This window comes from Mustela putorius, unplaced genomic scaffold, assembly GCF_011764305.1.
Source record: "Mustela putorius furo isolate JIRA1106 unplaced genomic scaffold, ASM1176430v1.1 tig00000867_pilon_pilon_pilon, whole genome shotgun sequence".
Classification (NCBI taxonomy): Eukaryota; Metazoa; Chordata; class Mammalia; order Carnivora; family Mustelidae; genus Mustela; species Mustela putorius.
Genome location: NW_025421501.1, coordinates 1,782,191 through 1,843,138, shown reverse-complemented (window position 1 = coordinate 1,843,138; position 60,948 = coordinate 1,782,191). Strand labels below are relative to the sequence as shown.

Genomic DNA, 60,948 nt, shown 5'->3' with positions numbered 1-60,948 from the left:
TGGCACTATCCAGCCAGAAGAAAAATCCATGCCTGTCGCAGCCGGCACAACAAATCGACCAGGAAACGTGAGGGTTAAGAGGATGGTGAAAAGAAATTAAGAGACAAAGAGATGGGGGCAGGAGGGACACTGAGGAGGAGGTCCAACAGTGCCGATTTTATTCCACCTCTTACAAACATTTATAAGGAAGACCACAATAGAAGGAGTAATACATCAGTACCTAGTCAGATGACAGCAAGTTTCTATATCAAGTTCACATTAACTACAAGCAAAACCTCCTGATGTCAGGTAGTCTTGGCTAAAGCCATTAGCAAGACAATCAACCAGGGAGTGGGTTATGGGAGGTACAGGAACAAGGACCAACTAAGAATTCATGACCCTGACCACATTATTCCCTTCCGTAGGGAGAGCGTGTGGGAAGTCACGTAGGCGAGCGCACGACACATAGCACAGACCCTTCCTCAGTGTTACTCAACGTTCCCATCCTTAACCCCTTGTCAAGCTGTCCGGACTTTGAAAGAGACACAAGTCAGGGCCCGGTTTGATTCTCAACTCCAACCATGCCGTAGCCTCCAACACATGCTTCCCACCTGCACACTGGCCTACTCTTCTTCCTCTGACTTCTTAGCCCTGGAGCAGATATGATGTCAGATGTCTTCAGGTTTAGTCTGGCCTGAGGGGCAGAAACCTCATCCTGCAGTCTTTAGGTAGGATCACAGGTCGGGGTACGGGGTCAGATAGGAGGGGGTTATCTGGAAAAGCCCAAAGTCATGCTCACTGGGCACTCCCTCACCCTCTGTGTCGGGGAGGATTGAGGGAGCAACTCTCTGTCTGTCTGTCTCTCTTTCTCTCTCTCTCTCACACACACACCCTAGATAGACACACACACCCCTGTGTTACCTGGTAAGACTGAACCATAACTTGTCTAACCCTACAGCTCACACTGGGCCTCACTTCCATCTGGGCTCCACGAGGGAAAGCAGCTAGAAGGACACCGGGGACCACCTGACACCTTGTGACAGTCTGGCTGGACACAGGAACATTTCGAGGAATGTAAAAAATGGCCCACACCTGAGCTGCACCTCAAGCCACTGACTCAGTCGCTCTGTACACAGGCCCAGGCCAGGCCGTATGCAAAACTCTCTGTCGTTTTAATGAGCAGTCAGATCTAATGGGACCCAAGGCTGGGTTACACTGTTTCACCGGGACCGGAGAGATCCTGGCTGGGAGCAGAATGGGGAGAGGGCCTTTGGGACCCCCTTCTGCCTGCGGAGCCCAATGAAACATAAAGTGTTTGTGACAGAGAAAGGCTTCCCCAAACTCTACAGAGCACTACAAGGGGCCTCGCCCTCCCCGGACATAAGGGGTGGGGAAATTGCCAGAATTCCAAGAGACTCCTTCAAAACAACCAAGTGTCCTTGTCTCAGTGTTTCTACCCAGGAGAACTTGCTAGAGATGCAGGACACTTTCTGAGAGCCTGAAGGAACAGTGCAAAGAGCCCGAAGAAGACGGCACCTTCGTGTGTCTGCCTCTTTGCGACTTTTGCAATCGGCAATCTAGCCTGTCCTGCCGGACAGGCTGGAAGAGCTTCATCAGAGACTTGTTTACTTGAATAGGATTATCTCAGGAAGGTCAGCATTATCTGTGTGCAATGTTGGGGCTCCTGCAAACCATGATGTTGATTAAAAATGAGACTCATTCTGCAGGTAACACATATGACACGATGCACACCGACCCTTTGCATGGTGGATTTCCTCCTTGCAGAATTCCCCAGAGGGGTGAGAGGTGGGGTGCTGGGAGCTGGCACACAGGCTGGCACAAGTGGGAGCAGGCTTGGCTTCCCAGGTTGCAGGCATATCCCAAGTCCTTTCCCTGTTGAGCCCAGGTTCTCCATGCTCCGGGGGGCCCCTTGGGATCACTATGTTTTGGCAAGTATACAAAACAGGACGCTGTCTCTTTAAGTAGTAGAGGCTGAGAAGCTCTCAGGCCACCATGACATATCCCAGCATTGGACCAGCCCCTGAATAAACTGGAAAGACGCCTGGTCTGGCTTCAGTTACAAGGAGCACCACCAGGAAACATCTCGGGGATCCTGGTTGCAAGCAGTGGGGCTTAGAGTCTGCCTGCCCGTCTCTCCGTCGCCCTGTGGGGAGGGCCTTGCCTTGGCGTCCCTTGTGTTTGACTGCAAAGAAATCCGCGTGGAGGAAGGGGTTACACCGTTTGGCCTGGTGAGTCTTCTTGGCAAACTGTCCCTCTGGATAGTATGTGCTTATGCTTCTGGGAGAGCTGCCTGATCCCCCACTCGCTGCAAACCACGACTGGAAGGGATTGCAGTGGAGATGGTGCATTGTGTTGGAACTGACAGAAAATCAGAGGATGTTTTAAATCCCTGATGAGGAACTGGCTGTATACTCCGGCTGGGGAGGTGAGAAGGACTATCTGAGAGCATCTAGAAAGACCAGCCCTTCCAGATGTGAAGGGAGAAAGGGGGCCCGATGCTATTTCCCTGATGGGAAACAGCTCTGTACACACAGCTGGCAGGGAGACCTCGGGTTGGGAAGCAGGTCAGGGAGAAGTTTCCACCTGTAGCAAAGCACTGACTGGTCCTTGGGTATAGCCAAGCCCCAGGCAGTGTTTCCTTTTCTGCCCTGGGAACCGGACAGGCAGGAGGCAGGCGAGAGGCAGTAAGGGCTGGACCAAAGGATTCAGGTTCACATGCTCTGAAACCCACCACGCGGTACTACCTGCTCATTGACTAAAATATTGGGTTCAGGGAAGAGGAAGGAAACATGCCATGCTTTACAATGTGTGCGCTTTTCTAGATGTATATACTTCACGAAAAAGGTTATTGGGAACAAAAAAAGGAAGAGAAAGAAAATCCCGAGTTCAATATGCTAATATTTGTGAAGTGCTTAGAATAGTCCTCGGGACAAAGTGACCGCATAAATGTTGGTTAAATAAATAAAATAAAAGTCTGAATGGTATAAAGAGAGGCCATGATTCCTGGGGCACTGCTGACCTATAAAATGACCCAGGAGGAGAGAACACAGTGATATTCCTCTTGTTGGTTTTTCTACTTGCATATGAACTTCAGACCTGTGGGATTTCTAAGCTATTTTAGCTTGGTGGAGGGGGCTGTGTGTCTGCCTTGCCTTGAGGGCTAAAGATGATATAATAATAACCATGGTGACAATTTACTGAGTCCTGGTCCCTATGTTCTAGGCATTATGCTAAGTGCTTCACACACTTCATTCCTTTTACTCACCCCCATAAAATAGGCAGTACCAGATCTGCTTGGGGATGGGAAAGCAGAAGCTCATCCAACTTCACCTACTGGCTCAAGTTCACAATCCTGAGTAATCAGGTTTGTCTGAGCCCAGAATCAGAGTCCCTAAGCATTGCCCCATACCCCCCTCTCCCAGGGCGCATGTAAAGTCCTGTTAAAGTTCCTGCCACGTAATGGGCGTTGAGTGAAATTTTTACATGTTACCTTCTTTTTAGCCTCATAATATAAAAATTTTTAAAAAACCATTGTTTGAAGACTATTTCAGATAATGTACTTTTACTTAAAGATAAGAATATGCCATCAGCTACCCCAAGCAGCTACATTCAAAGAGTAAAGTCTTATGGAACCGTTTGACTCATTTAAAGCGATAAGGTTTTATGACACAGGACACTAGCAGGAGTGTGTGTGCCCGTGGGTGTGAAAGGGCTGCATTAGTAAGCAAAGACATTTAGAATCCACATTAAGTCTCCTTGTTGGTGCATCAAGAGTCTCGAATGGGAGAGACTCGCTAGGGCCCACCTGTGCCACGCCCAGAAGGGCTAGCCTCTCTCCCCGTGACGCTGGGCGGACCACGTTCAGGCGACTATGAATCAGCGGATTTCCCTGGCTGTTCTTCCCCGACCTCCAATGGCCAACTCCCCACCCTATGGCCGGGATGCCAGCCGAGGCTGGGAGCCTGGCCAGGAGCTTACCCACTTGTGGTCTGGTTTTGCCCAGGTTAGGAGGAGTCAGACCCCCTTCCCACCGCACCGCCCCCATCCCGCACCCAGGGATGCTGTTCTGTGGACGGCGGGACTCTCCCTCCTCCCGCTAATTCTCACCCAAGCAGGGCCCGCCAGTGGCTCCCCCTGTGTCCTCGGAACCCGGCACACCACCTAAGTGCAGACACTGACAGCGCGGGCACGCGGGCGCGGGGCAGGTGTGCCCCGGTAAAATGCCAGGGCAGGTCAGGCGCGCCCGCACCCTAGAGGAGAGAGAGGCCTTCCAGCGCTTAAGTGCCTGCTCCCCCCTTCCTGGAGGAGAGGAATCCAGCCTTGGCCCCCAGCGTGGGCGCAGTCCGCCTGCGCGCGCCCAGAAGCCCAGCGCTGGGCACCGGCGGGGGCGACCTTGGGAGGGCTCTTCCCACGTGGCTGAGGGGGCGGAGGGACCAGTTTATTGGCCTGCACTTGGTTCCAGGAACTCGGGGAGCCAGAGGAAGCGGAGGTGAGAACGCTCAGCTGCGCCTAGTTGCGAGTAAAAGTCGCAGCGGTTTTGCAGGGATCGACTTTCTCCTGGGGCGGATTGAAGGCCGAGTAACTGTCTCCTGCCTGCCCTCCCTCCTGCCCTCTCTCCTCCCTGAGGCCCGCCCCCCTGCACACGCTGACCCAGGGACACACCCTACTGCAGCGACGCAGACAGGGCGTTGTTCCCGTTAAAGGGGAACGCCGGGAGCCTCCCTCTGGCCCCTCGCTTCGCGCGCGCAGCCCCGCAGCGCAGCTGTCTTCGGGGACGCCAGCAGCAGAGCAAACGCACCGAGAGTTTGTGCCGGAGGCAACTTTGAGGATCAGGGACAGCCATCCCCTTTGGGCTGTAAGTGCTTTGGTAGGGGAAAGTGGATGAGATGGAGGAGAGACGGGCTTCTTCCGTCGATGGTGCCAGAAGGCGCGGAGCAGGCGCGGGCTTTGGGCTGGCTGGGTCTTCGAGGTGTCTTTCTGAGCTCAGACAGACAGACACGTCTTACGGTCTATCTTGCATAGTTCTTACGGGACTTGCAGGGATTCGGCGTGGCCTGCCTTATGGTACATAAATCATAAGGGGCCGAGTGTTGGTGTCCGGAATGTGGGGCAGGGACTGAGCAGCTTTCGTCTCGCTGGAGAAGCGCCTACTTGAGGACTCATTGGAAAATTGGTCCCTGCGGTGGACACCTTGGGAGAAGGCTGCTGGACCCCTGTGGTCCCCCAATTTCTAGCCACAAACCTCTTTCCGATTAGCCTTCTCTGCCCCTCTCTGGCTCTAGGAGCCACTGGATTTAATTTAAACCTTCTGGGAGACCTCGGGATACCGGGCTTTCTTCTTCCCAGACATTCCAGGGCTCTTTTGAATGTATTGCTAACGGAGCGCAGCGGAGGGGCCTGGTACTCTGGGTACTTTAAAAACGGAGTTATTGAAATGTCGTCTCTCTGGCCCAAGGCCCTGTGCTGAAACAGTCCCCCCAAGTGCAGCAGGGTTTTCACAGCCATACGTATCCTCTAACGGGTCACCCGGGTCTTCAGTTCCCCAAGGTCTGTAAAAATGAGGGACTAGGACCGCACAACTGCTCCGAGATGTCCTGCCAGCTCTGGTAGGCTGCGGTTCTCCTGGGACTCAACCCTGCGTCCTCCGCCTCTCCCTCCCACCGGACATCTGGCCCCCTCCATGCAGGCTCCTGGGCGCGCGTCCCGGAACGCAGAGGCTGGACCGGATTGCGTCTCGGCTGTGCATGCCGGGGGCGCGGCCGGGACCCTGGCGATCGGCAAGTGGCCAGCCCGGGAGCGCTGGGCCCGGCCCGCCGGGGCCGCCTGGGGAAGCGCGCGGTGGGCGGGAAGCGCAGGGTCGGGCCACTCTCTGGGCCACTCTTTCCTGCCCACACTCCCCCGGTCTGCGCCTCCTCTCCGGAGCCGCCCGTGTCGATGCCAGGCGGAGCTGGGGCCAGGACGGCTCCCCAGCGCTGGCAGAAGCGGGTGGAAACTCGGAAACTAACGGAATGCGGAGCGCGCCGGGTCTGGGCAACCAGCTTCCCGCCACGCGCTCTCCCTCACAGCGTGCCGCCAGTGTCCCCAGGCCTCCGGCAGAAATCTGGGCGCCTATCCCCTGACCCTCCACCTCCTCCTCCGTAGGAAAAGGGGCAGACTCTTCTGTCCCCTTCCCCACGTGGGGTTGGGCTCGCAGGCAACCCCGAGTGGGTGGACATGTGCCGCGGCCTCCGCTCGTCCTTCGGGGAAAACCTCTCTTCCCGGGATGACTTAGACGTGCGTACCCCTTGTTTTGTTCCCAAAGCAAAGGGATTTTTTGTCGCAGGCAGGCCCCGCGGCTGCCGGGCGGGGATGCTGCGGTCGGCTGCTGCCCTCTCTCGGCCGGCCCCCGGGAGGCGTGCAGGCGCCCGGGCCGGGCCGGGCCGGGCCAGGCGGGCGGGCGGGCGGGCGCGGTGCCAGCCCCCTGCATTCCGCCGGCGCTGGGACCCTCCCTCCGCGCGCTCCTCCTCCGTCGCTCGCTCGCGCGGGTTGGTTCGGCCTCACGTCCAGCCTCGGCTCTCTTTCCTGGCAGGCAGGAACTCCGCTGAGCCCAACTTGCCGCCACAATGCTCCTCCTGTTGCTGGGTATCATCGTCCTCCACGTCGCGGTGCTGGTGCTGCTGTTCGTCTCCACCATTGTCAGCGTGAGTGCCCGGCGGGCGGCGGGCGGGGCACCCCGAGCTCCCCTCTCCTCCCCACCCATGCCCTTCTCTCCCCCCAGCCCCTGTCCCACTCTTCCCCCCACCCTTGTCCCAAGGCTCCGGCCTCCCCCGGGCGACCATTCCGGCCTGGCTCCCTCTAGTTCAGCGCCCTGAGACAACGTAAAGTCTCAGACGTCCCCGCGGGGCGTTTTGCAGTTTCTGGCAATCCGCTCCCTTTCAGTTGTTTTGAGAAAACCGGAGCAGAGTCAGGGGTAGGAAGGAAGCAATCGTTGGTCCAGGTTAGCTGCGCAGGCCTCCGGATAATGTCGGTACAGAGCCAGAGTTCTCCGTCTTTCCTTTGATGAGATTGCGTAGCATTTCCCCCCCATCCCTCGCTGTAGATTCATGGAGGAAGGAAGCAGAGTATTAATGAAGTTTTGTTTTACTTCACATGCCACAGGTCAGCTGGACAGCTAAGTTCATAAAACACCCCTGGAGGGCTGGATATTGGAAGGTTAACATGGGCTCCTCCAAAAAAAGAATTCACAGTCCTGGGTCTGCTTTATGATGGGGACCCAGAGCCTTCCTCCATTAAGCCTCCAGTATAGGAACAGGTCATCAGGGTATAACTGATGTCACACACCCATCAGACATCTAGCACATTCGATTTGAGACTTCAGGCAGTGAGGTGACTGTGGCTTTAACTTTTTTAGGTAGGGGCAAAGTCCAGGCATGCGATTTTCCCCCTCTGGTTGAAAGGTTGAGAGAGAATTATGTCGGAAGGAGAAATATTGATGTTGGGGACTTGTGGGTTGTGCTATCATTTATAAGCGTCTTTACAATGTCTTAATTAATCTTGTTGGATTAGTAGGAATTATGGGTAAGGAGACAGTCTCTGAGGGGTGGTGGTTTTGGGGCTGCTGACACTCAGGAGATCAGGGAAGGGAGCTGGTTTGAATGTAGGTGTCCTGGGCTGAGTCCGAGCCTTGTTCTTCTATGGTACATATTTCTGCACATACTAGCTCACACGCATGTGCTACTTTTTTTAAAAAACAAAGTGCTTTTCACTTACAAACACTGCCCTCTGGCAGCACCATGTCTGAGCCAGCCCCCATCTCTCTCATTTCCCCCACCCCCGCATGACTGTGGCCTCTGGCCAGGCGCAGCAGGCAGGGCAGGGGGCAGGCTAGAGAGATGGGTGGGTGGATGAGGCTGCTCTTGCTTTCCCTTGGTCTTCACCCTCCCCTTCCCTTCGCTCCTCCCCAGCTTGTCTGATTGATCATGTCTGGTTCTTCCTAGCAATGGGTCGTGGGCAATGGACACGCAACCGACCTGTGGCAGAACTGTAGCACCTCTTCCTCGGGCAACGTCCTCCACTGCTACTCATCATCCGCGAACGGTGAGACTGGGGTTTTGCTTGTCCAGATCTGCGGGTGCTGTGTTTCTCAGTCCAGACCTGGAAACACTTGTTCTTAGAAGACACAGCTCCATTTTGCTGGGGTGGGGCAGAATGCAATGGGGACCAGGAATCCAAGATTAAAGGAGAGAGATAGCAGTTTCCCTGGCTAAGCCAAGACCCTGGTTATGTTGTACATTATCTCTGCCTGGAAAGATGCCCTAGAGCTCCCCCTTATCACTTGATGTAATGCTCCTTGTAAACAAAATAACTCAGATACAGATAAGTTAGCTCAATGGCAAGACTTTAGGCTAACCCCATTGGGACTTTGGCCCCAACCAGCATCTTTGGTGGTTGCTGTCTCTATCCAGAAATTTCTTGCTTCTGCCTTTTTCAGTGATGGTCCCAAAGGTAGTTGTTGGTCCAGCATTTGGTCCTCCATTTACAAGACTGCTTTTCTAGGTCGTGGGTCTCACTCCTGCCATTTAGCATCAAAACCTTAGAGTCTTTCCTTGTGGCAAGATGGGGACTCCAAGCTATTTGCAGAATGCTAAATTCTGGGAGGGTCCTTCATCCAGAGGATTTTGTCTCTTCTCTGTCCCCCCCCACCCGCCGTGTCCCCCCCCCGTCCCCCCCCCCATCGCTTGTGAGATATTTGAAACCAGGCATACTTGGAATCAAGTGAAGGGGATAATTGGCTGCGAAACACCCACTAGACACCTTAAGTACTCAGAGAGAGCATTACAGGGGATCAGGGAGTCCTGTGTCTGGATGTGGAGAGGCCAAGGTAAAGAGAGTGCATTCTTTTGGGCAGCTAGGCGCTGTTTAGTGGCATCATGGCCCCTGGGAGGGGCTGTAGTGCTTGGCTTTGAGGATATAGTGGGCGTGGCTTGGCACAGTCTCCTGTTTCAAAGGAGGTGCCCTCAGCCTGGAGAGGGACATCCTAGTAGGATGGGCAGAGAGAGCTTTCTGGACCTCCTGGGTTTTAAAAGACCAATGAAGTATGGCTCTCATTGCTGCTGAATGACTGTCCCTCATGATCCAGTTTCCCTGTTGAAGATGCTACAACTGATGAGAGAAACCAGTTTAGACCCAGGGCAATAAAGCAGGCAGTGAAGGGAGCCTTCGTTCTGGCTTTGCACAGTGCAGGTTCTTGGCTGGGCTTTGCGTCCCGTGGGCCCAGCACCCGATAATACCCCAGCTGTCACCAAAGCATTACAAACCAAACATCTCCAACCTCCGTATAAAGAGAAAGTGCTAGAACCGTTATTTGGTAGTTTCTGTGGGGAGGCTAGGCGAGGAGTAGAAAACCCTGGTTTATGTTGTCACTTTCTTGGGTGGGGGGAGGGAAGAAAAGAAAGACCTCTGTCCTTACTGATGCGAGCAGCCCTGAATCTTTTCTCGGAGCGTGTGAAAGATAGAGCATGGAAAACATCCCAGAGGGTGCATAGTGAGTTTGCAGGGTGAGTTGGCAACCAGGCAAATGGATGAAATACTCATGCGTGCCTGAGAATGTGGCCATAGCCCTGCTTGTCCCCAAAGCCACAGCATCCCTTGTCTACCCCGCTTCAGGGTCGGGCTCAAGTTCCCCAAGCCTCAGGATGGGCGGTGCCTCGCTCGCTACTGACACCTGGTGGCCACAAGTGATGATGCGGCCCGAAAAGGTGGCTTTCCCCGAGGGGTGGGGCGTGTCCACAGGCGCCCTTCCCTTAGTGGCGCGGGACCATGTGGGGTTGGCATGGAATCCTAGACTCTTAGAGCCGGAAGGGGGCAGAGGAGCAGCCGTCTAAACCGTGCTCAAACTGGGGAAAAGAGTGGTCTTCACGGTGGGCCTGTTATCGACCCTTTATGCTGCACCTGCCACGATTATAAATGGCTTTTCTCCCAACTTATAGAGGGACCAGTGTTACTTTCATTAGGACACCTTTCGTCTCTTAATTGGCTCTTTATGTGCCAAGCTTTTTCCTTGGGTTCCTTTACAATAACTTTGGGGTCTCTCTTGTGGGCTCCAAATCCATGTGGTTGCTTTGCGGTAGGGAGGCTGGGGGGGGGGGGACACCGAAGAATGGGTTTTCTTCCACGTCTGTCTTTTCCGATGTTTTGAGGGAATCTGGGGACACCCTTAAGTAAGCTGGGGTTGTTTGGACTTGAGCTTCTTCTATTTTCTGAATGCGTCTACAAACTTTCTGGCTTCATCCTGAACCTGGCTGTAGGTGGAAGTGAAAGAGGCTTCCTAGGGTGGATGCCAACAGGACCTGGCATCCAATGCCTGGCATGGAATGCTTCCCAGGCCCAGAGAATAGAAGGCCTCAGAAACTGGGGGCCTTGCCCTCAATGGTCCTGCGCCTCTTTGAGGATCCAGGGGATACGTGTGCAGGGGTGAATCACTGTGAAGGCGGCAGAGGCCAGATGCCCAAGGAGTGGGGGCAGGCATGCAGCGCCAGAGTTCAGGGGAGGAAGTGGAAGGGGAGTCTCGTGTGGGAGGTGGGATTTGATCCATCCTTCAGAGGATGGACAGGATTTAAATAAATACAGGCAAGGAGGAGGATATTCCCTGTCCAGGCAATGACGTGACCGCCAGCAAGGGGGCAGCAATGCAGGGGATTTGTCGGACCAGTTGGCTAGCATTCTGGTTAGGATTAAGATTGGCTGTACGTAACAGAGCATCTTCAAGAAGCAGTGGTTTAAATAAGATCGTTTATGGCACTTTATGAAATTGTCAGAGGCCCAGGCACTTTCTAGCTCCTTTCTTTGCCCTCTCTTTCATTTGGTCCTCATCCTCATAGACTAAAGGGCTGCTGGAGCTCCAGCCATCTAATATATGCTTCAGACAGCAGAGTGGAGAAAAGAGGAGACGAATGTGTGCCCTTCCCTTTTCATGAAGTATCTCCAGATGGACGACATACTTCTCTTTCTATCTTTTATGGGAACTTAGTCATGCAGCCACACCTAGTTAAGAAGGGAGACCGGGAATATAGTCATCTGGCCTCGTGGGATGCATGGCTTCCCAATTCCTAGAAATTTCATAGCAAGCATCTCCCACTAAGCCTGGTTTGAAACACATCTCTCCAGGGCTTTGACCATCCCCCCCGCTCTATACTCGGTCCTACTGTTTTACCATAGTTCTGCTGGGTCCTTTGCAGTTTCTGAGCAGACCTCCATTGTTTTAGGATTTTTCAAATATTTCATCTCTCCTCTGTCCTGGGTTCCATCCACCATCCTGCCTTTCTGACAAAGCCCCATGTCGGAAAGTGTATAACCCTTAGACTTCCCTCTGTTTCTCTCTGTCTCCAGTCATTAAGTCTTTAGACTTATTGTTTCATGACGTCTTTGGGATCTTTGTTTTTTTCCAGCCTCCATCTCTTGTGAACTCCAGACCTGCATAGCCAGCCATTTACCAGACATTTCCACAGGGATGTCTCAGAGGCACCCCTGAACTAGTCAGTCTGTACCTTCCTCCACCAAACCTACCTCTTTGACAGTTTCTAGGATTTTATTTTATTTTATTTTATAAGATTTTATTTATTTATTTGACAGAGAGAAAGATCACAAGTAGGCAGAGAGGCAGGCAGAGAGAGAGGGGGAAGCAGGCTCCCCACTGAGCAGAGAGCCCGATGCGGGCCTCGATCCCAGGACCCTGAGATCATGACCTGAGCTGAAGGCAGAGGCTTAACCCACTGAGCCACCCAGGCACCCCAGTTTCTAGGATTTTAGTGAACTCGGCTCGTGTCTGCAGCCGGCCTGGATGTGTTCCCTCCTTGCTCCTCATAGCACCCTTATAGCTCCCTCATAGCTACCCCCTGCCCGCCTCCCCTGCCCTGGCCACTGGCTATTCCCTTGAAGGTCACCATGCTTCTAGGACTTATCAGGGCCACAGAGGAGGCCCCCAAACACTTCACCTTGCTTGTTTCTTTGTAACTAAGTTTTCACATTGACTCCAGGGTGATAATTTTAAAAATACAAAGCCATGCCTATGACTCTGGATTTGAAGAATTTCAGAGTCCTCTCCTTGGTCTTAATCCTCAGATGGAGATCTCTCCCCAATATCATAGGAAACTACCTGAATGATCTATTCCCGTGAAACCTCACTGCTTATTTCTTCTTCTCATCTTGGAACTTTCTTGATCATAAACTTCCCATCTCAGGTCTTTCCCTTTCTCCCCTCCTCTGTTCTTTGTGTACAGCTACTCTGTGGGTGCCTGTCCTCTACCAGATACCACTGTAGACACTGAGGATGTCAGAGTGAACAAGAGCCTGCATTTTACTGGGTGAAATGAACAACCAAGAAACTTGGATAATTTGGGGCAGGGAAGGGAACTATAAAGAATGAAACAGACTAATGTGTCATGAGGGATTGGGGTGGGGAAGGGAGCCTCTTGCAGGAGTGACCCCTTGGGGATGACCAGGAGTCAGCCGTATGAACATCTGGAGAAGGTTCCAGGCAGAGGGGCCAACCAGCGCAGGCTCTCTGGGCAAGGAAGGGGCCTGACAGCATTGAGGGACAGAGGGCAGACAAGATAGCGGGAAGACAGAGGCGAAGGGTAGAATAGCATGCTGGCCTGTAGCTCGTTCCAGAGCCTAGTAAGCAGTTTGGTACATTCGGGTGCATTTCTACCTTTTACTGTCCATTTAGACCTGCTGTGTTTTACGTGCATCTCGGTCCATTTATTTCCAAGTTGGAGCAGCAGTCCAGATCATCTGTAAGGCAGAACACATCAGAAACTTTGCATGGTAGAAAAGCACTGATGCATGTCTGGCCATTGTCCCGAGACAAGAGATTCTTACTCAACGTTGCTTTCTTTTCCTCTGCTGCTTTGCCCATCTTTCTCATTGAGATCTTTTACTTTCACACGAAATCCCATAGGGATCTATCCATTTCCCATCTAATTTTCAAAATAGCTAGAAATGTTATTTCCTGGTAGGAAATTAGGATCCAGTAACAAATAGTTTCTTTCTGTTTTGAGTAAGAAAGCGGAGCCTTGGGGTGAGGCAGGCAGGACCCATGGGGGTGGCGTCTGTATAAGCTACATCCATCCAGAGACAGAGGAGGCCAGTTCCTAGAGCCTTGGTTTTCAAATTAATGAGATCTGAGCAGCTCCGGCTGGGATCTGGGGAGCAGGGGCGATGCACCAACCTTCTCCCCAAGTCCCGAAGGCGCCTGTCTCCTTGGAGCCCTTACGCCATGCGTGAGTTTAAAATCTACTGACCCAGAAAGTTTGGCAAAATGTGTCTTGGGTTGACCGAACTAATGCTTTTTGTTTTGAATACTCCATATTGTGCACATTTTAGGTCCCAGTGCACACAGGCATTCTCCCAACGCTTTGTTTTATCTGCATGGACCTGGTGGGTAGCAGAATGAATCAGAGTTCTGGAGTCGGGCTATCGGCTGCTTGGGGCTCCAGGAGCTGGAAGGGCTCAGACCTGACCTTGCCGGCCCTTTGCTTGGCTAGCTCTTCATTGGTTGCAGAGACATGATCTTTCCTAAAACCCATCCCCCCATGCCCTGCCCCCACTTAAAAAGTCCTTCTTTGTCTCAGAACGGAACTGACCATCCGGAGGTGTTAGGCACATAAAACGTATGCATTCTTGAATTCTTTTCATTTTGTTCTGAACACAAAAGTGTGATGGAAAAAACCAGGCTCTCTTCCAGTCTGTCCCCAGAACACCCAGGGCCACCTCGGTGGTCACTTGTCTGTGTCTTCCCTGATTCCAGATTTCTCTCTCTCTCTCTCTTTTTTACATCCATTTGGTGGCCTTCTCATTTCGGCAAGGGCATCAGACCATTTCCTTGTCTGTGGCTCAGCTCTTGGTCAGTTTGGAGAGAACACAGGAGACCCTCTGCATTTATGGGTTCATGTTTTGCAATTTAAAATCTTCCCGGCTCTCTGGGCCAACCCACAATCTCTGCCCAAGTAACGGCTCTTGATTTTACAGGCCCCTGTGGGTTGCCGAGGCCCTGGCAGGCAAGGGAGGGGCAAGGAAGGGGATGCGGTGTCAGAATGCTCATGTTTCAAGCCTCGAAGTTTCTCATCAGACGCCAACGTCCAGGAGTTCGCCCTGCATGCTTGTTCAAATCTGGGTCTGAACCACACGGCCCTTGAGGCTCACGGTCTTTGCTCTTTCAGAAATTTAAATTGCATTTCCAGGATCCAGCAGAGTCAAGAAAGCATCTCTTATATTTCAGGAGCAGGGATTGGCCGTAATGGGGCTGAGGTTGTGGGTGTTGGTTTTCAGGGCCCAAGAGAGGGATGTCTGGCACAAAGCCTCCTGGGTGTGTTGTTGTGGACACACACGTAGACTCCCAATGTTGGCAGGGACCTGGGAGGTCATCAAGTCCATCCCTCTTTCCCGCTGCACCTTGCTTCAGACACCTTTCTGCTACGCCCATCCCATGTTCATCCTACCAGTGACGGGGACCTCACTACCTTTCAAGAGAGCCTCTTTCATTTTTTTTTTTTTAAGATTTTATTTATTTATTTGACAGACAGAGATTACAAGTAGGCAGAGAGGCAGGCAGACACAGAGGAAGGGAAGCAGGCTCCCCACTGAGCAGAGAGCCCAATGTGGGGCTCGATCGCAGGACCCTGGGATCATGACCTGAGCTGAAGGCAGAGGCTTTTACCCCACTGAGCCACCCAGGCGCCCCTACCTCTTTCATTTTTTTTTTTTTTTTTTTAAAGATTTTATTTATTTATTTGACAGAGAGAGATCACAAGTAGGCAGAGAGGCAGGCAGAGAGAGAGAGAGGAGGAAGCAGGCTCCCCGCTGAGCAGAGAGCCCGATGCGGGACTCGATCCCAGGACCCTGAGATCATGACCTGAGCCGAAGGCAGCGGCTTAACCCACTGAGCCACCCAGACGCCCCACCTCTTTCATTTTTAAAGAGCTAACACCACAGTCCCTTTCATTTATATTCCTCAAATATGTTGAGCGCATCCACAAACTGACGCCGTAGAGCTGAACAAGAAGGACTGAGTCTCTGCTCTAGTGGGGCTCACGGTGACTTTTAGGGGGACACCCAGAGTATACAATAAATACTCAGGGGCAGAGAGAGGAAAGGATTCTGAAGGAGACAGAATGATGACATAGAAAGTCGCCAGGGTCAGGGGAACTGGTTATGGAAGGCTTCTTCCCTTCCGGTTATGTGGCTGGAGACAGGAAGGACTGGTCATGGGAAGAACCACAGGAAGAATATTCCAGGAGGTAATGGAAAGAGGCCAGTGTTGGCTGAGTGTGCTGACTGGAGGAGTAGGGGGTGGGGGGTGAGGCGGGAGAGGGGAGGGCAGGAAGAAAGGCACAGGGTCTAGAGCTGAGTGTTGGGATATCCCAGTGATTAAACGGGGTACGGAAAGGAGTTAGTCAAAGGGACTGGGAAAGAGTGGCCAGTGATACAGGAGGGGAGCCGTGAGTCATTGTCATAAGTGGTGTCTCTGTTAGACCCAAGTCTGTCCCCTCTTAGGTCTGCTCATTTCCGACGGTTTCCTTCCTGCCTGATGGGCTGGACTGGGGTTTGACCAGGTTGCCTGGTTTTAAACTTCTGAAGCGTCCCTAGGCTGACTTCAAATATTCAGAGACCCCAGTTTTGTCTTCGAGGCTCTCCACTTGTCTGGGTGATGCCTCCTTCCTTCCGTGGCTTCTCCCGGACTGGCTAGATTCCTCAGAAATCCCAGCTATGTCACGTTCTGCCTCTAGAGAGCGGGCATGAGCCGCTTCCTACCCCTCGGAACCTGGGGTGGTGGTTTGACTACCCCGTAGATGAACGGAGAATGGGGACCTCATTACCTTGCCACACCAGTCTCGCTCCTCCCTCCCTAGCTGCGGTGACTTCGAAAGCTAAAGAAAGCAGGCTCGTTTAATTCATCAGATTTCAAACGTATTATTCAACCTCTCAGTAACCTCTGTGTATTGTGGTGGAAAGCCCAGTGCAGTAGACCTCAGGACTCCTTGCTTTTTTTTTTTTTTTTTTTTTTTGCCCTGGGCCTGCCTCTAACGACCTGAGAACCTGGGACGGTGTCTGGGTTGCCGAGCAGAGCGAGCATGCAGGTCGGGCCTAGAGTTGGCACCTACCACATCAGGTCCTGAGTGGGGGTGGCCTCTGAGACGGGCCTTGGAAATTAGGTAGGATGTCAGTAGCTGTGCAGGGGAGAGTAGGGTGTTGTGCTAGGGGAAGGGAAGGGGCGGTGGTTACTGTGCCTACTCTAAGTCTTAATCACCGTGATGCTTGGCTTTTCTGAAAATAATTCCAGGATTGGAAGGAGAGGGGGCTTCTGGTGATTATTATGTGGGGAATGCCTTTCAAACCCAAAGATCCCGAGAACAACGCAGCCATTCCCGCTCATCCTCTGTGCTCTCTTGAATAATACAGTTCATAAACAATGGCTTTTGGTCCTCGAAGGCCATTTTTCTGGCCAAACCCAGTGGTTCCAAGAGGCCTGTTCTTCTTCTTTTTCTTGTTCCTCTTCTTTTTTTTTTTTTTTTTTTTAAGATTTTATTTCCAAAAGGCCTGTTCTTAAAAAAAAAAAAAAAAAAAAAGGTTTTCTGTTGAGTCAGTTTGAAAAACACGAAAATTCTAAAGTTAAGAAGGCTTCTCATATGGCAAGAATTCCTTTCCCCTTTACTGTGTTTCATTACACGTTATAATTAACATCCACGGAAGGAGGTTAATGGACTTGGCCGTGGAACCCATCTCCTCTCTTTTTGTTTTTTTATTCAGCCCTTGGGTCCCGTAACAATTCTTTGAGAAACACGGCCTAGCCTAACCTGATCCTCGGGTTACTAGCGTTTTCCAACCGGAAAATAAGGGAAGCCTCCAACAGCTTCCTATTTTCAGGTACTTTCTGTGCTATATTATATTCCCCTTTCAAGCCCCAGGATTAGTCAGCAGAATAAGACTTTTTTGGTGTCAAACCACAGATGCAAGTTAAGGCTCTGAAAGACTCCTCCTTGTGTCTACGACTAAGCCTGTTAATCAGGAGTACGGTTAATTCAGATTTAGCTGAAACACCTTGACCTGCAGTTTCTTTCTGTGGATTTTGCTCTGGTTAACATGCCCCCTCCCATGACTATGTGTTGGAAAATTTTTCTCCCTGGTGGCCTTCCTCATCTCTGTGAGCTCCAGGCGGCTCTCTGTGGGCTGAGAGGCTACACTCAGCTTGCTTCCAGCCTGAGACCTGAACGTCCTTTCAAAGCCGTTGGCTGGTCTGAATGGGGATGAAACTGAAGCCTCCCCACCCACCGGGGTGGGGGACCCAGGCTGGGCTCTGCATGTGCTCCGGCTGGTGGGCAAAGCCCAAGGGCAAAAGCCACATTGTTGAGGATGGAGGCCTCTTGGCAGGTCACCTATTCCTGGAATGCCATGTAAGGAAAATGGCACTGTGATGGTAGGGGAATGGGAAGGTTTGAGGGTGGGGAGCCAAGCCTTGTTGAGCCTGTGTGTTTTTTTTTTTTTCATTATCATTATTATTATTATTTTTGGTCACATGCTTTTGAAAGCAGCCCAGTGTTATGCACCTGTGCAATCCCATCGATCTCTTGGAGTTGGGACTCATCCCCTCTGAGGGCCTCTTTCTTGGAGGCTTTCTTCTCTCCTGGCCTCCTGGTTGTCTGCGGTGACTCTCCCGCCCCTGTCCTTCCTCTCCCTTCCAAGAAAACCGGTTCTTTTGTTGACAGAGTCAGAAAGCTTTTAGGAGTCGCTCAGAGCCCAGCGGGACTCCCTGCGGGGCAAGGAGGATGGGCGGGGCACTTGGCTCTGTGCCCACGATGAAGGACGGACGCGGAAGGTCCCGGATGCTCCGGTACATTTCAAAGTGCTTCATCCTCTCTGAGCCCATAACCCACTGGACTGCAGGCCCCTGGGCTAAGAATACAGCTGTGGGGGCAGATGTCCTTCCTTTACCGCTTAGCTGCCACGGCAGCAGGAATCTGACCTTGAGGCGAGCTTTGATCATTGGGTAACTCAAGCTTGCCCTTATCTGCGGGGGGAGCAGGGTCTGCCTGCACCCGCGGCCCACGTCAGAGCGCTGTCAGCACCTCCTGGACCTGGCAATCTCATTAAAACCACGCCTGCAGAGAGTTTCAGGGCTCTTAATTCCTAGGCTCTGCACCAAGGTTGGAGATGAAAACATTGCCAGGGGGAATTCCCCAAGTATTCACCCAGGTGTCCACTTGGGGCCAGCCACTGCGCTGGGCCTGGGGGATGACCGGGGGTGCTCATTACTGGCTCAGCGAGTCATCGGAAATTTGCAGTTGGAGAGACAGCGTCGTCCTGCCCTGGGGCTCGGGTAGGAGCTCAGATTTGCCCCTTGGAGTGTTGGTGTCATGTGAAGTTTGCTTCCTATAAAACAGCTTTGTCATTGAGACCTCTGTCCCTTACATCCGTTGTCTCGCTACCCTTAATAATGACGTCCCGTACATCTGACTTGCTTTGCGACAGCAGAGGTTGGCCACTACACCCTGCAGGCTGAGTCTGGCCCAGGGCCTGATTTAGTGTCAGATGTTACTGGATGAGAGGCCCCGCCCATTCATTTACATAGTGACTGAGACCAATTTTGTGCTAAGATGCCAAAACTGAGTATGGCCCCAGAGACCCTACCTTTGGCTTGCAAAGCCTAAAAGAGTCACAGTCTGCCTCTTTCCAGATAATTTGCAAATACTGGCAAATGCATTTGGAGTTCTGGTTGGTCCCCTAGTCATATAGCTTGTGGGAACATTATGGTCCCCATTTTTCATTACCAGAGTGACCCAGCCAGAGGTACCCCAGAAACCATACCCTGGAACAGTCCGTACATGCTTATTTGCCCTCGTCCTCCACATCAGCTTTTAAACGGGGGGGGGGGGGGAGCTCATATCATCCCTGGGCAGAACTTTCCTATCAGTTCTCTTGATCATTGCGGTAGCCCTGCAAGATAGTTGGTGTGTCATGTCAGAGAAGAGAAATCCAAGGCCAAACACATGGTAACTGAGAAGTGAAGCCGGTGGTCAGCAGAAGGGGGTGGCAGAGCCATCTCCTGGGCTGCCCAGCAGTCGGGCTTGGCGCGTCCTCATACAGGATCAAACACCTGCCATGCCCCGAGTGGGGATTCCTGCTCTCCTGGTCGAGTCCCATCCGGATGAAGGATTCTGGATCCGGAGAAATGTCCTCCGCACTTCCGAATCTCCTCAGGACATGGTGGGCTTCCTTCTGAATAATCCTATGCACCTTCAGCCAGCCTGTCAGGGCTGGAATGGAGGCTGCTCCCTGCTGGGCCCGTTGGCTCTCTCCCCAGCTCCCCCTCTGAGAGCATCCGAGGGAAGAAGTCCCTTTACTCTCGGCAGGTAGAAGACCAGTCCTGTCCAGTTTTCCAAGTGTTCTTTGAATTTTGGATACCTTCTTGTGGCCTGCTGTGCTGCTTTGCCTTGGGATCTTTTAAGTTAGTTTTAATTATTCAAATGTTACAGGAAAGTATTCTCCTTATTAAAAATAAATCTGACGGTGCAGATTTGGTCTTTGAGCAGAGGCCAAACTCTCCTCCATTCTAGCTCCAGATCCTGGGGGTGGCCGTGGGTATCAGTTGGCGTGGCTTTGGCTCTTTCCAGTGAACACACACACACACACACACACCTATTTATAAAGCTTTTTGGTGTGTATTTCCATAATGACATCACGTTGTGTGGACACCTTAGTCCTTTCGATGTCTCAGAGATCTAACTCATGACTCTAGTGGTTGCAAAAATATTCCATTGGAGGGATTGACCCTAATTTATTGCCACTCATGGGAGTGATGGTATAATGAGCAATCCTATTCATGTCTCTTTGGGGTATGTTTAAGTATTTATCCACAGTGTAGTGATTAAATGGTGGAGTCCTGTTATTGGCATCTAACAATTTAAATATATTCTGCCAAATTGCCAGTCACAGAAGGTTGATTATATATCATTCATCTGAATGTTCAGGGGTATCTCATACATGTACTCGGTTGACCTTAAGAACCTTTTTGATTTTTGCCAGTGTGATAGATAAACTTTGGCATCACATTCCTTGTGGATTTTCCTTGCATTTTCTTGGATATTAATGAGGTTGAACACCATTACATATGTTTATTGGCTATTCCTTTTTTTTTTTTTAAGATTGTATTTATTTACTTGACAGAGATCACAAGTAGGCAGAGAGGCAGGCAGAGAGAGAGAAGGGGAAGCCGGCTCCCTAGCGAGCAGAGAGCCCGATGCGGGGCTCGATCCCAGGACCCTGAGATCATGACCTGAGCCAAAGGCAGACCCTTAACTGACTGAGCCACCCAGGTGCCCCTCAGATAAGTTTTTAAAGCATTTGACAAGTTCCAGTTGAGATATATTTTAGGTTTGCATTGAATTTGTACATTATGTTGGGAGAAAGCGGCATCTTTAAGACTTCGAGTGTTTCTATCTGGGAAGATAGTATGTCTCTATGTCTTTAGCACTTCTTTTATGTGCTTTATTAAAATGTGTCTGCCTTTCTGAGCCCCGCACCAAAGAACATGAGTCTTTAATTAATTGTAGTTTTGTCCTTTTTAAATTTTATTAACAATTGCGCTCCTCAGTAATGAGTCAGTTCATTTTGGCTTCATTTAATTATTTCTTTTTTAACTTCTTAAGTGGAAAGTTTAGTTCATTCTTTGCCAGTATTTGTGATTTTTAGTAAATGCTCCAAGGGCGTGCATTTTCCACTGAGTACGGCTTGGACCACTGCCCACAGATTTGACATTTACTACTCTCTCAATCCCAATCCCTGCTGAGCAAAGTTTTAGTTTTCATCTTGATTTCTTTGTCCAAATACTATTTTTAAATTTCCAATCTTTTTTTCACCAATTTGTTTTTCATTCCTACTTTCTGTTTGCCTCAGTTTATGCCTGTATCACTTTTGCTTCCTTTGAGATTCATGGAGATTTACTTGTCACCTAATACATAATGTTTAAGACTGTTCCTTATACATTTAAAAAATAATTTGTGGTCTTTGTTATATGGACACAAATTTTCTGTATAGCTACTAAGTTGAAATGGTTAATTCTGTTACCAGTAATCTCTCTGCTCTGTATTTTTTTCAGTTACTTGATTTGTTTATCCTGAGAGAGGTATGCTAATGACTTTCACTATGACTGTGACTTTGTCAATTTCTTCTCATTTCCTAATTATCTTTTACTTTATACCTTTTCTGAGCCATGCTATTTTTAAAAAAAAATTATTTATCTATTTAACAGAGAGAGAGAGAGAGAGAGAGAGAGCAGCGAGCGAGAGAGAGAGAGATATTGAGATCACAAGTAGGCAGAGAGGCAGGCAGAGAGAGTGGGGAAGCAGGCTCCCCGCTGAGCAGAGAGCCCGATGCGGGGTTTGATCCCAGGACCCTGGGATCATGACCTGAGCCGAAGGCAGAGGCTTAACCCACTGATCTACCCAGGTGCCCCTGAGCCATGCTATTTTATAGGCATAAAGGTTTATAACTATCTTTTCTTCATAGTCAGTTGGGTCTTTCCTCACTATGAAGTATCCCTCTCTGGCTCTTTTCATCTTTTGCAATTTAAATTCTGTGTTGTTTGATACCATTATTGCTATATTTACTTTTTTTTTATTACTATTGCCTGGCACCTCTTCTTAAAATCTTTTGATTTTTTGACTGTTGTTTGTTTAAGGTGTATCTCTTGTATCAGACTATCAATGGGAATTATGTCATTGAAGGTGAAATTCTTCATCTTCTAACGAGTGACTTGAACCCATTTACATATATTGTGATTGATGATGTAGTTCGACTTATTGTCTTCATGTATGTGTTTTATTGTACTTATGGTTGAAAAGCTTCTTCAGCCTTGTATCCCCAGAACTAACCATAGCGCTGGCCTCAAAATAGTAGGTGTTAAGCAAATACATATTCACTGAATAAAAATTTCCCTGAGCCCCTAATTCTGATATAATTTGACACCTTATGGCAAAATAACTCCATTGTAGTGGGGTTGGGACTCAAGTTCAAATTATTGGTAAAAGAAGTTTCAAGAAGGCTTTAGTTGCATTTCTAAGTCTAAGGAAATTCCTATTCCTGTAGATTTAGCGTCAAAGATTATGAGTTTTTTCTAAATGTGAGGTCTGTTGTTAGTGGTAGGAGAGGTAGAGTCAGGTAAAGGTTTCAGAATTGGAGGAGGAAATCCAGGTTTTCATCTGCACCAGCCACACTGCCTGGGAGAGTGTACCCAGAAGAATGTTTCCTAGTAAAAAAAAAACTCAGTCACTGTTTTCGTTCTGGATTTGGGTCTCATGTTATCTTTGTTTCCAGCCTCACCTACCAGAGTGCTGGATAACTGGTTTACCTTGGAAAAAATAACATTACGGCAACATTAGCTTTATTGCAGACTGCTCCCTTAGAGGAATTACTAGGCTGGAGAAAGACAAACAGATTAAATTAAGAGCTATATAAAAAGTGAAGTCAAGATAGCTCATAACCCGGGACATCATTTTCTTACCTTAATTGACCAAGACATTGAAAACGTAAAAGAAGCAAATGTTCTGTCATGGTAGAAAGAATACTAGACTGGAATCCGGGGCCTCCCAGATTGGCCGTGCCAGCTGGGCTCCTCAGAACATCTCCGGAAATCTCTGTCAGTACAAAGGGGCTGGACTGGTGGATCTCTGACATTTCTTCAGTTAACCACCCCCAGCGCCCTTAAAACTCTGCCATGATTTCCTTGTGACTCAAACGACGTTCATCGTGTTCTGGGACTGAGTATAAGCCATGTGGATTTCATAGCTTGGAGTACTGTGTGAAGCATGGATGTGATTCTTGAAGCTTTTACACACCACCCAGTTACTGGGCTGAGAGGTTGGAACCCTGTGGCTTCTCCTTCTCCAGTTGCTTCGCCTTGCTTAGAGTAACACCTTCCCCCAATGGTTGGCACTTGGAGGAAAGGACGTGAGTGACAGGTGGACAAAGCCAAATGCGGCTCTCCTAGGTGGACGCCATAGGTTCCCTCTGTAGGGCTGAGCCCAGGCTGTGTCGTCTTCTCTCCTCCCTCCCAAGATGACATTCTCTTGCGGCAGACGGTCAGCTACAGAATTCCCTTTCCTGCCTGAACTTCAGTAGGAAGCTTGGGGATTTGATCCAGTCTTGGGGCAGGAGGGGTAAGGGTGGGAATGGGCGCAGTTCAGTGAAGCTGTGGAAGTAGAGCCCGGTGTCCCATCTGGTGGCATGACCGAGCACAGACCGCTCTGAGCGGAGGCTCACGACTGGGGTTAAGCTTGACCAAGACATGGCTTGGCTGAACAAGTGGATGTTCATAGCACGCTCTTCTCTACTATCGTTTTCTTCCAATTTACTACAAAATTGGTTTTGGCATCAATAGTGTCTGTTCTTCTCAGCCATCCTCACGATCCCAAACTCTCCTTGGGGGGATGTTGATATTTTGAACAGTGGTTTTAAATTATTCTTGGAATATAGGGGATCCAAGAAGCAAGCCTTTGAAAACCCCTTGAGGGCAAGAAGAGAGAAGGCAGTGGGCGGGGCTCGGACCCTCTTCAACCTGCGTACTTATATGGGAGTAACTCATTTGGCAAAAAGACTGGGAAGGAGTTCAATATATTTTAACTTGAGTTTAACTCCTAGTAGTGGGATTAGAGCTGTTTTCCTGCAGCCCTTATTATACAAGTGAATGGTTTGAGTTCTGCTCATAGAAAAAAGGCTTCTGTCACCTGGGAGGACTGTGGTTTTCAGGGGTCATGGTGCACCAGGTGCCATGTTCCTCATGGCACAGCTTCTCCCCTGGTCCTGGCTGGCTTTTCTTAACCTGATGTCTCTCCCCTCCCAGAATGGCTGCAGTCTGTCCAGGCCACCATGATCCTGTCCATCATCTTCAGTGTCCTGTCCCTGTTCCTGTTCTTCTGCCAGCTCTTCACCCTCACCAAAGGGGGCCGGTTTTACATCACTGGAGTCTTCCAGATCCTTGCTGGTAAGTTGGAGATGATATCCAGTTCATTTGGAGACTGCCTGTGCAAGGCTGGGGAATGATGAGTCCGTAGAGGGACATGGCCCCGGAAGGACAGATGTTTGTGAGTCTTTTACATAAACCTTGGATGGTTTATGTGAAATACAGATGTGTGTGTGTGTGTGTGTGTGTGTGTGTGTACCTACACCTTAGAGTTTGGGAACTCTCCCCTATGCCATGGAACGAGATCCATAGGAAATAAGACTTAGGGGCTCTGGTGGGAAGGTCCCTAACCCAGCCAGACCTGTCACCAGGAATGAAACTATACTCTGGACCCAGAACCAGAGGCGAATGCCAAGAATATGAGTAGAGCCAAGGCCAGTCTTGAGGGTGTAGCCCCGTACATGTTATCCCCCAAGGAGCTGTCCTTGCTTCGGCGTGGAAAGTGGTCTCGATGTGCTGCTGAGCTCTTGTGTCCTTCCTCTAAGCTGTGTTTCTTACTCTCCTTTATTCCCCCTCCAGGGTTCTGGTGGGCTTTGATTTACTGTTGTCATCCTCAGGTGTCTTCATTTTGACACCTCCGTGTAATGTGCCATCATTTCCAACATGGGGCCATGATGACACATGAGAGGTTTCCTTTGTCTCTTCCTTAAATTGCCTTCATGTCCCCCCACTGGACAGGTTATCCATATGTACAGTATGCAGAGTCTGAGAAGCTCCTGTTATACAGGGTGATGTCTTCCAACTTGGTCTCTATATCCTGAGCAGTGTCTTTTTCCATTGACTCTTTATCTTTCTGCCTGTTGACTCCCAGTTGACTGAGTCAGCAAACACTGGAGAGAAGTAGGGGCAGATGGGGTGGTGGCTCCTAGAGTCCATGCTAATAAGTCATAAACTCCATATATACCAGAATACATCCATGTCCTATGGGATGTTCTAGTATCTGGCTGAGTAGGCAAAGGGCTATGCTATCTCTTAGTTGGTTGTTGGAATGTCCATGGTGCTGAATCACCATCCTTTCCCTGGAAGCATCATTGGAAGGTTGTAACAGCCTACATGTCCTGGATGGATGGATGGATGGATATGTGGATACAATGGCTTACACATAGCTATATGGTAAGGCACAGCCTGAAGCTGAATGCTGATGACCTTTTTCTAGAAGCTGGAGAGTTTACCCTTTCCCAGCAGAAGGAATTAGACTGGACAGCTCCTTCTCATTAAATCCTTAAATACAGCATTTCAGTATGTACCATTTGAGGATTTCAAAACCGAAGAGTGCTTTGCTACTTGCATAGTTTTATTATACCAAGGAAGGCTCCTGGAGTGTTGCCAATTTTGGTAACTCACAGATTATGGAGTAAGATATCATTCCTAGGTATGTAAGAAGCAGAGCTATCATTAGTCACTCTGCTTCCAGAAATAATACACAAAACTAGAAAATATTCTGGGATTTCTTTTTTGGCTTGTTATTTACAGTTCGATATCAAATCAAATGATGATCATACTTTTGCATCAATGGATGTGTCCTCAAGATAAAACAATCCAGATTTAGGAAACAGAACTTTCATCAAATGTGTTACTTTACTGATAAATTGAAACCAGGAGAGGATCATGAGCCGCCAGGGTCATTCAGCTCACGCAAGAACAACATATGCCTCCACTTCCCCTCATTCCACAAGAACTCTATATTTAGTTAGGAACTTCCTTCTCATTAGAGATGCTGAATCCACCAAAACTGCCACAGCACCCAACACCCAAGGCAGAAACTCTGCTTCTTCAGCATGGATTTGCTAACCCGTCCTGTTCTGGCTCTCCTCTGAACTCAGTGTAAGCCCGTTAGAATTCTGCTTTAAAAAAAAAATCTAAAAGCACATGATTTGTTCTTCATTTTTCCCCTTTGAATGTAGCTTCTTATCTCTCATGGGACCCAATTTTCAGTTTATCAGTTTGGCAGCCTGGCAGCCCCTATTCAAATAGGAAGTTGTCTTGAATTAGCTGTGTCGAGCCACAGGAGTGGTCATAATTTATAAGCCTGAAGAATGTTCTGTTCCTAACTGTGAGTGCCAGTTCACGTGAGCTGAAAGGATCCTCTGGTAACCCCAGGCTCTCCAGAAAGTTGCATTTGATCTTGCTCTGAAGGGTCTTGCCACTCAAGTGGAGGACTAAAAGAGAAAGGGTCTTCCCTTAGAGATTTCCATACTTCTTCAAAGCACCAAAGCATTTTATTTTATTTTTTATTATATTTTTAAAAGATTTTTATTTGAGAGAGAGAGAGCACACACAAGCAGACTCCCCACTGAGTAGGGAGCCTGACTCGGGGCTCAATCCCAGGACTCTGGATCATGACCTGAGCCAAAGGCAGATGCTTAGCCAGCAGAGGCACCCGGGCACCCTGCACTGAAGTATTTTAAGTGGAAGCCACTGGTCCCTCCCAGGCGGCTGTTTTGGGCTGCTCTGCCCCTGCCTAGCATCCCTTTGGAGGGCCCAGCTGTGGTCTTCATAGATCACACCTGAGCGTGTGGGAAAGGCAGGTATAAGGTGTGGGGGGCTGTCGGGACTGACTGTAGCTTTAGGAGCCGTCTCTGCTTGCTCTAGATTATACCTCTGTGGGTGCTTATCCGTCCGCCTGCTTTGCTGCCTCATCGCCTTCTGCTTTTCATAAAAAGCCACAAGTCTCACACTTGATTACATACTTCTTGGGTTGGCTGCTTCCTGGAGACGGGTCAAGAGGCTCCATCTAGCTCATTGTTTTTCCATCTTAGCTGTGCATCAGCATCCTCTTTTTAGGGGTGTCACCTGGGTGGCTCAGTTCGTTGAGCATCTGACTCGTGGTTCCAGCTCAGGTCCTGACCTCAGGGTCGTGGGATGGAGCCTCGTGTCAGGCTCTGTGCTCAGCGGGGAGTCTGCTTGAGATTTTCTTCCTCTCCCTTTTCCTTTGTCCCTCCCCCTGCTCATGCACACACGCTATCTCCTTCCCTCTCTCTCTCAAATAAATAAATAGTAACTCTTTTTTTTTAAAGAATCACCTTTTTAAAAAGAGCTTTGACAAACACACCAGCTCTCAGGCTTCATCCCTGGAGAGGTCTTGGGTGGGACTGTGCCCTGGGTGGCTCTGATGTTCATCCAGGGTTGGGAACTGTTGGTGTGGCCATCATACCATCCCTAATCTCACTGTAAGGTCTTCTAGGAATTTCTCTGCCCACCACGCATCCCATTCCTGGACCATCAATTCTTGTAAACCGCCTTCTTAGAGAAGAGCCATTCCTGTCCTCTCTCTGGATTTTGCAGTCTTTTTTGTCTTCAGAACCAGTACCCATGTTCTCAGGCAGTGCTGACCCTGACCCCAGGCCTGCTGGGCTGGGTTACGCTCCATGAGAAAGCATCAGGAAATTCACAGAGATACAGACCTGAAAGACAGAGCCCCTGTTTGGATTTCTATTTAACGACTCGGGACCCAGCACCGGGCTCCGGGCACGCCACATAGAAAGCCCTGAATAAGCCGCTTGTTGGATGACTGGATAATTGTACTCCGTCTGGCAATTGTTCTCCAACTGGCAGAATCAAACGCGGGTCACATGTGTTGTTACTATATATTGTGATTAGCGTGAAGATCAGAGAAGACGGTAAAAGGAGACCCCCTGAGTGAGTGGTTCTGTTTGCTCTGTTTCTTCTGTCAAACAGACGGATACAGATGTAGGGCTTTAGAACGAAAGACTTTGGGGGATGAATAGAACAGCACAGGGCGCTCCCTATTCCAAAGGGGTCAAGGGCAGCAGCAGCCAGATGTCACGTTTAGGAACCGCCCCCATCGGGGTGAACCGTTCTAGACGTTGCATTCGCGGTGCCCAGGTCGGAATCCGGGAATGCGGTCGGCAGCTCTCGAGGTGGTGAGAGTCGCTTGGATGCTGAAATCGGAAGCTGGGCCAGCAGGGCAGAGAAGGTTCTGCGTTGACAGACAGAGAGCCCAGCACTTTCAGAGGAAGGGAGCTCCCAGCCTCTTCCTGCCCTACCTCAAGACCCTCAGAACTGGGGGCGGGGGGGGGGTGCAGAACTCGAAGGCGCTCACTCTTCCAACCAGCGCCACGAGGCTCCTCGTACCCCCCGTTTACTCTCTAGCCAGGTTCCCTCCGGCTTCTGCGGAGGTCACTGATCTAACTCCCTGAGTTCCTCTGCTCCTTTCGATTCTGTTGATGGCTTGTTCCTCCCAGCCATTAGCCTGTAGCCCTTCAGACATCCCTGTTTTCCCAGTGAGCTAAGTTAGCTCATCAGGGGGCCATGCCAGGCTGGGTCCCCTGTCTCCCTTAACCCAGATCCAGTCCATTCCTGTGTGGAAGTTGTATCCATTTCTGTTCTCTTCTTATCCTGACTGACACCACAGCCATTGTGCAAAAGCCAACTTGGGCGCCTTCCCGTCCCCTCTCATTGCCACCCCGAAATCCCTTTCCCACACTTCTCCCAGAGTGACCTTTCTGAAACCCACCGCAGATCATGCTTCCCCCCCGGCTGAGGACGGTCTTCCCACCACAACTTCCTCAATGTGCCACTCAGGGCTCTCCCGCCGCCCCTCACGCTGCCCTCTCTGTGTCCTGGGGGATTCTTGTCAGGACCTGCTTCCCCTGCCTAACTCTTCCACACCCTCTAGACTCGGGTCAAGCACCGTCTCCCCCCATCAGGCTTCCCTGGGCCCCCCAGTTTGGACTCTGTGCCTGTCCATCCTCTCAGGACATCATCTGATGCATTTCTCTCTCCCTCTCTTGAAATCATGTCAGGCCATATTGGAAGTTTCTGCGGGCATGTCTGCTCCTGAATGACAGTCCCCCCTGAAACTAGGGGCCATGTCTTATCCATCGTGGTGCCCTCAGTAGCCAGAACAGTGCCTGCACACAGTAGGTGCTCAATACATGTGTTCAGAGCCAAACACAATGGAAATAAGGAAGTTTCGAGACCTCCTGCCATTTCTTGCTTTGTCTTTGGCCCCTTGGTTGCTCCCGTCTGAAGGTGTGGGGCTCTGATTGCTCACCCGTGGTTGCTGTTGCTGTGAAGGCGACTTGAGGCCTCCTCTTCAAGGGGGCTTTAGGGAGCTGGTTCCAGAGCCAGCCACCCTGGTAGGGAGAAACTCGCGAATGTTGTCTGGACAGGGTTAGTGGCCCCCACTGATAGCTGACTGCCCTTCAGGACTCAGGTGCCTATCAGGAGGTCCCTGTCACTCCCAGAGCACAGATGGCTTGTCCGTGGGGAAGGAAGGCACAAAGCTTGCTGAAGTGACAGCAACCTTTCCCGTGGGGGACCTTCATCGCCACGCCCCCACCTACCGGTGGGTGAGGAAGCCAGTTACCACCCACTTACCGGGATGAATGTTTCGGGACTGTCGTGTGGCATCAACTACCCTATATCCCAGGGCTGTACAGACAGACAGCCTTGTAATAACATATCCCCTAAAACATCAGTCTCCTGACGACAGTAATTACAAAGCACGGCTTTGTGAGTTAGCTCAGCTCACTGCAAATCCTGGCAAAGTGCAAATTCCTCTGCCTCTGAGATGTTCCTCAGGCAAATTTCATGTAAACTAGGCCATCTGCTTAGTCGCTATGCTTGTGAATCCTGCCTCCCTCGGTCCCTCTTGGTCACAGATGGAATGCTCACTCCTTCCCAGTGAAATCCAGGCACGGCTGGTCTGCACAGCTCTCGTGGCCTTTTTTCAGGAGGCGGCTAGTTAGGCGCATGGCCCATTTGGAAGCCTGGCCAGCGTGACAGGCATCGGCCTGGCCTTCTCACACTCTGTTCCCTCGGTCACATTTCTCTTTGCACAGCCCTGCCCTCGTTAGGTAGGTCCAGCCGCCCTGATAGGGAGAAACTCTCGAATGTTGTCTGGACAACATTCTCCCAAGAGACAACCACAATCTTTCTTAAAGATGCGAATCTGTACTTGGCTGAGGTGACCTTGGGGGCCATGGGGGATGGGAATTGGGTATCACGGGCCTCAGGGCAAATAAAGCGTGTTCCTGACAGATCAAAACGGCTGTCTTCCCCGAATGACAGTTTGCCTGCTCTGGTCCCCGCCCCCCCCGCCCCCCCACCAAGCAGGCATCTTGGCTGTCTCTGGAACTTTCTGTAGGTAGTGGATCCTGGATCGCATCCCACTGTAGTTCCAGGACCATTGTGTGGCTTTCTTAGCGGGGGCCAGCGGAGTGGGAGTTTTCTCCTCTGACTTGGAGAAGGACAGTCTTATCAGGGTGGTGAATGTAACATAGTCCCACTTATGCACTTTGTTGAAACAAAGTTGCAGTGTCCCTTGGAACAGCAGCCTGAATAGCAGTGAGGTTAGATGTAGGTGGTCTGGGGCACTGGGAGCTTTGGAACCACAGGAATCCCGCAGAGCATGCTGGATTTATAATAAAGCCACTCAGAGCCTCTCACAGACCATGTTTTCAGGAGGGAACAGAGGGAACAGGGCAGGCTTTGTGCAGCTCCGGGCTGGGGTGCTGGCATCACCAGACTCCCTCCCTTCAGGGGGATGCAGACTGCCACTGTGGGCATAGACCATCACTCTTGAATTTGCCTGCTTCAAGAGCTCCTAGGTAGAGCTTTTTCTTGTCCTTCCCACACCAGAAGGGTGCAGACGTAGGCAGGGGAAAGTTCTCCTGATTTATCTGTGTATTCAATAACCTTCCTCTCCTCTTTGGGGTTCAGACCCAACCTTGAGGCACCAGGAACTGTTGGAAGGGACCAAGCACAACGATAGTTTCCTCCTCTCTCTGCCTCCTGGTCATATCCTGTCCTTCCTCGTCCTCCTCTTGTTCCTCTATATTCCTTTGTAAGCCTAGCGATGCCCATAGGCATTGATCACTCAATCTGATACAATGCAGTCCTGCTAAGGGACCCTGTGTTCTGCCTGGAGCCCCGTGCTCTGGCCCTCACGCCACTCAGGTGGCAGAGTGTCATTTCACTTTTCTGGTTCAGATGGCATCACGGCCCACTTGCAGAGCAGTTCACAGGGTCCTGAGGGCTCCCACCCTGGGAGCCGACTTCCCAGCCTTCCTTGGAAAGAGCTAGGCAGGTTTATCCTACAACCCAAATTCTTGCTGTCGACTAGGAATTGGTGACAGTTAAAGGAACAGAGACGGGGCAGAAAAAATGACAAGGGACCGTGGAGATGCTGGTCTAGGTCAACATAGATCGGAACCAGAGAACAGATTACTTTTTGTGTTTCTAGATCTTTGAACTCCTCCTCTCAACCTGGCAGTGGGTTCCTTCCCGAATCAGATATGCTTCTCTCTCTGTGTTGTCAGCCAACAACTGGGCAATCTGGTGTGTGTGTGTGTGTGTTTGTGTGTGTGTGAGTGTCTGTGAGTGTGTGTGAGTCAAGAGCAGGGAGTGGTGTGGGCAGGTACACCCCCAGTGTGGGATCCGCACTGGGGGTGTTGGACCGGGGACCCCTTGCCGTGACCTCTCCCTCACCGCACTTGCCTCTATCTTTCCCCAGGTCTGTGCGTAATGAGCGCGGCCTCCATCTACACGGTGAGGCACCCGGAATGGCATTTCAACTCGGAGTACTCCTATGGCTTTGCCTACATCCTGGCCTGGGTGGCCTTCCCCCTGGCCCTTCTCAGCGGCGTCATATACGTGATTTTGCGGAAACGCGAATGAGGCGCCCAGACAGCTGGTCTGAGGCACTGAGCATACCTAGGGGAAGGGAGGAAGGAAACCAGAAACCAGAAAAAAAAAAAAAAAAAAAAAAAAGAGCTAGCCAAAAAACCCAAACTCAAACCAAACCAAACAGAAAGCAGTTGAAAGGGGGGGGTTAGTGTTGACTGAAGATGTATATAATATCTATGGTTTATAAAACCTATTTATAACACTTTTTACATATATGTACATAGTATTGTTTGCTTTTTATGTTGACCATCAGCCTTGTGTTGAATCTTAAAGAAGTAGCTAAGGAACTTGACATCCTAACCGTGTAATCGAGCTCAGTATTTTCCGTTCTCTGTTTTTCGTTCTTTTTGTTTTGCCCAGTCATGAAATAACTCCGTCTTGCCCCTTCCCTTTTATCAGAAAGAAGATACCTCCCTTCCGCTCCACCTCATTGAGAAAACCAAAGTGTGGGTAGAAACCCTGAATGGCCAAAACCCTTAAATTGTGGGTGGCCCCGTGCTTCTCCACAGAGACGGGCGCTGCGCACAACCCCGTGCGAAGCCTCACGCTCACGTGCGGGAAACCCCCAAACTGGAGCCCTTGGCAAAAACACAGCTTGTGGCCTCGGAACGCTTGCCCTTGACGGTGGGTGTCTCGGTCACATATCGAGATGAGAAATCGGTGACAAGAAACCCATGAAATGGTGCTATATATCTACCATTCCTTAGTATCACTAATCATCTAAACCACTCACTGGAAATTCAATTAACGGTTTTACAACATAAAGTAGAATGGAGACCTGAATAAATAATTCTCTGTAATATAAATGGTTTATAACTGCTTTTGTACCTAGCTAGGCTGCAGTTATTCCAATAATAGATAAATAATAAACACAGCCTTTATCGCTCCCACATTCTTCTTACGGTCGGAGCATTGGGACAAGCTCTAGACCCTCCTCCCCCCCCACCCCGCCCGGGACTGTGCGTTTCCAGGGCTCAGCTGGGTCTAGACTGTTCTCTGCCTCCAAGGACTGTCTGGCAATGACTTGTACTGGCCACCAACTGTAGATGTAAATATGGTGCCCTTCTGATGCTAAGACTCCAGACCTTTTTTTTTTTGCCTGTGCTTTTTTTCTGATTTTATACCAACTGTGTGGACTAAGATGCATTAAAATAAACATCAGAGTAACTCACTGATCTCTCTTGGAGTTTTTTTTGAACCTTGGCTTGGGGGTGGGGGTTGCCTTTCAGAGTGGAGGAAAGAGATGCTTTGGCGGAAACCAAGATTGGGCTCATGGTCTAGGTTGGCTTTTGGCTTTCTTGCAGGTGACAGGGAGCACATCGTGCCTTCTGTAAGCCTGTGCAGATGTCTGCTCTTTGGGGAGGACGAGGAATCGCAGCTGAAACAAACTGTAAATGGGCTGGAAGGGACTTGAGTGTTCATTAACTCAACCCTCTCTCCCGCGCTCTCTTCTCTGATGAACTGCACAGGGGACTGTGGAAGCATGTCATGCATTCACCTAACATATGGGAAATGTTGGCATGGGCTGTGCACACCCCTATCCTCTAAAAGAAGGGGGAGGTCAGATGAAGGAATCACTGGATGATGACTGGAGGCCAGACTTCCAGATAAAACATTAGTAGGCATTGGGCGCCTGGGTGGCTCAGTGGGTTGGGCCTCTGCCTTCGGCTCAGGTCATGATCTCAGGGTCCTGGGATCGAGTCCCGCATCGGGCTCTCTGCTCGGCGGGGAGCCTGCTTCCTCCTCTTCTCTCTCTGCCTGCCTCTCTACCTACTTATGATCTCGCTCTGTCAAATAAATTAATAAAATCTTTAAAAAAAACAAAACAAAACATTAGTAGGCATCAACTAAGTTCCTGATGGGGTCCTGAGGGAGGGCACGGGCTGACCATGTCATCTAGCTCTGGGGTTCTGGGCTGTGTCTCACCTGTGGATATTTTTACCCATCGATGTTATATCGCACACGTGCAAAACATCAAGCTTACGATCCACTCGGCGTTGCTCTGATACTCATTAAGCACCGACACTGAACTAGGCACCAGAGGTCAGGAAATGATCACATATATTTTTTTAAAGATATAATTTATTTATTTTAGAGAGAAAGAGCATGAGTGGAGAGAGGGACAGAGGGAGAGACAGAGAATCTCAAGCAGATTCCATGCTGAGCATGGAGCCCAACACTGGCTTGGATCCCAGGACCCAGAGCTTAAACCAAGAGTCAGATGCTTAACTAACTGAGCCACCCAGGGGCCCCTAGGATCACAAAGGGTAATATTTTTGTGAGAGGCACAGGCACACAACTATATCATAATGAAGGACAAACTGATTAGGCTCCTTGGATTTGAACCTGCCCTCTCTCCCTTACCAGCTGCAGAAGACTGGGGTCAGACCAACTCTAAGATTTCATTTTCTCATCTATAAGATGGACATGCCAATGCCCAATTTATGGGATTGTAGAGATTAAAAAGCGACGGAAAATATAAAGTGCTTATTAGTGTAGTGAGCAGTAGACAGAAAACCCTCTGTAAATCAGTGATTATGACAGATGCGATGTTCGAGGTGTATTGAAAAGAGATATTGATTGTTCCGGGGAATTCGAAATCCCAGGCCCCCACATTAGAGTCTCCCATGCAAGGGCTACCCCAGAGATGTGGATTCCTTCTGTCTGTCCTGGGACCCACCCCGCCTCAACAGATTTAAAGGACCCTGCAGGTGATCCCAGTGCATAGTGGGGGATGATAAACCAGGAGCCTGTGAAATGTTTTTTAGACTTCACTGTGGTTATGAATCACCTGGGAATCCTCCAAATGCAGATCTGGTTCCATAGGTCTGGGATGGGGACTGAGGTTCTTCATTTCTGATTTGTGCCTAAGTGACGCTGATGCTGCCATTCCACGGACCACACTTTGAGGAGCAAGGGTATGAATGAACCCACCTTCAGGAACCTCATGCTCTTGGGTCTTTGGACAGCTCTGACAGGAGGGCTTCCCCCTTTCTTCGTTTTCAGTAGTGATGGGCTAACTCTGCTTGTGACTTGCATAGACAGGGTTGGGTGACAAGATGGCCACCAGGTGCACGTGAGACATAGGTGATTGGGAAAACTAGGAGTGTCACTTCACAAGCTTATACATTGAAAAGTACACTTTCATTTCACAAACCTTCCTGTATAACATTGACCTAACATTTAGAAATTTATATACATAAGAATAAAGCAGAAAACCAAAAGTGGCCCAAATGTCCCCACCTGGGAAATGCTCTTGGCATTAAAAAAAAAAAAAAAAGTAATACATATCTAGGATCATAACATCCTAGAGACATCTGGAGGGGAAAATAACATGGGAAAACCTCTTTCCTACCTCCCCATAGTCTCTTGCCAAAGATAACCCATAAGACATGGCTTATGATGTCTTCCACATAAAAAGACAATGACCACATATATACACCCATCTAAGTATTTGAAAAATGTGCCCCAAAGGGACCAAGTTACTACTACCATGGTGTTCTTTTCATTTAATAACATACATTGGAGATCTTTCTACATCAGCATATACCTCATTATTTTTAATGAGCTTGGTTTCATGCTTTCAGAATTATGCATCATATTTTGCTGTGTACCTACACCCTCCTCACTGAGCCCTGGCTCAGAAATTTTTGCCTGGGTGGAGAAACATCCACAAAAAGATAGTTTCTCCTCTCTTTCCCAGGAGCAAACCACACCTACTCCAGAGAGTGAAGTTCAGGCCACAAGGATGGTGGAAGTGCTGAGGGAAGGCAGTTGGGAGGAGATTCAAGATACAGGCTAAAATGCTGGCCGCCTGGTTTGCAGGAGAGAACAAGGGAATAGTCTGGGTAGGAGGAACCCTCTGGGATCAGAACAAAAAAATCACACCCTGGCTTCAGAAACTGTTCCTTCCAAAGAGTTGGAATGCGACTGGATTAATCGGTAGATCAATTTATGACTCAGGGCATTATTGAAAACAATAGAGAAACCAGCAATAAATTAATGGGGTCTAACAGTGTGACATGATCTGGGAAAGAGAGTAAGAAAAGCCTGCTGAATCCCTGTCATCCCAGGATGAGAGTGAGGGTTCCAAAGCGGTGCCTCTCTGAGGAACAACATCGGAGGCTGAGCACTGCTGGGAGGAAAGACAGACGCCTCACTAAAATGATCTAGTTATGGACGTGAGGGCGATCTGGCTGCGATATCTGTCACCCCATTGATCGCCAGGGTTGATTTGGCCGATCTGGCTGGCTATGCGGGTGTCCCCTTTCTCTCTCACCGCTCCACGTGCGTCCCTCCTGAAGCTGCGTGCTTGGTCAAAGAGGGTGACCTTCCCTGATAGAGGAGAGGACCGTTCTTCCGTCAAGGGTATACGAATAGCTGTGCTCCTCTGCTAGAACCTCCAAACAAGCCAAAAAAAAAAAAAAAAAAAGATCTAGTTAGTTACCAAATACAAGCATACCTCGTTTTATTGTGCAGATCTTGTATTTTTTAAAAACTGAAGCTTTGTGGCATAGAGCATTGACCAAGTCTATTGGCGCCATTTTTTCCAATAGTATTTGCTCACTTTGCATCTTTGTGTCACATTTTGGTAATTTTAGCAAAATTTCAATCTTTTTCACAATTATATTTTTTTATGGTGATCTGTGACCAGTGCTTATGACTTGCTGAAACCTCAGATGATAACATGTTTTAGCAACCAGGTATTTTTTTTTAATTTTTTAAAAGAATTTCTATTTATTTTCTAAATTTCAGTGTTCCAGAATTCATTGTTTATGCACTACACCCAGAAAACAAGTATTTTAAATTAAAGTATATACATTAGGTTTTTCAAACATGATCTCGTCACACACTTAGTAGACTACAGTACAGGGTAAACACAGTTTTTATATGCACAGTGAAACAAAGAAAAAGCATTTGACTTGCTTTACTGTGACATTTGTTTTATTGTGGTGGTCTGGAACTGAACACATTGTATTTCTGAGATGTGCCTATAATTAAACAGTAACAAACTCCTGAGTAGGGACAATATATTATCTAAAATATCTCATCTACAATAAATTATCTAAAATATCTAGTTTTCAACAAAAAATAATATGAGGCATGCAGAGAAACAGGAAGTACTACCCATACACTAGAAAAAAGTAGAAAAACTTATCTATGAGGGGCGCCTGGGTGGCTCAGTGGGTTAAAGCCTCTGCCCTCCGTTCAGGTCATGATCCCAGGGTTCTGGGATCGAGCCCCGTATTGGGCTCTCTGCTCAGCAGGGAGCCTGCTTTCTCCTCTCTCTCTCTGACTGCTTCTCTGCCTACTAATGATCTCTGTCTGTCAAATAAATAAATAAAATCTTTTAAAAAAAAAAAGAAAGAAAAACTATCTATGAATGAGGCCAGTGTCAGATTTATCAGAAAAAGGCTTTAAAGCAGTCATTGTAAACATATTCACACAACAAAGGAAATCATGATTAAAGAAGTAACTGAAGGTATGATACTGAAGGTATGATAACAATGTTGCATCAGATAAAGAATATAAATAAAAATATGGAAATTATGAAAAAGGACAAATGGAAATTACGTTGTTGAAAAGCACAATAAGGCAAAAATCATGACACACCAATCAATAGACTCAGAAAAAGCATTTGACAAAATCCAATGCTCTTCTATGACAAAACACCCAAAAAACTAGGAATAAGAAAATATCCTCAACCTCATAAAGGACATCTATAAAAAAAAAAACAAAAACCCACACCTAACATCGTATTTATTGCTAAATTATTGAATACTTTTCCTCTAAAATCAAGAACAAGACAGAGGTGTCTGTGCTTATAACCTCTATTTAACATTAACTTGGAGGTTCTAGTTAGGACAGTTAGGCAAATTAGGTAAAAAAAATTGCACCAAGATTAAAATGGAAGACTAAAACTATCTCTATTCACAGATAAATGATCTTGTATATAGAAAATCCTAAGTAATCCAATAAAAAATTTAGAACTAATTCATGAATTCAGAAAATTCATGGCATGGTATTGGCAGGACACAATTCCAATGTATAAAAATTGATTGTATTTCTATATTTTCAATGAATAATTAAACAATAAAAATAAGAAAACAATTCCACCTAGAATAGCACCCAAAAAAGGATAAGATGCTGAAGAATAAATTTAACAAAAAAAGTGCAAAAGTTTATAGTTTGAGAATTATAGAACATCAATGAAGACATTGAAAAAGACCTAAATAATTGAAAAGATATCCCATGTTCATGGATCAGATAATTTAACATTGTTAAGATGGGAATGCTCCTAAATTGTTCTGCATTTTCAGGACAATTACCATCAGAATCCCAGCTGATTTCCTTATAGAAACTCATAAGCTCTTTCTAAAATTCAAATGGAATGACTGGAAATCCAAAATAACCAAAATAATCTTGCAAAAGAAAATGGTAAGAGGAATTCTCACTTCCTGATTTTAAAACTTACTACACAAGCAATGGTAATCAAGATAGTCATTACTAGCCCCAAAATAGACATATTGATCAATGGAATCAGGTTGAAAGTCTAGAAGTAAACCCACATTTCTATGATCATATATCATAAGCTCACATATATTTGACCATGTTCTATGATCAACTGAATTTTGACAAGGGTGCTCATACCACCTACTGGGGAAAAGAATGGTCTTTTCAACAAACAGTGCTTGAACAACTAACTATCCACATACAAATAATTAAGTTGGACTTTTATTTAACAGCACATAAAAAATTAAAAAAATATTTTATTTATTTATTTGACAAACAGAGAGAAAGAGAGAGAGAGCACAAGTAGGCAGAGGGAGAGAGAGAAGGAGGCTCCCAGTTGAACAGGGAGCCTGATGCAGGGCTCAATGCCCAGACCCTGGGATCATGACCTTGCTCTGAAGGCTGTTCAGAGCCTTAAATGACTAAGCCACCCAGGCACTCCAACAGTGCATAAAAAATTAACTCAATATGGGTGAAAGACCTAAATTAAAGATCTAAAACTACAAAACTCTTAGTAGGGGAGAAAATTTAGGAATAATCTTCATGACCTTGATCTTGGCAAAGAGTTTTAGATATGACACCAAAATCACCAGCAACAAAAGAAAAAAAATCAATAAATCGGATGTCATCAAAATGAAAAACTATTGTGTTTCAAAGGACATTATCAAAAAATGAAAAGACAAACCACTGGATAGAAGAAAATATTTGCAAGTCATATATCTGATATGGAGCCTGTATCCAGAATGTATTTATAAAGAACCCTTATATTCAATAATAAAAAGACAAATAAACCAATTAAAATATGAGTGAATAGAAATTTGTCCAAGGGGGGTACCTGGATGGCTCAGTGGGTTAAAGCCTCTGCCTTCGGCTCAGGTCATGATCTCAGGGTTCTGGGATTGAGCCCCAAATCAGGCTCTCTGCTCAGTGGGGAGCATGCTTCCTCCCTGCTCTCTCTGTCTGCCTCTCTGCCTCCTTGTGATCAGTCAAATAAATAAATAAAATCTTAAAAAAAAAAGAAAAGAAATTTGTCCAAGGACAAAATATAAATGGCAAGCAAATACTCCACACTCAAATGCCTAGCATTGTAAGTCATTGAGGAAATGAAAATCAAAACCACAATGAGATACCAATTCACCCCTACTAGGTTAGCTAAAACCAAAAAGCCTGCTAATGACACATGCTGGTGAGCCTGTAGAGAAAGTGTAGCCTCATAGACTGATGGCAGCAATGTAAATGGTGCAACTGGTTTGGAAAACATCCTATCATTTCCTCAAAGGATTAAAGATAGAGTTACCATATGACCTAGTGATTTCTGTCCCTGGAATATACCTGAGAGACATCAACACACAAAAGGCAGACATATAAATACATGGGTGTTTATAGCAGTATTATTTATAACAGCCAAAATGTGGAAACAGCCCAAATGTCCATTCCCTGATGAATGGATAAGCAATAAGTCTTATACCCACCTGCCGGAATGCTATTTGTTCACACAAAGATACGATGTTCTGCTATATGCTACAACACAGGCGAACCTTGGAGACCTTATATGGGATGAAAGAAGTCAGTCACAAAAGACTATAAACTATATAAGTCAATTTCTTCAAAAGTCCAGAGTGGGGAAAGCTACAGAGACAGAAAGATCAGTGACTCTTTAAGACCGGGGAAGGGGGGATGAGAATGTAATGGGGTAGGGTTGGAATAACTCCCAGGTACCATGTTTCCTCTTGGGGTGATGAAAATGTTCTAAAATGGACTGTATTTCCACAGAATTGAATATACTAAAAACCAAGGAATTGTACACTGTAGTGGGTCAGTTGTATTCTAGGATAATTATATATCAATAAAACTGTTAATAGGAAAGAAAAGAGACCACTGTCTGTCCCAGCTGTTGGTAGATCTCTCATTAAGTCTGTTCTTCCTGTTTGAAAAGTAATACAGCTTTTATTTTCGTGGTTTTTTTTTTTTTTTAAGGGACAAGATTCTTGGGTGCCTGGATGGCTCAGTGGGTTAAAACCTCTGCCTTCAGCTCGTCCTGGGATCGAGCCCCACATTGAGCTCTCTGCTCCATGGAGAGCCGGCTTTCTCCTCTCTCTCTGCCTGCCTCTCTGCCTACTTGTGATCTCTCTCTGTCAAATAAATAAAATCTTAAAAAAAAAAAAAAAAAAGGACAAGAGTCTTATTCTTTCCGAGCACTAAAAAGCAAGACAGGATGTTGAAGATGGGCAGTTAACATATTTCTTCACTAACAGAATCTCGGGTTTCCCCAGGGGATTGTTTGGATGACACTTATTTTCCATCCTGGAGCTCTTCTGAGAAACATTTTAATCTCAGGAATTGATACAAATGGAGTTTGGATCAGAAACCATCCTCTTAGCTGCTTTCTGCCTGTGGGCTCAGGCTCAGGGTGTGGACCATTTACAGAATGTCAAGTGCACAGAGTGGGGATAGCAGTTTAAGATGTGGGAGTCCTTGTTCCCATTTCTTTTCTCTCCAGGGTCTTGTACCCTCACATCTTAGTAAACGCTAAACTCCAGTTGTCTGCAATTCTTCAAAGTGCTGAGAATGGCTTAGTCTTTCTGCCCTTAGCATCTGCTTTTAGACAGCTTTTCAATCTCTTGGTCTGCTGCTTGTTAGTTTGCAAACCTCTTAAGGGGAAACTCAGAATTAGTGGTGGGTGCACCTCACTGGGTTTTATTTTCTCTGATCTCCTGGCTCAAATCCTGGTGGCCTTGGTGTCACAACAATGCTTTCGAACAGATTTTGAAAAATTTTATCCAGATTTTTCAGTAGTTTGCAGCCAGGAGAATGGGGCTGCTAGAAGCTGCTGTACATGAAGGCCCTTTTATTTTGAAAACGATTATTTACTTTGAAAGAGTTTATGTTAAATTTATAAATTTTAGTTGGGAGAAAATCGCTATCATCCCACGCAGGTCGTAGGGATCAAGGCCAGCCAGGCTGCCCCCAAATGTGCCACTTCGTCATGTTGATTCTTTTATTTTATTGTTTTAAAGATTTATTTATTGATTTGAGGGAGAGAAAGAGCATGCACAAGCAGGAGGGGCAGAGGGAGAGGAGAGAGGATCTCAAGCAGACTCCATGCTGAGCTCAGAGCCAGACATGGGGCTCAATCTCAGGACACTGAGATCACAGCTTGAGCCAAAATCAAGAGTTGGATGTTTGATGGACTTTGCCACCTAGGTGGCCCTGGCATACTGATTATTTTTAGTAGAAGTTACTTAAACAATAGCCCATAGAGGAAGGACACGCAGACCCTTCTCTGTCACCCTGAAAGCAGGAAATACACCTCCCATGTGAAAAGCTCCGTCCCTCCATTAAGGAAAAGACATCCTTACCATCAGAGATAGAGACTTTAAAAGCTAAGAAATCTGTAAAAACAAACTTTGTTACTTTTTTGCTAATCTACTAACTCAGCCCAAATTCTGCATTAGAATTCCTTAATGATGTTCCTTAATGAAACTCCCTATACCTGTTTTCCTTGTTATATACATTTCTCACAAACTTACTGTGTCTTTGCCTCAAATGTATAAAAGCTGTCTGCTTTTGTCATTTCTTTAGGTATCAGTGTCATCATTGGACCTCCAGGCATGTGTAATAAAACTTCGGGTTTTTCGTCTATTGTTAACCCATCTCATCTAAATTTAATTCTTAGTTCTGCTGGAAGACCTCGGTTAGAGGGAGAAATTTTTCTCCCCAACAAAGTGCAGAGTATGAGTGAATGCTAATCATTCAGTTCTTAGTTTATACTTTAATAACATATTTTGCTTTCTTTATACTGATCCTACATTTTTATATGAATTCTATTTTTTTACACAATTACATGTTTTCTGATTTTTGTGAATTATTTTAATTCCACTGTATTTTATTGTTGTTTTTTGTGGACATTTTGGAAAACTACTGACATTTCTTCTCTTTCTTTTTTTTTTTTTTTTTAAAGATTTTATTTATTTATTTAACAGAGAGAGAAATCACAAGTAGGCAGAGAGGCAGGCAGAGAGAGGGGGGGAAGCAGGCTCCCCGCTAAGCAGAGAGCCCGATGCAGGACTGAATACCAGCACCCTGACATCATGACCTGAGGTGAAGGCAGAGACTTTAACCAACCGAGCCATCCAGGTACCCCAAACTACTGGATTTTCTTAACCAGTTTTATACTTGGTTCCCTTGCAGAACTGTCTTATTATTTTCAACATTTCTCAATTGGTTATCTTGACTTTTCACACAGGTAATCAGTGCATAGGCAAAAATAGAAAAATGAGATAATGTGCCTCTTTTTCCCTTCCTGTATTTATAGTTCTTAGATCTTTGATCACATTATTGATCATCTAAAACTTTCAGAACAGGCCAGATAAGAGCTGTGAAGTAGACATCATTTTATTTTTTTCTGAATTTAATGAGAATGCTAGTGCTTATTGTTAATTTATTTAAAGATAATTTATTTCAATAAGTACATATTTCTTGATTCTCAATAGGAATTTTAACCAAGAATTTATATTAAATGTTACTAAATATTTTCAGTCTTTATCAAGAACCCTGGTTTTTCTTCAGTGAGATACCACCTCACACCAGTCAGAATTTTAGTACACTCTGCTAAAATTAACAAGTCAGGAAACAACAGATGTTGGCGAGGATATGGAGAAAAGGGAATCCTTCTACATTGCTGGTGGGAATGCAAGCTGGTGCAGCCACTCTGGAAAACAGTATGGAGGCTCCTCAAAAAGTTGAAAATAGAGCTACCCTATGACCCAGCAATCACACTACTGGGTATTTACTCTAAAGATACAAATGTAGTGATCTGAAGGGGCATGTGCACCTGAATGTTTATGGCAGCCATGTCCACAATAGCCAAACTATGGAAAGAGCCTAGATGTCCATTGACAGATGAATGGATAAAGAAGATGTGGTATATACATATATAGTGGAATATTATGCAGCCATCAAAAAGGAGAAATCTTGCCATTTGCAATGATGTGGATGGAACTAGAGGGTATTATGCTAAGTGAAATAACTCAATCAGAGAAAGACAATTATCATATGATCTCCCTGATATGAGGAATTTGAGAAACAAGACAGAGAATCATAGGGGAAGAGAGGGAAAAATGAAACAAGACAAAACCAGAGAGGGAGACAAACCATAAGAGACTATTAATCTCAGAAAAAAACCCTGAGGGTTACTGTAGGGGAGAGGGGTGGGAGGGATGGGGTGGCTGGGTGTTGGACATCAGGGAGGGTATGTGCTGTGGTGAGTGCTGTGAATTATGCAAGACTGAAGAATCTCAGACCTGTACCCATGAAACAAATAATACATTACATGTTAATTAAAAATAAATCTGTCAAAACAATTTGTCAAATGAATAGTGAAAAGGTAGCTTTTATTCCATTAATAAAAATGGACAAGTCAGTACTAAGAAAACTATTTTTAGGATTTATCATAGTAATTAAAGGTAGAAAAAAACCCACCCCCCCAATTTTTTAAAATTAACATATCATGTATTATTTGTTTCAGGGGTACAGGTCTGTGATTCATCAGCCTTATGTATGATAAAATAGTTAAAATTGGTTAAAATAGGAAAGAGGAAAAGTTCAAAAAAAGTAGAAAAAGAGAAAAAATAATGAAAATTAAGAACATTTAACTTTGAAAGACTAAAGAATCATGGGGGAAAAGGCATGAATTCCATGTATTGCTTTCCCCTAGCGCTGGAGTTCTGCTGTTCTCACTGATGGGTGAACTTGGTCTTGGCTGGATGTTCTTGCTGGTCTTCTGGGGGAGGAGCCTGCTGCCGTGATTCTCAAATGTCTTTGCCTGAAGGGGAACTGCACCACCTTACCAGCGGCCAGGCTGAGCAATCTGCTTGGGTTTGCTATCAGGAGCTTTTGTCCCCTGAATTCTTTCCCTTCTGCTTTGGAGGACAGGAATGAAGATAGTGGCCTCCCAATCTCTGGCTAGAGGAGCCAAGAGCTTGGGGCCCCACTCCTCAGTGTGCCCTCGAAGAAAAGCAGTCAATCCCTCCTATCTCCCTGGTATCCAGCCACACTCCGTGCTCCACCGGCCTGTGACCAAGCATTTCTATCTCCGGCGCCTGGCCCCATTTGGAGTCTCCAAACCCAGCTGCTTCCTGCATTGCGATCCCACGCCGCTCCTCCGGAAGAGGAAGGTGAGGCTCCCGGATCTGCCACTTGTGGGGTCACTGCTCAAAGGGTAGTAGCCAGGCTGTGCCTTGGATCACGGTTTAAGGTAACCTGGAGCTGAGAGCTGTCCCTCAGCTCGGTCTCTGCTGCCGGCTTTCCTGCTCTGATACCTGGGAGCTCTGCCACACTCAGATACCCCCCGTCTTTCTGTGACCTGGTGGGTCCTGAGACCAAACTGTCCCCACGAGGGCTCCACCCCCTGTTTAGCCTCTGGAGTGACATCCCTCTGCAGAGCAGACTTGTACAAGTTCTGATTTTGCGCTCTGCTGCTCTGTCACTTGCCAGGAGTTGGCCCCTCTCCCTGTGGTCTATGTTCCCAAATATTACCTCTGATTGATTCACTTCTCCCCATGTCCTGCCTTCCAGAAAGTGGTTGTTTTTCTGTTGATAGAATCGCTGCTTTTCTTTTCGATCTCCTGTTGAGTTCATAGGTGTTCAGAATGGTTTGATAACTGTTTAGCTGAATTCCTGGGACCAGATGAAATTTAGTCACCTACTCCTCTGCCTCGCCTGCTCCTCTCCCATCTTGACAGATTTTAATAGCATTTTATCAAGGCTTTTTTGGTGTTCATATTTATAAATTAAATTGATTTTTAAGTTTCTTATGTGCTTTCTTCAATAAGTTTTAATCTTAGGGCTATGTAAGGGCTGTCACAGGAATGAAGAATATTATGTTTCCTTATGGGACTTCTGTAGTATAGGTGTTACTGGGTTTTTTTTGAAGATGAGATGTACTCAACAGCAAAAATTCTCTGGCTCTTGTGAAGAGATCCTACCAGTTATGGAATAGCACTCTGCATTCTTCCTTAAATTTCTGTTTCCCAATTTGTTTCCTATTTCAGTGTTTGAACTCTTCATTCATTTTGATGATTTATACATTTTCTAGGAATTGTCTATTTTCTTCAGATTTTCTAATTTACTTTTTAAGGTGAGACAGGCTTTTCTAATAAAAATTTAAAACAGCCTGTAGCAACTGTCTTAATTTTACACATGTGTGTTTTCTTTTCTTTGATTAGTTGTGGTGGTGGTTTCCCTCTCTTATTTTCTTAAAAAATATATTTTTTGATCAATCTGACATAGTTTTTTCTAATTCAAGAGGATTCTTATTTTTCTTGCTTTTCACTTCTTGTTTTCATTCACTCAGTTTCTTATTTATTTTTGCCAATTCTTCCTCAGATCTCTAATAATTTCTAGCTTTATTTACATTGATACTCTAACATTTGCTGTATAAAGAAGTATTACAGTTTTATCTCCATCTGAATTATACTCTTTAGAATATAACACAACCCTATTTGTCCTAATCAATTTTTTTTTTGCATTGGATTCTATTTTGTATGAATAGAGCATTTCCATCCTACTTCCTTTTAGTTTTAGTCCTTCAAAATAACCTTTGCACATGACTTTACTTTATCTTTAATATCTAGCATCTTTTTTTAATTAAGATTTTATTTATTTATTTGAGAGAAAGCAAGGGAATCTGTGGGTACGTGTGTGCACAAGTAGGGTAGGGGGTGTGTGGGGAGGGGCAGAAGGAGAGGGAGACAGAAAGTCCCAAGCAGACTCCATGCTCAGTGGGAAGCCTCATGTGAGGTTCAACCCCACTACCCTGAGATCATGACCTAAGCCAACATCAAGAGTTGTTCACTTAATGGACTGAGCCACCTAGGCGCCCACCATTTAGCATCTTTTAATAGCCCCTCTTGGTGTAGACTACGTATTCTTTACAATGATCTCTTCCTAGGTATTGGGATGCTTAATCTTGCTTATTATTTTTAACAATTATTGCTCTGGAGGGTTTTTTGGAAGTTGATTTTTGTAATTTTGAAACTGTATCAGTAATTATTTGTGACTGTTCTCACGGTTTTTGAGCTCACCCAATATTTTTATACCATGCCTTCCCCATTCTTGAATTCATCAATGAGGTTCACTTTATGGTTTGTTGGAGGACATCTTCAACTAACTTTTCAAGGGGACATGGGCACAGTGTTTTCTGAAGCTGTGAATAACAGAATGACCTCTGTCACCTGAATACATAAATTGGCTGTATAGAAAATGCGTGGTTCACAGATTTCTCCCCATAATGTTAGATATACTGTTGTCTGCTGGTGTTCATTGTGGAATCTTAGGATCCTATGAGCAGGCATATTTTTTCATCCTTTAAAGACTACTGATTTTTTCTCATTTTGCTTATGGGGTTTAGTATATATCTTTGCACATAGTAGGCACTTACTAAATATTTGTTGCATGAGTAAATGAATGGGAAAATGTTTCTAACACATGTCAATGGGTTCTTATTTTTGATGTTGCATACAAAAATTTCTTGCCAGTAGCTAAGAAATAAACACACCAAAATGGGTGAATGTTATAAGCACATAATTTGTAAATAAGAAGTAATAAAAATGCTAAATATGAATAAAAAAATAAAAGTTAGGGGTGCCTGGGTGGCTCAATCAGTTAAGTGTCCAACTCTTGATTTTGGCTCAGGTCATGACATGAGGATCATGAGATTGAGCCCTTTGTGGGGTTCTGCACTGGCTGTGGAGCTTGCTTGAGATTCTCTCTCTCCCTCTGTTCCTACCCCTGCCTTTCCTCCCTCTCTCTCTCTCTCTAAAAAAAAAAAAAAAATCCTTACCCCCTTTTTTTGACCTACAAAGCTGGAAAAGAGAAGTTAGTATAGAATCATAAACTGGTACAGCTTCTCTGGGAGGCAATTTGCTAATATATATCAAAATTATTACATATGAAAATATCCTTTGCCCTGGTAATCCTACAGTATGGATTTTACTCTTAAAAGAATAATCAAAGCTGTGTGCAGATTTAGGGTCAAAGATATTAATTTGACATGTATTTATAGTAGAAAACTTAGAAAAATAAGAAACAGTATAAATAATTGTGACACATCCATAAGCTAGAATATCAGCTATTAAAAATGAAATGTTGTAATAGAAGAATATTTATAAAACCGAACAATCAGAATACATTATAAAATGAAAAAAGCTGGCTATAAAACAGTATTTTAATATAGTCTATTCATTTCAACTTTTCACGTTTTTGTTTATTATCTATTATAATAGATGTAGGGGAACAAGTCTATATTCTTTGTGAGGGAGAACATTTCTCCACAACAAAACTGTTTTGTAACCAAAATCAAATTGTTAATAGAGTTATGGGTCTCCAGTTCAATGTGAAAATGAATAAACTCCTTAACTCACACTCAAAAATGTTATTTTTCTGTGAGCACTTCTTACCCTCTTTCCTTTTATAGTCTTTTCGACTTTGCTTGCTTACAAATTTCTCATGGAATTGACAGAAGGTACTCAGTGACTTTTTTGAATTGCATTGTGATTTTTCACTTTGGGATGTTCAGGGTTGTTCAACTGGTCAGAGTGCATGAGTGTTGTGTGTGTGTGTAGGATGAAAACATGGTATGAACTCAGTCTGTCCAGAGAGAATGTCAGTTTGTTTTGTTGCTCACTATATGGGAAGACTGGCTTTCTACGCATTTTGCCATGTTCATGGTGTGTATACTTTTGTGCAAATGACTGCTGGGAATTGTAAGACAATGTACAGTTGACTGACCTATTGATTTGACACAATCAGTAATGACTTTTTTTTTTAAAGATTTTATTTATTTATCTGACAGAAAGATAGAGCCAGAGAGTACAAGCAGGGGGAGTGGCAGAGGGAGAAGGAGAGGCAGGCTCCCCATTGAGCAAGGAGCCCCATGTGATCCCAGGACCTGAGCCAAAGGCAGATACTTAACCAACTGAACCACCCAGGTGCCCCTTGATAATGTCTTTTAGACTCAGTCATTCACAATCTAGTAAGTGGATTCCAAAATTTAACTCTACATGTTTACAATATCCAATGGATATTGTCTGGAATTTGTATTGGTCCTTTTAATAAAAAAATTCCAAATGGAGCCAAGAAGTAGGCAACATATGATTTTAAAGTTCCTGTGCTTTATGACTACATCAGAGGCTGATGTATATATAAAACCTTCAATGTGCTGGTCTGTACTGGGCAGGCATGGAGGTTTAAGAGTTGGAGATGTATAGCAATCACCTTGGGGTGCCTACACCATTAGTCAAGACCTAAACCTCTGAGAAATATACAGTAAGTCCACATCTCATATGGACTGCAGCCAAAAAAACATTTCCTTCATTGCCCATGAGGGTGTTGAGTGAAAAATTATGCCTTTCAGTCATTTTGTTCCTTTGGGCTCCATTAGGTATTTCCCAGGATGATTTTATAGCTCTGCCAAATTAAGAATATCAACAACAACAACAAACATTTTTAAGGAGCATTTTCCTAAGATTTATAGCATCTTTCTGTATTCCTCTTATTCACCCTAAAGCAAATGAATATTCTTTTACTAAATCAGTGCCTTGGCTTCAAAAGAATGTGAAAAGCTATCATTACCTAGGTAGACAGGTGATGTCAGTCTTGAAAGTTTAAATTATGGGTGCTTTTCTTGTTTCACCACGAAATAGGCATTTCAAGGAATCAGTTACAATTTTACCAGTTTCAAAATCGATTTCCAGTAGAGGGAGCCCTTGCTTGGGTAATACAAGGAGGGACCATTTTCTTCATACGTAGTTCTTCTACCTTCTTCATACGTAGTTCTTCTACCTTCTTCAAAACTCACACCCTAAAGATTTTGAATAGGATTTGTTTTCATATTTTTTCCACCCCAGCTCTATTTGCACATTGAACACAAAATTATTTTGTTTTTTCATTTGAAATGAACCAGATTACTCTTTCTATGTCTAGACCCCAGGTCAGGAATCCCCCAGCATTCTGGATTCTGGATTTGATGCCTGGTGATTGACCATAAAGCATGGAGTATTTAGGACCTGTCCATCTGTCCTGGGGGCTTGTTGGTCTTACTGCACTTATTTTGCAGTTAAATGATAAATGTATATATATATATATATATTTTTTTTTTAAAGATTTATATATTTATTTTAGAGAGAGTTAGAGAGTGCATGAACTGGGGAAAGACAGAGCAGAGAGAGAGAGAGAGAATACCAAGCACACTTCCCTCCAGCCTGGAGCCCTATGCAAGACTCGATTCTATTACCCTGAGGTCGTGACCTGAGCCGAAACCAAAAGTTGGGTGGCTCAACCGGCTGAGCCACCCAGGAGTCTGGATATATACTTATTAACACACTAAGAGGCTTTGAATGGGTGATTGTTATGCACTTTGGAATCACCCAAACCTTAATCATCATGCAGTTTTCAGACAAAGCCTCAAATGAGTAAAGTGAGGGGCAGGACCCATCCTTGGTGAGGACTGGCGGTAAAGCCTCAGCCTGGGGCTCATCCTTTCTCTTGGGTGATTAAGCATTCTAAACACTGTCTGGGGAACAAAATCAAAGTGGCTCCTTCTTGATTTCTCTGAGTTAAGAGGAAAAGAATGCCTACTCATCCTAAATTCAATCCTGTGGTTGTCTCTATAATGCCAAACAATGGTACATACTTGTTCTTTTCTTTCTCGAAGTGACCTGTTTTAGGGACTGATCAGAGTTGCCATTAAGAGCCATGCAGACTCAGAGGCAGCCCAAAGAAGTGGAGATTAGGGTTAGGATTAGGGTTTCAGAATCAGGGGGTTCCTGGGGTTTAGAATCAGGACCCTACATTCAGACCCAGGGTCTTGCCCTCACTCACCATACAAGTGGGACATGTTGTCCAACCTTTCCAAGACAGTAACAGTATTTACTTCACAGAGTTGAGTTTAAGTGACATAATCTTGGCAAATGACAGGTGCCTAATGTATGTCAGGTATCACTGTTATCGTTAATCTTGTTAGATGTGGTTTGTCTTTGGTGTCCTAAATTCCTTCATTTCAGACCTCTAATTCCTTCCCAAATTCCTACCAGCTCTACTTCACCCTTACCAGCTTACTAGCAATGGCAGAGCTCATAATTAGGCAATCGTTATACTTAATACATATATAATTTTACAAAATATGCCCAGGCCATTTCATAGCCTGGGCATATTTTGTTTATGAAGTATCAGTGGGAATTAAAGAGTACCGTGCCATTTTTCTCCTCCTCCCCAAACCCTCGACGGATTTGTGTTTCAGGGGGGTGGGAATGGACATGGTTGGGAGAATGGACACAAAAATCTCCTTTAATTATTGAAGAAAATGTCTTACAAAATGAAACCCACAGAGCGAGCCCCCTTGACCAAGCCAACAAAGCAGCTCCAAGGATCATTCTCACTTCAAGGCATCAGGAGGAAAAAAATATATATATATATATTTTTTTTTTCAATTTTTATTTTATTTATTTTATATATATATATATATATATATATATATATATATATATATATATTTCCTGGTGCCTTGAAGTGAAAAAATATATATATATATTTTTTAATTAGGGAAAAATGAGAGGGAAAAAGCCCTTGTCGTTGTATGTACAACAATGTAATCTTATCAGTACTCATCTACTAAAAACTAAAGAAATAAGCATAACTCTCGACTTTAAGGTTTAGATTTTAATTCAAGTGATCTGGGCTTAATGGATTATCTTACTCTAGCCTCTATTTACTGGATTTCTCCAGAGTCACTCACACTTCTGATTCTGCAAGAGAAAAGTTTGCTGTTGTAAAAGCTTATTTTTAATAATTGGCCGTGCTCTTTTTCTCCTATACCCTTTTATATAGTCTGCCCTTTAGATGGAAGGAAGTGCCAGACATCTGTAGGGAAAAGAACAGAACAGGGTTTGCAAGAGGAGGGGTTGTTGAGTCCTGAGATTTTTTTTTTTTTAAGATTTTATTTATTATTTGAGAGAGAGAGAGAAAGAGAGAGCATGGGTGGGGCAGGGGCAGAGGGACAAGCAGACTCCATGCTGAGTGAAGAGCCCAACTTGAGGCTCAGCCCCAGGACTCTGACATCATAACCTGAGCCAAAATCAGATGCCAACTGAGCCACCCAGGGGACCTGAGATATTTTTTGTAGATATTTTTGCACCCCTCTTAGAATGAGAGGTGGGGAGGCTAGGGGAACCCAAGGGGTTGCAAAAACAAACTCTTTTCAGGGAACTTGGAGGCTTCCAGGGATGAGGAAGAATGGGTCAAAAGGACTAGGACCAGTTGGATACATTGACCTGTTCTCGAAATGCCACTTGCATCTCTTCCTAAAAATGCAATGTTAAGTCATGGAGAGGGGAGAAGAGATGACTCTCTCCCTTTTTGCTGCTCTAAACGGGAACTCCCGTCATTTGTTGTAGGTGGGTCTGTAGGTGGGTTGAAAGTGTTTGAAAGATTAAGTTGACCTTTGATTTTTGCAGATACTGACCACAGAGAAACTTTAAAGTATTCTTGAGTGGTCTAGACCTGCACTCTCCTCACAATAGCCATTAGCCCCTGGTGGCTATCAAGCCCTGGAAATGTGGCTAATGAGATGAGGAAGTGAATTTTTAAGCTTATTGAGTTATAATTAATTTACAGTGATTTAACCAAAGTGTTTATATGTAGTTATTATATGTTGAAATGAGAACATTTTAGATATATTGGGTTAAATATAATACATTTTTGAAATTAGTTTCATCTGTCTCATTGTAGACTTTTGAAAGTATTTAAAAATATATTTTTTGATTGTACCAATAGTTCATTCCTTTTTACTGTGAACAAGTAAGTATTCCCTTGTGTGACTAACACATTTTGTTGATCCATTCAGTCGTTAGTGGGCATTAAGTTGTTTCCATTTTGGGACTACTACAAATAAAGCTGCTGTGGACATTTGTGTACAAAGTCTTTGAATGAACATATGTTTCCTTTTCTCTTGGGCAAATATCTAGGAATAAAATGACTGATTCCTTTGGTCAGTGTTAAGTTTAACATTTTAAGAAACTGCCATTCTGTGTTGCAAAAATGAAAAAAATTGATCAATGGGGTTTTACCAAAATTAAAAACTTCTGCTCTTTAAAAGACACTGTTAGGAGAATGGAGAGGCAAAGCACAGACTAGGACCAAATATTTATAGATTCTACACAGATGTTGGTAAGGATGCAGAGAAGGGGGAGCCCTCTTGCGCTGTTGGTGGGAACGCAAGCTGGTGCAGCCACTCTGGAAAACAATATGGAGGTTCTTCAGAAAGTTAAAAATAGAACTACCCTATGACCCAACAATTGTGCTACTAGGTCCTTACCCAAAGAACACAAAAATACTGATTTAAAGGGGTACATGCACTCCATTGTTCATAGCAGTATTATCAACAATAGTCAAATTATGGAAAGAGCCCAAATGTCCATTGACAGATGAATGGATAAAGAAGTCATGGTATATACATGCAACGGAATATTGCCCAGCCATCAAAAAGGATGAAATCTTGGCATTTATAACAACAGATGGAGCTTGAGAGTATTAAGCTAAGTGAAATTAGTCAGTCAGAGAAAGACAAATAGCATATGATATTACTTATATATGGAATTTAAGCACCAAACCAATGAAAAAGGAGAGAGGCAAACCATAAACAGACTTTTAACTATAGAGAACAGAGAGTTTCTAGCAGGGAGGAAGAGAGGAGTGGGTTAAACAGGTAATGAGTATTAAGGAGGGCACTTGTTATGATGAGCACTGAGTGTCATATATAAGTGATGAATCACTAAATTCTATTCCTGAAACTAATATTGCACTGTATATTTACCTACTGGAACTGAAATAAAAACTCAAAAATTAAAAAAAAAAAGATACACTGATTGGAAACCAGCACATAAAATATGCTTGACAACCCTCATTTGAGGGTGCAAATTAAAAGCACAATGAGATACCATCATATAAATATTAGAATGTATAAAAAAAACACCCAAAAAACAAAAAACCACACTCATTTCCCCTCTCCTGTGTGGGGAAAACCTAGTTCTTCTCTACTATATACTTCTTTCCTGTGAGTCTCCTTTACTACTTATACAGAACACGTTCTGACACTTCTGGTCACCAAATGTAGGGTTACTCCACACCAAACAATTCTCTGCAACACCAGTCGGGTGTCCTACAATTAACTCAATTCTGACACTACCTACCCAGGGGCAGCATCAGATCCTACAGGTTAAGACCCCAAGATTGCCCCTAACCCCAACACACGCGCGCGCGCACACACACACACACACACACCAGCAGACACCAGTTGCAATCACCTGTGGGGTTTTGATGAGGGTTGTATTGAATATATAGGCAAATTTGGGGATAGCTGATATCTTAACAAAATTGAGTCTCTTAGCTCATGAACAAGTGCATCTCTCTATTTAGTAAGATGCTTTTTAGTTTTATACACATTTTGTCAGTTATCCCTAGGTGTTTCACAGTTTTTGGTATTGTTGTAAATGGTATTTGTTTTTTTGTTTCAATTTCCAAAAATTTCGTATATGAGAATACAATTAAATCGTTTGTCACGTATACTTTCCAACCTTGCTAAGCTCACTAATAAATTCTAGTAGCTTCTTTCATAGTTTCCCTCAAGTTGTCTATGTAAACAATCATGTAATCTGTGAATAAATACTGTTTTACATCTTCATTTCTGACTTTGATGCCTTGTATTTCTTTTTCTGGTCTTAGTGCACTGGCTAGAACCTCTGGGACAATGTTGAATAGAAGTGGTGAGAGCACACGTCCTTGGCTTATTACTAAGCATAGGAGAGAAGAATTCAGTCTTTTACCATTAAGGATGATGAAAGTTACACATCTTTCTTTGATGTCTTTTATCAGGTTAAGGAAATTTCCTTCAGTTCCTACTCTGCTAGAGTTTTGTTTTCTATTGTTTTGTTTGGTGGTGGCGGCAGTGGTAATTGGTTTTGTTTTTAAAGCAAGAATCCATGTTGGATTTTATCAAATGCTTTGGAGCAACTATCAAGAGAATTGTATGTTTTTTTTTTATTTTTATTTGTTAATATGGAAGATTACATTGATTGGCTTGCAAATATTAAACTAACCCTGAATTCTTGGGAAAAAAATATACTAATCCTGATTTATATTATTTATTTAATTTGATAAAATAGTCCTTGGAATTTTTACATGAGGAATATTGGTGTATAGTTTTCATTTCTTTATAATGTCTTTGTCTGGTTTTGGTATTCAAATAATGTTGGACTCAAGGAATGAGGTGGGAAGTGGACATTACTTTGCAATTTTCTGGAGAGTTTGTATAGAATTAGTGTTATTTACTCTTTAAATACATAATAAGTTTTCATCATCGAAACTTTCTGGGCCTAAAGATGTCTTTCAGAGAAAGCTTTTAACTACAAATACAATTTCTTAAAATATTTATAGACTTATTAAGATTTCTATTTTTGAATGAGTTTGGTAGCGTGTGTTTTTCAAGGAGCACTTGGTCACAACTTCAACATTATGCAGTTTATCAAATTTATAAATTTGTTTACACATTTCCTTAATTTCCTTTTATTATCTTCATGATGTAATGCAGGCTGTTAGCCTTCTCATTCCCAGTGTTGGTTCCTTGTGTTCCCTCTCTTCCAGGTAACTCTACCTATCCTAGAGCAGGTATTGGCAAACTACAGACTGCAGGCCAGTCATGTGTTTTGCAAATAAATTTTTATGGGTACACAGTCTAATTTATTTGTTCATGTATTATATATGGCTGCTTTCTTACTACTATGTGAAGGGTGAGTAATTGGTATGGAAATTATATGTCTATAACACTAAAATATTTACTTTCTGGTCATTTAAGAAAAAGTTTGCTTTTGGGGGGATTAACCAAATATTTTTTAATGGTTCCATTTGTATCATTCAGAGTTCAACCAAAGAAGCAGAACCAGTAGGAGAAACATGCATATGAACAGATGATAGATTGATAGATAGATGTAGATAGATAGATGATTGACACTTATTACAGGGAACTGGTTTAGATAATTATGGGGCCTATTTAAGCAGCTCTGAAGTCCATGAGTCTGGCAGTCAAGAAGAGATCATGAGTAGCCTAGAGCCCCATGGACATGGGCCAAAGCTGTTGTCTGCAGGCAATTAAGAAGAAAACAGAGAACAGTTGTAGGGTCAACTCTTGTTAGTAACTGGCTTAGGGACTGCCTAAGCCTTCAAGGGGTTTCCACTGATTAAATCAGGCCCACCAAGATAATCTCTTTTACTTAAAGCAAACTGATTAAGGACATCAATTATATCTGCAAAATTCCCTCACTGCAGCATGCCATCGATGTTTGACTGGACACTGGGAGAGGTATGTACATGTCACAAAATGACTGCTAGTCTACCTCTTGTCCTTGGAGTTTAGTTCAGCCAAACTGACCCATCAAAAACTATCACAGGATTTTATATCCTTTGTGGGCATATGTTACAGCTCTTTGTTTCATATTTTAGTGCTTTAGGGTTTCAACTTAAAATATTCCAACTTAAATTAATATTATGCTTTTCATGTATAGTATAAGAACTTTGTAATTGTATCCTCAAATTTCACTCCTTCCAACTTCTGTGCTATTCTTGTTATCCATTATATTTTTACATATATTATCAACCTCACATTATATTGTTAGTGTATCTGTCTAAACAATAATCTTTCACAGTGTTTTTCCCCAATTTTTATTGTGGTAAAATACACATAAAATTTACCATCTTAGCTGCTTTTAAGTGTACAGTTCAGGGACCCCTGGGTGGCTCAGTTGGTTGGACGACTGCCTTCGGCTCAGGTCATGATCCTGGAGTTCCAGAATCAAGTTCCACATCAGGCTCCCAGCTCCATGGGGAGTCTGCTTCTCCCTCTGACCTTCTCCTCGCTCATGCTCTCTCTCACTGTTTCTCTCTCAAATAAATAAATAAAATCTTAAAAAAAAAGTATACAGTTCAGCAGTATGGCATCCATTCATAATGTTGGTCAACCATTACTATCATCCATCTCCAGAACTCTTTTCATCTTGTAAATCTAAAACTTCATATCCATTAAACAATCACTCTCCATTCTCCCCTCTCCCCAACTTCTGGGAACCACCATCCTACTTTCTGTTTCTGTGGATTGGACTACTTTGAGTATCCCATGTAAATGATAACACACAGTACTTACTTTCTTATAACTGGCTTATTTCACTTGTCATAGTTTCCTCAAGGTTCCTCCATGTTGTAACCTATGTCAGATTTTCCTTCCCTTTGAAGGTTGAATAATATTTCATCATTTGCCTGTACCACATTTTGCTTATTCATGAGGGACATGGGTTGCTTCCACGTCTTAGCTATTGTCAATAATGCTACAATGAACATGGTGTGCAAATATTTCTTTGAGACTCTGATGTCAGTTGGTTTGGGTACTTATTATAGTGTTTTTATATCTATGTTTTTTTTTAGTGTATTCTCTGGGTATTGAAAGTCGCATATATGACTTTTTACTGATATAAACTGATATCAACATCTCACCACTTGAATGATATGTGGAGTCTTTACTTTTATTTAGGTCCTTTTACCTACCCCATTTAAAAATCTTGAATATCAGGTGATGTTATAATTTTTGTTTCAGTCATCAAAAATAATTTATAAAACTAATGATGAGAAGAACAGTGTGTTATATATACCCAAGTTTAACCATTTGTTGTTGTTGTTGTTGTTGTTGTTGTTTTTAATCTTCTCTCCAGGTGCTTTAAAATTCCTTCTTTTGTCACTTCTTTTCTGTTGGCAGATTTCCTTTTTCCACTCTTTAAGGGTAGGTCTGCCAGAAACACATTCTGCTAATTTTCCTTTGTCTGAGAACTTCTTTTTGTCCCTTCATTGTGGGTAGTTTTGCTGGTTATAGAATCTGTTGTTGGCAGTTCTTGCCATCCAGTACCTAAAAAATGTCACTTCCTTCTTTTTTTTTTTTTTTTTAAGATTTTATTTATTCATTTGACAGAGAGATGGGGAGAAAGAAAGAGCACAAGCAGGGGTAGTGGCTGGCAGAAGGAGAAGCAGGCTCCCGGCTCAGGGAGTCCAATGTGGGACTGGATCCCAGGACCCTGGGATGATGACTTGAGCCAAAGGCAGACACTTAATGGACTGAGCCACCAGGCACCACTTTAAGATTTTATTTATTCAGATGACAGAGAGAGAATGAGAGAGAGCGAGCACAAGCAGGGGAAGCAGCAGGCTGTCTGCTGAGCAGGGAGCCTGATGCAAGGCTTGATTCCAGGCCCCTGGGATCATGACCTGAGCTGAAGGCAGACGCTTAACTGACTGAGCCACCCAAGTGTCCCAGATGTTACTTCCTTCTGTTCTCTATGGTTTCAGGTAAGAAGTCAGCTGACATCTGAGTCAATACTAAGGTAATGCACCATTTCTTTTTGGGTGATTTCAACCTTTTTTTTTTTTTTTGGTTTTTATTTTCAGAAGTTTAATTATAATGTGTCTTGGTATGACTTTCTTAGGGTTTATCTTATTTGTGGTTTGTTTTACTTCTTGAATCTGAGGGCCATGTCTTTTGCCAAATTTGGGAAGTTTTCACTCATTTTTTTCTTCAAATAGTTTTTCAGTCCCCTCTCTTTCTAGTCTTCTTTTGATACTCCAATGATAGAAATGTTGGATTTTCTGTTATTGTTCCACAGGTCCCTGAGGCTTGTTATTATCATTATTATTATTATTATTATTATTATTTTCTCTGCTGTTCAGATTGTGTAAATTATTCTTTTTCTCCTCCTCCTCCTCCTCCTCCTCCTCCTCCTCCTTCTTCTTCTTCTTCTTCTTCTTCTTCTTCTTCTTCTTCTTCTTCTTCTTCTTCTTCTTCTTCTTCTTCTTCTTCTTCTTCTTCTTCTTCTCCTTTTCCTTCTCCTTCTCCTCCTCCTCCTCCTCCTCCTTCTTTCTCTTCTTCTTCTTTTTTTTTTAAAGTAGGCTCAATGACTAGCATGGAGCTCAACATGGGGCTTGAACTCAGGACCCTTAGATCAGGACATGAGCTGAGATCATGACTAAGATCAACTAACTGAGCTACCCAGGTACCCCCAGACTGTGTTAATTCTATTATTCTGTCTACAAGTTAGATGTTTCTGTTTTCTGTCATTCCACTCTACTATCAATCCCATCAACAAGTTTTATTTCTGATATTAGATATCTAAGCTCTACAATTTCCATGTTCCTTTTTTAACATTTCTCTTTCTCTGATAATATTTTCACCCTTTTTCTGTTATAAGAGGATTTGTGTTTGCTGGTTGAAACATTTTTATGATCTCTGCTTAAAAATTCTTGTTTACATAATTCCAACATCTGATTTATCTCTGTGTTGGTATCAATTGTCTTTTCTCATTCAAGTTGTGATTCTCCTGATTCTTGGTATGACAATAGATTTTTGTATTGTTATCCTGGACAGGTGTTGACTGTTAAGTTAGGGGACTCTGTAAATTTTCAAATTTTGTTAAGAAGTCACACTGTTTAGCTTCAGCTCATAGATCCTGACCTATTTTTGTGGGCTGAAGTTCCAATCACAATTTAATTTTCACATGCTTTGTAGTGCCACTTGGGTTTGTTATGTTTATCTGATGCTTCTATGGCTTCCATTGGTTACTCTTGCCAGGCAGTTGGAAGATGCTTCCTCAGAGCAGGACCTTCCAGATGTCTTTAAGCAGAAGACCGTGATCCACAGGAATCGAGAGCTCTTCCTGACATTGGTGCTTATTGTGTTGGGATAACTTTTGCCACTGCCGCTAGCCAAGTAATGAGTCTTGGTGCTAGAGATGTATTGCAGGACTGTCATGGAAGCAGAGTGTTCCTTGAGCTGGGAAATTTGTTGTGCTGGTTCCCCTTTATTGCTATTCCTGGTTATGCCATGTCTATGGATGAGAGAGAAGAGTATCAGGTCCAACAGGGAAGAATGGTATCCACGCTGGAAGCTTATTATTAGGGGACTGGGGACTTCTGATCTGTTCTCCTGCCAGTTCTGCTAAGCTTCCTTGTGTTGTCACTGGGAATCCCTTTTGATCCAGGGAAGAAATGAACTTACCTGGGATATCTTCTGTTGTAGGTTGGGTATTGGGAAATGCTGGATGGCCTTATTCTGTTGTGTGAAGGGCTTTGGGGAGGATGGGTCATCTGAAACTGCCACTACCTTGTTCCTCCAATACTAGGTTCTGCACAGTTTGCTTTTCTCTTTCTACCTGTCAGAATTCTCCTTTGGCTGTCTTTTGTGTTATTTCCAGAATTTGCTGTTGTGCTATGTGAGAAGGAACAGGGACAGGTAAATCTACACCATTTTGCTTAGAATGGAAATCATCAATGATCTTTTAAAAATATTTAAATAATAAGAAAATATCTTCTATATATTTTTTGAAGATTTTGATTTATTTGAGAAGGAGAGAGAGCACGAGAGGAGGGAGCGACAGAGGGAGGAGAAGCAGACTCTCCACTGAGCAGGGAGCCTATTGTGGGTCTTGATCCCAGGATGCTGGGATCATGACCTAAGTCAAAGGCAGCCACCCAACAGATTGAGCCATCCAGGTCCCCAATAACTTCTATATTTATATATTATTTACAGAGTTACTATTTCTAGTTCTCTTCATCTTTTGTAGATCTGTTTTCCATCTGGCACTGTTTTTTTTTCTCTCCCTTCTTAAAATATTGTTTGTTTGTTTTTCGATTGAAAAACTTCCTTTAATATTTCCATAGCACCTGTCTGCTGGAAGTGAATTCCTTCAGCTTTTCTGTGCCTTCAAAAGTTTTCATTTCACTTTGTTTTCAAAAGATGATTATTCTGAGTATAGATTTCCAAGTTGACAGTTTCTTTCACTATTTTAAAGGTGCCACTCCATTGTCTTCCCACTTGCACTGTATCCTACAAAAATTCTGTTGTCTGCCTTATCTTTGCCCCTCTTTAGGTAACATATCTCCACCCACCCCCGGCAACTTTTTTTAACATTTTCTCTTTATTACTGGTTTTGAGCAATTTTATTATAATGTGCTCATAGTTTTGTTTATGTTTCTTGTGCTTAGGCCCGTTGAGGTCCTTGGATTTGTGGCTTTATAGTTTTCATCAAAGTTGAAAAATGTTCCACCCTCCTTCTCTCATTAGCAAGAAGAAACGTCATCTATTAATGTATGTCCTCTCAAAAGCCCAAAATTAGAGAGTTCTTTAGGAATGAGATAGTACAACCCTTGCCACTTTCTTCATAAATACTAATGTTTTATAAAGTATACACATTTATGTTTACTTTTCAGTAGATTTTCCAAAATGATTAGCTCTTTCTCAAGCTTAATGTGAAATCACCTGCCCTAAGCATGGTTAAGAAAATAATTTGGTGTCTGCTCTGGAGTAAGATTTTTAATTCAGGACAAAAGTGTTGCTACCTGCGCATACTTCACTGATTGCTGTGTAGATTGGTATAGGTCCTGGCCAATTTGGCAATTGAATATTTATTAAAATGCAAAAATACTTCTGATGAAGTAATTCCAAGCTATGTAAAGTACTTGGTATATGCTAGATGTAGTTGCCCATATGAGAAATGCTGTGAAAATAAATATGGCAGCAAGATATGGACCAGTCAAGTCATTAAAGTAATACACACGTCCATCTGTGGAAGACCAGTTAAATGGTTGTGGTGCATTCACACAATGGCACCCTATTCACAAAGAATGAGAAAGCTCTTTGTGTCCTAACA

The 60,948-nt window shown here is 44.8% G+C and overlaps 1 protein-coding gene across 2 annotated transcripts; it reads left to right on the top strand.

Annotated features, from left to right (window-relative positions):
• The first annotated feature begins 2,006 nt into the window (after positions 1 to 2,006).
• PMP22 (peripheral myelin protein 22) lies at positions 2,007 to 32,816 on the top strand. Of its 2 annotated transcripts, none has more exons than XM_004760134.2 (5): positions 2,007 to 2,228; positions 6,569 to 6,680; positions 7,977 to 8,076; positions 23,873 to 24,013; positions 31,473 to 32,816. In XM_004760134.2, exons 2-5 carry the CDS (start codon positions 6,603 to 6,605, stop codon positions 31,634 to 31,636), a joined length of 483 nt encoding a protein of 160 aa, XP_004760191.1. In that variant the 5' UTR covers positions 2,007 to 2,228; positions 6,569 to 6,602; the 3' UTR covers positions 31,637 to 32,816. The 2 variants fall into 2 exon arrangements, with proteins under 2 accessions (XP_004760191.1, XP_004760192.1); XM_004760135.3 differs by lacking the exon at positions 2,007 to 2,228 and adding an exon at positions 4,652 to 4,855.
• Positions 32,817 to 60,948: the final 28,132 nt, after the last annotated feature.

Coding starts and splice junctions, on each gene's coding strand:
- PMP22 (XM_004760134.2), top strand. CDS start 6,603: ATGCTCCTCCTGTTGCTGGGTATCATCGTCCTCCACGTCGCGGTGCTG. Junction 8,077..23,872: donor CTACTCATCATCCGCGAACG/GTGAGACTGGGG, acceptor CTCCCCTCCCAG/AATGGCTGCAGTCTGTCCAG. Junction 24,014..31,472: donor AGTCTTCCAGATCCTTGCTG/GTAAGTTGGAGA, acceptor ATCTTTCCCCAG/GTCTGTGCGTAATGAGCGCG.